The sequence below is a fragment of the Nuphar pumila genome, chromosome 6, assembly GCF_984573655.1.
Source record: "Nuphar pumila chromosome 6, dmNupPumi1.hap1.1, whole genome shotgun sequence".
NCBI classification, from domain to species: Eukaryota; Viridiplantae; Streptophyta; class Magnoliopsida; order Nymphaeales; family Nymphaeaceae; genus Nuphar; species Nuphar pumila.
The window spans coordinates 24,195,104-24,267,192 of NC_143254.1; the positions used below are offsets into that span (position 1 = coordinate 24,195,104).

General features: G+C 41.7%; 2 protein-coding genes across 3 annotated transcripts; one reads left to right on the forward strand and one right to left on the reverse strand.

The window, feature by feature from the left end:
* The first annotated feature begins 6,861 nt into the window (after positions 1 to 6,861).
* LOC149834368 (Small nuclear ribonucleoprotein family protein) lies at positions 6,862 to 38,687 on the forward strand. Of its 2 annotated transcripts, none has more exons than XM_090010085.1 (2): positions 6,862 to 7,007; positions 37,757 to 38,687. In XM_090010085.1, exon 2 carries the CDS (start codon positions 37,783 to 37,785, stop codon positions 38,182 to 38,184), a length of 402 nt encoding a protein of 133 aa, XP_089866211.1. In that variant the 5' UTR covers positions 6,862 to 7,007; positions 37,757 to 37,782; the 3' UTR covers positions 38,185 to 38,687. The 2 variants fall into 2 exon arrangements, with proteins under 2 accessions (XP_089866211.1, XP_089866212.1); XM_090010086.1 differs by having other exon boundaries at positions 6,880 to 7,007; positions 37,754 to 38,687.
* Positions 38,688 to 64,719: 26,032 nt separating this feature from the next.
* LOC149834369 (uncharacterized) lies at positions 64,720 to 67,440 on the reverse strand. Its single transcript, XM_090009352.1, has one exon. It carries the CDS (start codon positions 67,438 to 67,440, stop codon positions 64,720 to 64,722), a length of 2,721 nt encoding a protein of 906 aa, XP_089865478.1.
* Between the last annotated feature and the right edge of the window lie 4,649 nt (positions 67,441 to 72,089).

Genomic DNA, 72,089 nt, shown 5'->3' on the forward strand with positions numbered 1-72,089 from the left:
TTGGTGAGGTTCAAAGCATTCATATCCTTTCCTATCATCTCCATCCAAGTCTTCCTAGGCCTACCCCGACCTCTTTTAACTAATATATTTTCCCATTTCTCCAACCTTCTAACTGGAGCATCATTAGGCCTTCGCCGAATATGTCCAAACCACCGTAAACGATTCTCTCGCATCTTATTTTCAATGGGTGCAACACCTACCTTCTTACGTATCTCTTCGTTCCGAATCTTATCTTTTATTGTATTTCCACACATCCATCTAAGCATCCGCATCTCAGCTACACTCATTTTTTGAATATGATGTCTCTTGGCAGCCCAACATTCCGTACCATATAGTAAAGCGGGTCTAATAGTCGTCCTATAAAACTTTCCCTTCAACCGCAATGGCATTCTACGATCGCACAGCACTCCAGTAGCACTTTTCCATTTCATCCACCCAACCTTTATCCTATGATTTACATCTCCATCAATTTCTCCATACTTTTGAATGATGGATCCCAAATATTTGAAATAATCATTCACCGGTATATCTTGCTCACCAAGCTTCACTACACTCCCATCACTACTTCGTTGCTTACTAAACCGACATTCCATATATTCAGTCTTACTCTTACTCAACTTAAAACCTCTAGCTTCCAATGTCTGTCTCCATAATTCTAACTTAGCATTAACCCCAGCTCTAGACTCATCAATCAAAACAATATCATCAGCAAACAACATACACCACGGTACATTTTCTTGAATTGATCTCGTAAGCTCATCCATCACTATCGCAAATAGGAAAGGGCTTATAGCAGATCCTTGATGTAACCCAACCGTTATCGGAAAATTGGTTGTCACCCCTCCACAAGTGCGGACATTGGTTACTACTCCTTCATACATATCTTTAATTATACTAATGTACTTGAGAGAAACACCTTTCTTCATCATTGTCCACCAGAGAACGTCCCTAGGTACTCTATCGTATGCCTTCTCTAAAACAATAAAAACCATATGCAAATCTTTGTTCCTCTCTCTATATCTTTCAATAAGTTGTCTAAGAAGATGTATAGCTTCCATAGTTGATCTTCCAAGCATAAAACCAAATTGATTCTCCGATATCATGACAACCTTCCTCAACCTAGACTCAATCACCCTCTCCCAAAGTTTCATAGTATGACTCATGAGTTTTATACCACGATAGTTTGTGCAATCTTGTATATCACCCTTATTCTTATATAAAGGCACCAAAGTACTCTTCCTCCACTCATTAGGCATCTTATTTGTTCGCCAAATCAAGTTAAAAAGATTTGTCAACCATTCTAAACCTTTCTCTCCCAAGCATTTTCAAGCCTCGATAGGTATACCATCTGGGCCAACTGCCCTTCTTGATTTCATTTTCTTCAAAGCCTCTGCAATTTTTTTCTTTTGAATCTTGCGCATGAAGTCACGATTTATCTCATGAAAAGGAATGGAGAAGTCTCCAAGATCTTGAGCATGACTATCATTAAATAGCTTATCAAAATAATCTTTCCATCTCTCCTTAATCTCCTCATCTTTGACTAAAACCCTTTGCGTTTCATCTTTGATACATCTAACCATACCCAAATCCTTCGATTTCCTATCTCTCATCTTTGCAAGCCTATAAATATCCTTCTCGCCTTCTTTGGTATCCAACTTGTCATAAACCTCCTTATATACCTTAGCCCTCGCGTTTCGAACAACTTTTTTAGCTTCCTTCTTTGCTATCATATACTTCTCCAAATTCTCACTATCACGACTCTTACTTAGATTTCTATAACACTCTCTTTTAACCTTAATAGCTAATTTGACATCCTCGTTCCACCATGATGTATCCTTACCTAGTGGTGCACCGCCTTTAGACTCACCCAATACCTCCTTAGCTACTTTTCTCATACCACCCGCTATCTTATTCCACATTGATTCTGAATCCTCCTCGAGACACCAATCAACTTTCTTAACTACCTGCTCTACAAACATTCCTTGTTTAGCTCATTTCAGTGCCCACCACTTAATTCTAGGATCTATCCTATGTCTATCCCTTTTGCGGCATTGTCTAATTCTAAGATCTAAAATTAAGACTCTATGTTGTGTAGCTACACTTTCTCCTGGTATAACCTTACAATCGATGCAACAACCCCTATCTTTCTTTCTAAGTAGAAAAAAATCTATCTGACTCGTATTAACCCCACTTTTAAATGTTACTAGGTGAGACTCCCTCTTCCTAAACCAAGTGTTTGCTAAGATCATATCATAGGACAAACAAAAATCTAAAATCCTTTCTCCACTTTCATTTCTTTCTCCTATACCATAGCCTCCATGGATATTCTCAAATCCATCCCTACTAATGCCTACATGTCCATTAAGGTCACCGCCGATGAAAAGCTTTTCTCCATAAGATGTCTCTTGTACTACTCCATCTAAATCTTCCCAAAATTGATGCTTAATGGAATCATCTAAGCCTACTTGAGGTGCATAAACACTAATAATATTAATAATATCCGTACCTAATACTAATTTAATAAGTAAAATTCTATCACCCTTCCTACGGACCTCAACTACATTATCTATAAACTGACGACTCATAACAATCCCTACTCCATTCCTATTCCTATTTATTCCTGTATACCAAATCTTATATCCCCAAGGTTCTATCACTTTAGCTTTCTCACCTACCCATTTGGTCTCTTGAAGACATAAAATATCAATCTTTCTCCTACACATAACATCTACTAACTCTACCAACTTACCAGTTAAAGACCCTATGTTCCAAGTGGCTAACCTAATTTTATGGTCTTGGACTAACTTCTTTACCCCCACCCGTCCAACAAAGTGAGGGAACCCTTGCCTATTTGACACCACACTCGGGCGCCGGTGTGACGCGTCGCTTCTGGGCGACGACCTAGCAACCCTTGCATATTTACCACTGCCTCCGGGCCTAGAGAGTACAGCGCGTCGCTCAGTAGGGAACGTCCCAACGAAATAAGTTTTTATGCTGGCTGTCACAGGCCTACCGCAACCCTCCTCCTTTATCCGGGCTTGGGACCGGCAGTGTATATATATATTGAAAGGCAAGCTGGAGTTGCGCAGACCCCTACCAGTTATACAACTATTCCAGTGGGTTTTGAACCCGCAACATCCCAACACAAGGTGCCGTGCACTAGCTGCTCCTACCTGACAAGCGGGCCCCGTTTGTGTCTTGTGATTATAAATAACAATTGTAACGCTTCTTTAAGGCTGGCTAAACTGGAAGATGTACTGGTTGTGATTGTTTCTGCCTGTAGGTTGGGTAGCTAAATTGACCTTGTGACCAACAATCACAACTTGAACTTTTAGAGCTATATGGCTCATCCCACTTATTAGGCAGACCCCACCAGTAACTATTCAATGTACCACTGGAGTTTGAACCTGCAAAGTCTCACCACAAGGAGATTTGTACTGGCAGCTCCTACCAACCACGCCGAGCCTTGGTGGCTCATCCCACTGTGAAACATCAGAAGAATTAAACAATGGTTGCCTTTGACCAACTAAGCAAGCCTATGAAGTGAACTGAACAGCTCATGGCTCGTTGGTGCCATGTCTCTGTTTGGGAAATGTCCGTCAAAGGCCACCGAAGTGGAGTTGGGGAATCCCCATCATCAATAGGGAGGGTCTTATATGAAATTAACTAGTAAAATATGTTGCCCAAGTTAACTCTTCAATACACCTCCAATGAATGAGCCAGTCACAAACATCGGCAAATTTCAAAGAATCTCCCAAATTTATCACGATATTTCAAAAAACTGATGCAACTCTAAGAAAAATGCGATATTTTCAAAATATTGCATTTTTATTTTTATATATTTGTAATGCTTTCTTGTAATTTTACATAATTTTTAATTTTAAATATATTGATATTTACTTGAGATTATTTTGTAGAAAAAAGTTTTTAATTTACCACAAAACTTTCCTTTTGCCAAAAAAATCTCAATGACAAAATTTGTGAGTATGGAACGAGGTGGTAATTATCAACTACCATGCCACTTACTCTTTCGATGATGCTTCCAATTTCACCAATAACCTTTCCAACAACTTTTTCAGCTCAAACAACATTAAGGTGCCCGTTTGGAAGCAAGAAAGACTTAGGAAAAGTGATGCAAAATGAAAAAATCCTTATGAATTTTCGGACCCTTCCAAATAAGAGACTTTCTCGTTGAGAGATTTTTTTTTTTAAATAAACTTTTTTACAAGAAGCATTCGGGTGGAGGAATGTTCCTTACCAAAAAAAAAAATAATTTTACACTCCCCACTACCCAAGGGCATAGCTAGGGGGGGGCAGGACTGGGCTGTAGCCCAGTCCTGCCTCCCGAAACAGATAATTTTTTTTTTTTTTTTTTTAAAGCCCAATCCTAGCCCAGCCCTGATTCCATATGAAATAGATTTTTATCCATTTTTGTAGCCCAGTCCAGTCCTAGCCCAGCCCTGACTGCAGCAAATAGTTTGATTTGTCCATATGAAATAGATTTTTATTAATAATTCTAGCCATTTTTATTTTATCTTAAAAAAAATTTTTTTGGGGGTGCTGCCCCCGACTATCGCACAAATAAATTTTTTTTTGCTACACCCTTGTTTGCCCCCCCCCCCCCCTCACATGAATCCTAGCTACGCCCCTGCCACTACCCATCTCACCACATTTCACCACCACCATTACCCACCATCTCACCATCACCTCCACCATCATCACACCCTCCTCTCTCTCACTCATTTTTACACTGTTTTTCTCATGCTACACAAACAAGCAAAAAACTTGTTATGAAATATTTCTCTTATCAAAAACTCTTATAGCCCAAACTTAATTTCTTTTCCTACGAGAGTTTCTCTCTCTTCCAAACATGCCCTAAAGTTAAAGTGGGAAATCTCCAGCCAAACTCTCGAGATTCTTCTAAGCAAATTTGCCAAAGCCATGTAGGTAGTGGATTCTATATTTACACCCTAATTGCTAGTTCCCAAACAAAGCCTAAGTATCAGTGCACATATCTTAAAGAATCATATACATCAACTCATTATGTGTTACAATAGTTACTTGGCGCACATGATCAATGTCCAATAAGGGAGGGAATTGGTAGGGAAAGGGATAAGCCCTTGAGCCCTTGCTCAGATGAAGCATGGTGATTTTTCAGGAGCAAGGGGTGCACCACGGGGGATAGTGTGGCAGACTTAACCAGCGCGACTAGGTTTCCCAATCAGAATGTGGTTTTCCATTTTTTCATGGAAGAAGGGGGGAATTGAGGTTTAATTGCTCTTATTGAGGTTTAACTAAAAAATATTTTTGTTTAAGACAAACCAGTTCAGTCCATGCTCGACTTGGGTCCTTCACCAGCTTACTACAGAGTTCGAGTTTCCAACTCGTTTGGCTTGACCAAGTGACTAGTTCAAGTTGTGAATATCATAAAAAACCAAATCAATCAAATTTGAGCCTAGAGCGAAAACCAACAAATTAAAAGTCGAACTAATGAGCTAGAATTCGTGGGATCTAAAACCACAAATGAAAAACAATATTTTTTATTTTGTTTTTTTAGATTAACATTTAAAATATTGTTTATTTTATTGTTTTTAGATTAACATTTAATATGATATTTACATGTGCGGTTGAGTAAGGATTGACCATTGAATCATGACTTCCCACATGTATGTATGGTTTTCCCAAGCTCGAAAAATCAATAACTTGCAACAAAATTTCACACCCCACCGCTTTTATTGGTCAGTCCTCGCCATAGTGACAAATATCATAAATCTTGCTATAATATCGTGAGAAATTGCCTGAAAGTTTAAAACGGTAATTTTTTACGAGATTTTCAAAATATCAAGAGATTTATGAAAAAACATAAATACCATGAGTTAAACATATTTACGTTTTAAACAATTATTTATCATGAAAAACCCATGTATTTTTATTTTTAAATAAATTTTGGTAATATTTTCTTATAAAGAATATTTTTTAGATTTTTAATTTATTTTTTATTGCCAAGATTTTGTCAAAAAAATGTAAGATTTATGAAAATTTTCAATTTCTCATGAGTTTTTGAAAAATGAGATTTTACCATTTGTCACTATGGTCCTCGCAAGGCATGGGAGACAGTGGATTACTTAGGGTTTACTTTGTAGGCAGACCCGTCATAAATTGATCTCCCTTCTTAGGAGGGCTCTTCATCAAAAAAACAAAACCCAAAAAGTTTCACATGTTAAAAAGACACTTTTTATATAAAAAAACATGATCTATGGGTCGGTTCGACCCTGTTGAACACATAATGGGATTAAATTAGGGAGCGTTTGAATCCCGGACAACACATTCTGTCCTGTACTGTCCTGACACACCATAATTTTTTATTGTCAGGACAACGGTGGACGTTGTTTTTGCGTTTGAGGGATGCAGCAACAAATCAATGTCTGCGCGCCCTGCGTTTGCATGAGGTGTGCAGACGCATGTGGGGCCTGCACTCGATACATCCCGTGGATGGGGGCATGGAAGGGAATTCAAACGCCCCCTTAGGTCATTACAACCTATCCATGTGGTTAGTGGGTCCTGTGTCACAAGCCCATTATCAAATATGGTGGGTGAATAGGAGCTGCCGTTGCTTTATAGGAAGGAGGGCCCATTAAGTGACTCGGTTCTTAGTGAGAGTTTTCCTTCGTCGTAACAAAAAAAAAAAAACTATCCCTTTAAGTTTCAACTAAGGGCGTGTTTGGTTGGATCACATGAATTTCAATTTCTCATACAAATGAGAAAGTGATTCTCACATGGGCCCCAATCTTATTCCATAAGTTATGAAGCACTAGCGGTTAAACATATTTTTTTCATAGGTTAGGCGGTTAAATGTAAAATTCCCAAGAAAAAAATCTAACGTTTTCCCCTTTCGTCTCGAACCATATCGCCTTTCGCGACCTCTCCTCTGCTGCAGCGAGCCGGCGACGGCCTTCCGGCATCCGGCAGGCGACGTTACGGCGACAGCAACGGCCGGCAGTGCTAAGGTACCTCTTCCTCTCTCTCTCTCTCTTTCTCGTACAGTCTCTCTTTCTGCCTCCTCGGTCTCTTTGTCCATGAGGATCGAAAAGGGGGAGCAAGAGAAAAAGAACCGTAATTCAGTTTTAGATGGTCATTGCTTTTTTTGGGGTTTTTAGTTGTATAATGCAGAGGCTACATGGGGGTATCCTTCTATGAAATACGTTTCTTTGGGGTTCTGATTTTTAGGGCATTTGATTTTGGTCTTGGGGAAATGGTGAATCGGTGATGGCTTGATGGGCTTTCCAAATATCTACTAATTTTGTTCAAGTTTTTTTGTAAATTATATTTCTTTGTTGGTTGTTGCTTACCTTAGTTTTTTTCCTTCTTAATGATTAATTGCTTAATTGTTTCTTTGCTTCTTAATGATTAATTGCTTATTTTTTCTTTTCTTGTTTTGCTTAAAATCTGATTTTTTTCGGTGAGTAAGTGAGTGTTTGACTGGCTGTGACTGCGGGGCTGCAACCGTGAACAGTGAGGTTGTTTTTTATTCTATTGTAAAAATGAGCGGCAAGGGGGAAAAACATACAAGTGGATTCAAGCTCCAGTGGCACATGTGGTAATTGTTTAAAAGTGCGAATTATGTTCTTACTTGTTGGATGCTTCCTGCATGTAAATGATGAGTTAGAAACTTAGAATTTTTTGCACAGTTTGCTATTTTTGGGACTCCGTCGGAGCCACTGAGGATAGCAAGATCACGTATGCTATCGCCAGACATTATTCTTTGTGATATCTATCATTGGACAGAAGAAAGAGAACATCCGTTACTTTCATACAACCTTCTCCCACTAAAGCTCAACGCACGCCACTTTGATCGCTCTGCAGAACAGTCGGACCAGAATGGGTCTCCTTTGGAGACTGACGGCTAGCAAGCAACATCTGCACTGTCAGAATTTAAAAAAAACACACCAAAAATTCATGGAAATCCAATAGCATGTTTCATTTAGTAGATTTAGTATTTAGTAGGTTTTCATTTCCCTACATTATATATATAGTCACTAGAATACTAGAACTAAAAACATGGGCATTTTAAACACTTTTTTTTGCAAATCCAACAATGTGGATGTGCTTGGCATGGTGGATTTGTTAGGAATCAACCATTGGATCATGTATTTTCGATGAAAAAAGTGCAATTTTTGAATGCTTGAATATTTTTTAAGATTATGAGCCATTGATTTTAAAGCCTTAAAAAAATCTCGTTTATGCATCAAAATTGGATGATTCAAGAAAGAGTTCTTATAAAACCAAGCTTGTAGATCACATCCACATGGTTAGATTAAAGAGAAAAGAACAAAAAATCCATGAAAATCGGGTTCACACATTAATTCTCATATTATAGTGTCTCTCTCTCTCCCTTTATATATATATATATAATGTTTGCTACCCTGGTAGGTAAGGAACCCTCAAGTGAAAAAATGTAATATTTTTATTTTTCAGTCTTTTTGCACATCTACCCTCCAAATTGGATCTACATATCAGGTTTAGTCGAAACTGACCTTGGAATCATGTTTTCTGATGTATATGTTAGTTTTTACCAGGGTTGAAAAATCAATGGCTTACAGTGTACCAAAATTTTAAACCTCACAATCATGATGCAAGGGTTGATTCCTACTATTTTGGCCATCCTGAACACATTCATGAGATCAGAATTGGTCAAAACAACTTCCTCCTATGAGTTCTAACTTGCGGTTTCCATACCCATGAGGTGTAGTACTTGGTGTAATAACATTTTTAAAAATACATGGTTACTTTTTGGATAAAAATGAGCCTCTTTTTTAGACAAATATTTTCACATGTCAAGACCTATTAGCTTGATTGAAGCACAACCTAATGTGGGATGGGCATAGCAGTGCCATACAAGCCGAATGAACCAAATATGAGGTTTTCAAGCTCTGCTCATTTTTGTGGCGAATTGAGCCGAGCTTGAGCTTATGACTAGCTCTATTAAATGAGTGAAGTTCGAACTGGCTCATTTACCAAAAATTACATTATTTCAAAGTTGCGATTAAGATGATTTGAACCCTAGACTTATTGAGCCATGCTCAAGTTGTCTCATTGACAAAAAATATATATTGTTTTAAAAGTTGGAAGCAATAACATTCAAATTCTAAACCTATTGCTTGCCAGCCAAATATTTCCACTCTTTATATACACACATTATATGATATAAAATTATATTTAGAATACATTTATTATTGCTTAACAAGCATCTATGAGTTGAGCTAAGCCAAATACCTGTTTTTCATGTTCAACTTGCCAAGCCTATTTGATGACAAGTCAAACATTAGCTGAACCACAAGTAGCTCATCATGTTCCCAGCCCTAGCCAGCTAGGCTTGGCTTGATGGGGTCTCAACCCATGGGCTGCAACTGAGTATGCATTTGAATAACTAAAAAACTGAGGTGTGCTTTTGAAATATGATTTGTCTAAAGTGTGAACTTTAAGTACACAAAATAATTATGTTTTCTGTGAATAACCCTATATATAGAGAATCCAGGTCAGATAGCATGGGTTGGATACACTTCGTACCTGGAGCAAAACTCCAACCCATCATCCGATAAAGGGTTCGGCTGCTCTTTTTTTTTTTATTGTAAATAATGCTCCTGTATTTCGAGGAACAAGATTCCAGTTCCCCCCAATTTCCTGAATCCAAACACTCATGGAATCTGTTAACGCCACAACCCACATATTAAGGAGAGGCATTCTCAGTTTTTCAGGCGGCATTGTAAGATTCCCAACCCGCTTAACCAGCCTTCTTCATCGTGTTCTCTCTCTCTCTCTGCTATGAATTCTTTAGAATTTAAGTTTTTCTTGTAAAACACTAAACTCCTTTATCAAATTAAAAAATTCTTCTTTCTCTTCTTCACTCTGCTTTCTTCTTCTTCTTGTGTTGGTGATTTTGCATATATATTAGGGATGAACTTCTATTGTTTTTTCAAGTTTCTTCCTTGTTTGATGCTTATTTGTTTTGAGTCAAATGGTGGTCACTTGTTGGGCTAGGTTTCTCTAGAGAACTATGTCAGTTGGTGGATCCCTTTCTTCCCCACCTTGGCTAAGAACCTTAGTATCTAAGGATGCCCACATAGCAAAACTCAATTGGGAAAACAAGAATGGAATTGTTCTAGAGAGTTGGGAATGCTGGTAGTGAATTTTCTACAATTTTTTTCCTTTTTTTGGCTTCTTTGTCTGAGAAGCTCATAACCGAAGGACAACCTCAGAGAAAGTTCCATTGATTGAATCTCCTGTGACAGTGGTCGCTAGAAGCCCTTAATCAACAGATACCCATGGAAAATCCCAATTGATAATGCAAACACAGATGTCACTGATTGATATCATCTGCTAATAGTTGGTTGGAAGGACCATAATCAAAGGATACTCTATCGGAGGAAGGCAAGTGAAGTTGGATCGATGAATGTTTTCTGCTAATGGTTTGTTGCTGATTTTCCTCCTCAATTTCATTCAGGAGATTTGTGGACAGTCATGGCTGGGTGTCATGTTTACATGTTTCTCAATTAAAGCAAGGGCTGAGAAACCTAAGCTCAGAAAGAACCCTATAGATGAGACAAGACATTGTGATGCTGATGATAGTCATGATAGTGATAATGATGGAAAAAGTGACGATGACAATGATAATGATACTGTAAAATCCTCTTGGGTAACGTCTAGAATTTTCAAACATGGTTGTTGTCATGTTGATATTTCTGAACTTGGTTTTTAGGAACCGTAAATATGATATGCCCCTCCTGCAATACAATAGTGTGGGGAGTCTTCACTATGGGAAGTTTTACCTCGATAAAAGGCACATTTGCAAGTATAGTTAACAACGGTGTAACTTCTTCAGATAGTAGAACAATGTAATCAAAGAAATAAATCACGCTCAACCTGATGATGGTGAAGCATTATAAGACTAGTTTGCAAGCGATGGGCATTGTCTATAGTTCCCTTCATCTTGGCATATGGCTGATCATTGCTAACTTGGCTTCACCACATATATAATTGAAGAAAATGGTAAATATCATAATAAAAGTACCCTTGCCTGCTAATCATGCTTGCATGAGATGAAAATGGGTAACATATCCAAAAATTGAATTTACAAAAGCTCTTGGTGCCTGCTTGGTGCATTCTTCTTGGTAAGCATGAAAAATTGCATTGCTCAGCAAAGAGGTTTTCTTGAGCAAAATGCATGGCTAGTGTGAAATGTTCTAGCAGCTTGCAGGAAACATAGCCACACTATTGAAATTTACCTTTCAATTGAACAAATCATGAGGATACATAAAAAGAGGCCTGTTTTGAATCTCAGGATCAAAATTCAGGCTGTTCTGGACAACACTTTATGCACATTCTCCTACCACACAATACGGACCCAACTTAATCACTTTAAACCTGAGGTAAACTTTCCGAAGTGAAACTCTTACTCTTATGATATTGTAATTTCAAGATTCCTTATTCCTGATCCAATCTTCTCATTCACAAAAAACTTTGTCAAACACCCAAAATCCAAATCAAGCAATTGATCACACTCCAAAAATGCTATAGAAGTGCATGAAGACGTAACAACATCATGAAACCTAGAAACACACACAGACTTCTATTTAGAGAACCAAAAGTAACCTACTTATTGTGAACCCTCCTGTAATTTCACACCTCATATGCCTTGTTTTCTGCAAAGTACTCAACAAAGAATTTTCTGGAGACATAAGACAATAAACAGAGAAAATAAATGTCCATGACTTTAGCACCATTCAGATTTATTAATGGGAGGCTACTACTTGAGCAGCACGTGGGTGTGGCATCTAATATCATTTTGGAGTTCTTGGTTGGATGTGTACCTCTTGGTAGAAGTTTCATGGATGGAAGTAGCAGTTCTGTGGTTGTTATCCAATGGTATGAAATTCGTGGATACATGATCCTTTGGGGTGGTCGATTTTTAAGGTTTCTTTGTCTATTTCTATGTTGAGTTTGAGACTTTGATTTGATGGTGTCTAGGACGAAATCCATCCTGTAATGCAGGTTTAAGAGAAGCATATTTGCCCTTGGCACAGTGGTTAACCTGTTCCCCTACCTATCCAGGAGAGTCTGGTTGGAGTCCTAGAGAAGATAGAGGTGGGTGACAACTTCATGGAGGAATTTTATCAGTTACAATTAGTTTTCAAATAATGTCCATGCCAAACAGCGGATAAAATTGTGAGTTACATTTGGACAACTTATGCACCAATGTCCCCTTGGACAAATTTTTCTTGTCTAATAAAAAAACCTGAACTAAACTAGGCTTTATAACAAAGGGAGAGACAAAGGGGCAGTTGGGCAAGCTGATATGAGTCATATGACCAAGCCAGCATGGCTTCAAGGTGCATTGAGCTGATCCAACCTTACCTGAAATCAGAGAGTTTTGCTTAATCCTTTGTTTTCTTTTTGAAATTAAAATAAAATGTAAGGGTGCTTATTTCTGTTGATTTAATCATGAGGTTCCATTAATCACATGTTTTCTTGGAGAAGGATTGTTTTGTGTGTTTGTTTGTGTATAATATTTTTAAGCTGTCAGTAGCATGATTGAACTGGAACAATCAGGATTATGTACATGAGAGAACAATGTGTTGGTTAATTGATGCTCTCTCTCTCTCTCTTATATTCGCTCATTATACTTTGTATGATTGTATGTTACGCCCCAAAATTTTAACTTGTGATTTCGAAAACATTGATAAAAAACCTTTCAATTTTTTAGGATTTTGACTTTTAAAATCGTCAGCGAAAACAATTTAGAAAAAAAAAACAAGTTGACAAATTCTGGTCACGTTAGCTTTAAAAATCATCATCACTCATAAAACAACTACTTAAGGGAAGTGAGGAACAAAACCATTGATTATTAATAACACTTACAGTTTATTACAAAAATGAGCATTTCTCTCACAATTAAAAAATCTAAAGAAAACCCAAAACACCGAGCCAAGACGCCAGCAGAAAGAATGAAGTCTCGAGCCAAGTTGCATCGCGCCATCGGCTGCTTGTAAGGTCCTACTCGTCACTTGCCTATGAAATATGTTAGTTTCATAACAAACTGGTAGGTGCACGAATAGACAACAAAGAATAAATAAAGTAGGACATTCATAAGATAAACAATTTATTTCATTAGAAGCAGTAACTAAAATGAGTAATTGAAATGCGAGAAAGTAAATCTAGTATGACCAACATATGCAAAGAACTACTGTACTGAAAGAGATATTCATCACAAGATATAAACAACATCGTAAGCAGTATGAATCTCATTAATCTATAACTATTGTGAACATGATATTCTTTAAGTTCTGAAATTAACTGGTCTGTGGGTACGCACCGACGCGAAACGTAGAAACAACCGAGACCGATCCAGGGGTTTATTATGTCAAGTGTTTTTCATTAACCCGGATGGCTGACTGAGTCTGCTCCTAAGGGAATGGTCAGTAACCAAGAGAGTAAATCCCCAAAGGCATTCGTGACCCATGGATGCATCCAACTTCTGCAGAAGTACCTGAGAGCTACCACCTAGGATAATTTATGGTAGTCACATTTTCCCTAACTTCGATGACTGGAGAAGCCGAGTCTTTTGCCCGTGGGGTGGTTAACAACCTATTCACCAGAGTCTTTGTACCATCCATCATCTCCCTTGACGAACCGCAATAGTCGAATGAGCACGACAAAGGTTTCTTAACCGCCGCCCCATTCTACATGCTCTGGTCTACTAGACCCACTCGAACATCTTTCCTGTGAAGGCGAATTATCACCATTTATGTGATCTCAGCATTGTGCTCTATGCACGCCTCGAGGTTGCCACTGTCAGTTTTCACTAAGATTTGTCACACATAAAAAGAGAGATGAAAGAGAAAGGAGGAGCTGCGGCTGTCACGATTTCCAATACTGAAATCATGACCTAAAATATGTATATATATCCCTAGTTTACAGTATGGGTCATGTCTGATATATTATCCAGATCCGGAATACAAAATAACAAATACAAGTAAAGAATACATAGACAAATAAACTTTTTCACCCTCCCTCAAGTTGATCATGGTTTTGAACCATGAACAACTTGCCTTTAAGTGTCCAAAAGCGATCCTTGGTCAAGCCTTTTGTGAATATGTCTGCAACTTGTCTTTCAGTGCTAACAAATTCGGGCTCGATCTCATTTTCTTTAACCTTTTGTCTCACAAAATGTTGATCTATCTCAATGTGCTTGGCACGACTGTAATGAACCAGATTGAATGACATGTTGAGAGTACTTTGATTGTCGCACAACAAAATAGACCGAGATATCATTTCTCCCACTTCAGTTAGTAAATGCCTGACCCATGTGACTTCAGCAGTAGCGACAACCATGGATATGTACTCAGCCTCAGTACTTGATCTAGCAATGGCCTTTTGTTTTCTACTGCTCCAAGATACTAAGTTTCTTCCAATGAAGATGCAATATCCTGATGTAGACCTTCGTTCATCTGGATCCCCTGCCCAGTCTGCATCACAATATACAGTAATCTCGCGCATGTCCTTGTCAGATGGTTTTAGAGAATATATCAATCCATCCCCAACTGTTCCTTTCAGATATCTGAGTATCCTTTTAACAACCTCCATATGCCCAGTACGCGGTTCATGCATGAACTGGGACACCTGATTGACTGAATAAACAATATCAGGTCGAGTGAATGTGAGATACTGTAACATCCCTATTAGGCTGCGGTACCTGGTGAGATCCTCACACAAGTTTCCATCATGGGCCCTTAGTTTTTGGTGAAGAATACTTGGAGTTCCTAGAGGTTTGCAATCCTTCATACCTGCTTTGGTTAGAACGTCCATCATATACTTATGTTGGGTGAGAGTCAACCCATTAGCTCGACTATCAACTTCAACTCCAAGAAAATAACGCAGGGTTCCAAGGTCTTTCATTTTGAATCTCTGACTCAGTAGTTTCTTTACTTCTTTGATATGATTCTCAAAGTTTCCTGTGATAACAATATCATCAACATAAATTAGTAATAAGGTGATCACATTTTGCCCCCTAAAGATGAACAATGAGTGATCTAGTAGGGAGTGAGCAAAGCCATGTTTCTGAATCTCAAGAGAAAAGCTATCAAACCAAGAGCGAGATGCTTGCTTTAGGTCATAGATAGCCCTTTTTAGTTTGCATACATTTGTCTTACAATCTTCCTCATAGTATCCAGGTGGTTGTTCCATGTAAACTTCCTCCTTCAAATCTCCATGCAAAAATGCATTCTTAACATTAAGCTAACTCAGTGTCCATCCATATTCAACAGCTAAGGAAAACTAAGGAAAGAATGATTCAAATCGTTCCTATTCTCACTACTGGACTAAAAGTCTCATCATTAGTCTTGTCCTGCTTCTTGTGTGAAACCCTTTGCCACGAGTCTTGCCTTGTATTATTCAATGGTCCCATCTGGTTTATATTTTATTTTGTAGACCCATTTGCATCCTACCACATTTCTGTCAGGCGGTCTGGGAACAATTTCCCTGGTTTCACATTCATGCAAGTCTTGCATCTCATCATTCATGGCTTCTACCCATTTTTTAGAAGTGGCTGCCTGGTAGTACATAATAGGTTCATCTTCCTTGTTGAGAGCAGTAAAAAAGAGTTGAAAATCCATGGAGAAATTGTTGTAGCTAACCCACCTATCAATAGGATGCCGCATGCGACTAGATCTCCTGACGTGAAGGGTGTGAGGAGGTAGGTGCAACCTCTTGAGCCCGATTTAGGAGTCCTGAAGCAGTCATTCTTTGTCTGGTGTAGGAAATGCCCTTATACATTCCCGATTCCAATAGTAGTGCTGCTTCACAGTTTTGTGATTCCGATGTACCAACGATCTTGGGACTCTCTTTTTCATGTTGCACACAGTCCGAATGATATTCTTCATTCGAACTATCAAAGAGCTCGAAATTCAGCCAAGGGTAATAAACTTTAACTGAGGTAGAGGACATGTCACCTGTGCTAATTTTATGATCGAAGTCCAGCTCGTCAAAAACAACATTTCTTGAGATTTTGATGCGTCTGCTAATGAGATCATAACATTTGTATCCTTTGTAGTCATCCGCATATTCCACAAATCTACACTTCTAAGCCTTATCCTGAAACTTGCTTCTCAAGGATTGATCAATATGCACATAACAAAGACATCCAAAAACACGTAAGTCATGATAATCAGGATGAATTCCAAAAAGGCAATGATAAGGAAACTTGTTTTCTAAAACAACCATGGGCAGTCTATTTATCACATATACAACAGAAGGAAAGGCTTCTGTCCACAGATTGATGGGAAGATGACTGTTATGAAGCATACTCATCACACTTTCAACAATATGCCTATGTTTGCTGTCAACAATCCCATTTTATTGTGGCGTGTGTGGGCAAGACACTCTTCTTCCTATCCCATTATTTTAAAGAAAAGAAATGAAGTCACTGGATGTGAACTCTCCTCCTCCATCACATTGGAAAAATTGAATAGACTCAGAGAATTGATTTTTTACTAAGGATAGGAAGTTCTGAAACAAAAGGAAAGCTTCCGACTTATTTTTCATGAAGTATATCTAGGTGTATTGAGAGTAACTGTCAACAAAAAATAGATAGTACTTGCTTCCAGATCTAGAGATGACTGGAGCAGGCCCCTATACGTCAGAACATATTATCTCAAAAGGCTTTGAAGCTCTCTTATTAATGGAACAAAAATGTACTACATGACTTGCATAAAAGACAACTGGAACACTTTTGACTTCTCTCTTCCACATTGAGACTTTCTTTTGGAACAAAAATGTACTACGCCCCCCGTGCCCATTTTGCCCTTGTCCTCCTCGCCCTAGTCCTCGCCCATAAGTCATTCCTGTGGCAAAGACCTCTTGGGTATTTGTATGAGTGTGATTATCCTCAGAAAAGCCTTTTAGGGTCATTTCATACTGAATTAATTTAGCCCGAAGCTCATCAAAGGTAGGAAGAGCAGGCAAACACAGTAATGAAGTAACAATCATGTTATATTCTGATCCCAATCCACTAAGGGTTTACTGCACCATATCACTGTCGCTCAAAGCACATCCTATAACCACAAGTTGATCTGTGATGATCTTCATCTTGTTTAGATACTCCATGATAGTCATGAAGTCTTTTTTCAGTAGCTGAAATTATCTCTTGAGAAAAACCATTTTTGCCTGAGAAACTTGTGAATATGTCTGAACCAGTGTCTCTCAAAGTTGCATGGCTATGCAATTGTGAGGAATTGCAATAAGTACTTCTTGAGAGAGTGTAGAGGTAATGTACGCGACGAGTGACTGATCTTTCTTTTCCTAGTTGAGATATTTTGCATTTTTGAGATACACAATTGAGACTGCCCTTTTATCATCATTCTCTTCTCGCGCAACAAATTCCAGTGGAGCTGAAGTGGTTCCATCCAGATGACCTAAGAGACCTTGATTCCTTATAAAAAGAATGATCTGTCTTTTCCAAATCAAGAAGTTTGAGGTGGTCAATTTTTTAGAAACAAGCTAATTGAGAAAACTCGAAGAGAGACCATATTGGGAAGAATGGAAGGAGTCCATAGCTTAAGGTTAACAAGGTATTCTCGAGATGCACAGTCCACTGCTTGAGAAACTTGTTGGCCGTCCCTTCTTGCCTTTGTCCTTCTTTTTTTTTGTTGTGATAAATGCAGGAAAGGGAGGAGAACAACTCACACTGAACATACTTTAATAAATCGCAGATGGAAACTATGTTGGTTCAAGAACAAAGAGTTTCGTGAATATGGAATTTAACAACAGGTGTATTTCATGCACAACGATTTTCAGGCATAACGATTTACATGCACAATGATTTATAGGCACAACGATTTGTAGGCATAACGATTTACAAGCACAATGATTTGTAGGCACAACGATTTCTAGGCATAATGATTTGTAGGCACAACGATTTGTAGGCACAACAATTTGTAGGCACAACGACTTGTAGACACAACGATTTGTAGGCACAACGATTTGTAGGCCCAACGATTTGCGTGATTCAACAATCAAGAAATATGGTATTCCAGATCTGATACTGATGGATGATCAAATCCGATTGTTTCAGACAAGGTTTGACAGAAATAGGAATTGCGAGACGAAGAATATTCACGATCAGATCTGAGTATTTCAGATCTGACAGAATGAGGAAGTGCGAGACAGAGAATATGCACGATCAAGAAAATTTGGGATCTAACACAAGGATTAAAGATTTCAAATTTGACGCATGTACACGATCAGATCTGAATATTCAGTACAAACCGTGAGACGAGAATAGAAAGAAGAACTGGGAGAAAGAAGAAATTGAGCCTTTCAGGCTATGTCACATGGGTGCGGGTGGGAGGGTGCGGCACTTTAAAAAAACTTGGGTGTGGGGGTGCGGCAAAAATATAAAAAATTATATATATATATATAATTTTTATGTTTTAACTGTTAACTTACCCCATCATATTTTTTATGAATTCTTTTATCTCCCTCATTCTCTAATCAAACCATCAGATTAATTTGAAAGAAAAAATAAATCCAAGTAAGTTCACCATTACAATGCCATCTTAACCCAATTCCAGTATTACTAATTTCTCAACACGAATTGCGCCTGAAACCAACACGAAATCCTCATTCGAATTGAATAGAGCGTAGACAGGGGCTCCGGCGAGGCGCTCCTCGACGTCAGTGATGGCCATTGTCGGACTCGGCCAGTGCACGACGAGCTCGAGGCATTCCGATTCCTCGCCGAGACGAGGGCTCAAGGTCGAAAACCCCAGAGAAATGGCACAACCCCTGCCGGAGGGCCTACTGGGCTTGGTCCCAGTCGATTGCATGACACCCACCATGAAAGGAGGCAGATTTGAGTGGCCCGCCGCCCGGTCGATGAGGCGCTCGTCTCTGCCTCTTTAGGGTTCCCACTTCTTACCAGTCAGTTATGCAAACTCCGATCTCTTCAACGATATCACTCTCTCCTCCTTCCCCCCTTATATGGATCTCTGCCAGGTGATCGTGATGCTTCGGAAAACCCTACCCTACAAAACCCAGGATTTAAAAAAAAAAATTGGGTCAGACCCGGGTCGGGTCTGGACCCGACCCAGACTCAACCACCCCGTGCTTTTATAAAGCAACAGAGGGGTTAGGGTTTTCGAGAAAACCCTCCCCACCTCCGCCGCTTGCCCTGGCCTCTCCCATCTGACCTCCAGCTGCCGGCCGACGGCTTGCCGGAGCGTCGACCGATAGCCTCCCCCCCTGTGCTCGTCCCTCTCCTTCTGTCTGTTACCCTCTCCTCCCCCTCGGTTTCCCTCCCTCTCAAGCTCCCTCAGTCACCGAAACCCTGGCGAGCCCCACCGCTCGTTTCTCCCTCTCTCTCACGACGTTTTTTCGACAATCGAACCCCCTCCTGTGGGCACCCTGTTCGCTGGCGACTTCAGCGCCCTCCACGGCCTTCTCAGGTAAACCCCCCTTCCCCCGAGTCTTCTCTCTTCTCCTTCTCCCTCGACCCTCCTGTTCTTAGGTCGGTGAACTAGAGCCACCATCGTGGTGGCTCTGGGTCTGCTAGGGAGGGAGGTGCTGAGCACCTCCCTTCCTTGTTCTTTTCCCCTCTCTTTGACCCATTCGGGTGGCGACAACAGGAGGCAAACTTGGGAGCATTTTTTTTTTGTTAAAAAAATGGACACAAATGACCCTAGGTGCGTTGATCGCACCCAGGGTCCTGTTGACCGCATCGGGTGCGGCACGTGCACCCGCATCGCGTCGCGTCGATGCGGGTGCGACATCCAGTTTGCTGTGTCCCTGTGACTTAGCTTTCAGGTCTAACGCATATTCACATTAAATTTGAAATACTCAGACACAAAAAATAGTAGAGGAGTAAATGAAAGAAAAAAGAAGAAAAGTGTGGAAGAAGAAAACCTCATGATTGGATGCAGGTCGATCTCTCAAGTCAGACCTTTTGGAAGCAACTTCGAAGCCCTAGATGGATCTCTGCTCTGATACCATGTTAGTTTTCGCTAAGATCTGTCACACATGAAAAAAGAGATGAAAGAGAAAGGAGGAGTTGCGGCTGTCACGATTTTCAGTACTGAAATCGTGACCTAAAATATGTATATATATCCCTCGTTTACAGTATGGGCCGGGTCTGATATATTATCCAGACCCGGAATACAAAATAACAAATACAAGTAAAGAATACTTAGACAAATACAAGTGAAGAATATATAGGCAAATAGACTTTTTCAGCCACAACCTCATCATTCAAACATCGTAACACCAGCGTGACATATTTGTCCAAAAGTACGGTCATACCTTTCTAATCGTGCGATTACGATGAGAGGATAACAATTAATATGTTGCAATTCATTTGGTTTCAATTTGACATGCATTGCTCTTTGAGCATTTGGCCTATGGAGGCGAACATCATTATCTTTATTTATTTCAACATAGTGCTCATTGCACAGTTCGAGGTGTTCAACGACCTCTCATACTATTTATCGTAATGAACATATTGCACCTGTCTAAGGGTCCGACTATGATGGTAGACTATGGGTTTCTCGAAAGATAACCCAACAATGTGTTCCGTAGGATGTAGTATAAGTGATTTCAGTTAGCAAGCTTAGTTTCTACGAAACAAGAACATAAGTCTCAGGATCGTCGTAGATCCTAGTATCTCTCCCGAGTAATCGACTCGGGGTGCAAATAATTGCATCTAGCGACTCACAAAGAGAACACTAGCTTTAAAATGAGGCTTTCGTGCTCGAGAAGTTGAACCTTGTACCAAGAAGGCCTTTTTCTCGACACTATAGTGTCTACTCAATTTTTCACCGTTTTTGAAAGGTGCGAAATGTTGTACGCGCACCAGCACACCCTGCGAAGCTTGCCTAAGGGTGGCAAAAGAACAACCATGTACTAGCAAAACTAAGTATCTACGGTGCGACATCAACAAAAAACAAGTACTTGAAAACAATAATAAGAATTTACTATAGAGCAAGCCTATGCATGTAGAATGCAGGAAAACATGTAAACCTCAGGGAAATAAAGACAAAGAGCATGAGATCACAAAGTCATATGCATGTAAATATCACTTGTCATTATCTCAATATCCAAATACTTTATTTAATTTATCCAAAGTCCTCTTGCAACTTCCTCCTACCTCGGGAGGTTGCATCGCTGCGAGTGCCTACGAGTGTAGGTGATGTAGGACTCGAGTCGTGGGGCACAAGCGGGATCCATCGTGCGAACTGCAAAAGTGTGAACACTTAGAAAGCTATAGTTATAATAAAGAACAGGCAGGGGTACAACCCCTGTCCGCCCATCAACAATTAGCGAATCGGTAGGGACGCGGTCCTTGCCCGCCTGCCCGCTCGAAAGCGGTAAAGGGGGCAGTGGTAGGGCTTGGCCCCTGTCGGCTTATGCAAGGAACAAGGCAGGAGCTCGGCCCTTGCCAAAAAAAAAAGGAAAAGTGGTAGGGGCTAGGCCCCTACCGTGAAAACTAAAAAGGTGGCATGGGGCAGAGCCCCCCCCCCCCCCCCCCTCCCTTGCCTGATGGACTATATAGAGGCAGGGGCCCTGCCCCCTGCATGATGGAAGACCAAGAGGCAAGGGTGAAGCCCCCTGTCTGCCTGTCGAAAAATACAGAGGCAGGGGGCTCCGCCCCTTGCCTGTCGATGGATCGAAAGAAACAGGGGGCGGAGTCCCCCTGTTTATCGAAAATTGCAGAGGCAGGGGCAGAGCCCCCTGCCAGTCAAAAACATCGAGAGAGGCAGGGGGGGAAACCCCTTGCCTGCCGTAAATCTACAAAGGCACAGGCTTCACATCATGTCTATGAAAACTTCCAAAGGCAGGGGCTTCGCCCCCTGCCGGTCGGAAGATCGAGAAAGGCAGTGAGGGGGAGAGCGCAGCAAGGGGCCACCGGCCTCTTGCTGACTCTTCGTCAAGCATAAAAAGAGAGGGAGGGCGTGGCAGGGGCTGCTAGCCTTCTGTCGGCCCTTCGGCGAACACAAGAAGAGAGAGAGAGAGGGAGGCAGGGCTTCACCCTGCTTGCCAAAGGCTCAAGTGGCAGGGGCCAGCTAGAGGCAGGGCGAGGCCCTGCCCTCTGCTAATCCAAATGGCAGGGGTCCAGGCCCCTGCCAAACAGGGGAAATCGAAGAAGAAGACAAAGAGAATAGAGGGGTAGTGCGTGGCAGGGGGGCCGTCGGCCTTCCGTCAAACACAAAAAGAGAGGGGGAGGGCACGACCGGGAGTCGTTGGCCTCCTGCCGGCCCTCCGGCAAACAGAAAAGAAGAAGAAGATGAAGGAGAAAAAAAAGGGTGTACCTGGGAGGGAGTCGACGTCGTCGGCCGGTGTCATTGCAGAGAGAGAGAGAGAGAGAGAGAGAGAGAGAGAGGTGAGGGCCTCCCCTCCCCTTGCGTGTTTTTTAAAAGACGGGGTGGGGTGGGGGTGGGGGTGTAAATCGGGAAACCCTCGAAGGGTTTCCCTGCTCGAAGAGAGGGGAAGGAGGGAGTGCGACGCGAGGGGGGGGAGAAGGGTTTTAAAAAAAAACCTTGCCCCTGCGCTGCGGGTATTAACCCTAGAGGGTCCGGGTCAGATAAGGATCCGACCCGAGTCTGAATACTTTTTTTCATCATGGGTTTTACATCCTACCCTACTTAAAAGAATTTCGTCCGCGAAATTTTATTGCATTCAAGACTTAAAGTATAAATCAGGGTATTTTTCCCTGATATCATTCTCAGGTTCCTAAGTACATTCATAAATCCCATGATGCTGCCACCGAACCTTCATAAAAGAAATGATCTTTGATCTCGGTACTTGGTCGCGACGATCGACGATTTTCACCTGTCTTTCTTCGAATGTCAAGTCCCCTTGAATGTTCATATCATCGTAGTGAATGATGTGCGACGGATCGTGAACATACTTCCTCAGTATGGACACGTGGAAAACATTATGGATCTGAGCATACTGAGGAGGTAACACCACACGATAAGCTGCTTCTTCAATTCGTTCCAAGATCTCGAACGGTCCGACGTATCTAGGACTTAGCTTCCCCTTTTTCCCGAACCAAAATACGCTCTTCGTCAGGGATACCTTAATGAAAACCTTCTCACCAATCGCGAAGGTAAGCTCTCGTCGGCGTCTATCTGCGTAGCTCTTCTGCCGACTCTGAGCGATACAAAGTCGTTCTTGAATCATTTGCACCTACTGAGTATAGCGTTGCAGAACTATAGGTACCTTCAGCCTTCGTTCGCCGACCTCGTCCTAGTAGACAGGTGATCGACAAGGCCTCTCATACAAAGCTTCGTATGGAGCCATCCTGATGCTAACGTGAAAACTATTGTTATATGCGAACTCCGTAAGACTGATGTGAGAATCCCATTCCCCCTTCCAGTCTATCGTACATGCTCGAATCTTGTCTTTCAAGGTTTGAATCGTATGCTCAGATTGCCCGTCAGTCTCAGGGTGAAAAGCGGTACTGAACTTCAGCTTTATGCCCAAAGCTAGTTGAAGCTGCCTCCAAACCTCGAAGTGAATCTCGGATCACGATCAGAGATAATCGAGACTGGAACCCCTTGCAGTCTCACAATCTCTCTAACATAGAGATCCGTCAGACTGTCCAGTGACTGTCTGAGACTAATAGGTAGAAAGTGAGCAGATTTGGTGAGTCTATCGACGATCACCCAAATCGTGTTATGCTTCCTCCGCGTCCTCGGTTGACCGACTATAAAGTCTATAGTGATATCTTTTCACTTTTATAGTGGAATCTCCGTATGCTACATGACCCCATCGGGTCTCTTGTGCTCGATCTTGATCTGCTGGCACGTTAAACATTTCGAGACGTACCCAGGCACGTCTCGCTTCATACCGTTCTACCAATAACTTTGTTGTAGGTCCTTGAACATCTTCGTGCCACCAGGATGAATAGTATACCTGGACTTGTAGGCTTCCGCAAGAATTTCGTCCCTCAAGATCGGGTCATCAGGAACCCAAAGGCACTCCTTCAACCATATAGTTCCATCCTCCTTCAGACGAAAAGGGGTATCGGCCAACAACGCTTGAGCCTTTAGCTTCTTGTAGTGCGTATCTATCTTCTGTCCACTGATGATCCTAGGCAGTAGCTCAGGTTGAGCTACCAGATTGGATAAACCGATTGAACCTCGCGTGATCGCGAAAGGTTCCCAAGAGGTTAGGTCTTCGACCAACTTCTATCTAGCAAATAAAGCATTAATCGAAACTTTGGGTGTCTTGTGGCTGAGGGCGTCAGCCACAACATTCGCCTTTCCTAGGTAGTAGAAGAGGGTGAAATCGTAATCCTTGAGGAATTCGAGCCAACGTCGTTGTCTCATGTTCAATTCCTTTTGAGAAAATAAATACTTGAGGCTCTTATGATCAGTGAATGTCTCGAACTGCTCCCTATACAAGTAGTGTCGCTATATCTTCAATGCGAACACAACCGCAGCTAACTCTAAATCATGAGTTGGGTAGTTATTCTCATAAATTTTGAGTTGTTGCGAGGAGTAAGCGATCACTTTCTCATTCTGCATCAGCACGACCCTTAAGCCTGACCTAGAGGCATCAGTGTAGATCACGAATCCGCCTTTACCCGAGGGTAAGGCCAAAATAGGAGCACTAGTAAGTCGCTCCTTCAGCAACTGAAAACTCGCCTCGCACTTATCGTCCCAAACGAATTTAGCCTCTTTCTTTAGCAACTTCGTCATTGGCAGCACAATCTTAGAAAAATTCTGGATAAATCTTCTATAGTATCCAGCTAATCCGAGAAAACTCCTAATATCACGCGCGTTCTTCGGTTGTTGCCAACTGAACATGGACTCCACCTTTGCAGGGTCCACAGACACTCCTTCCTTAGAAATAACATGTCCCCAAAACATAACTTATTCGAGTCAAAACTCACATTTGGAGAGCTTAGCATACAAGCGTTCCTTTCGTAGGGTCTCCAACATGATGATTAGGTGTTCTCGATGCTGCTCCCGACTTTCTTAGTACACCAGGATGTCGTCGATGAACACGATCACGAAGGTGTCAAAAAATGTCTTGAACACCCTATTCATTAAGTCCATGAAAGCTGTGGGGGCATTGGTGAGTCCGAAAGGCATGACTGTGAACTCCTAATGCCCGTATCTAGTCCGAAAGGCCGTCTTAGAAATATCGTCTCCCTTAATTCTGAGTTGATGGTACCCAGACCTAAGGTCGATCTTCGAGAAAACTTTTGCTTTCTGTAACTGATCGAACAAATCCTTGATGCGCAGCAACGGGTACTTGTTCTTTATCGTGGCCTGATTGAGCATTCGATAGTCGATCCATAACCTCAAGAACTCGTCCTTCACGAATAGTACAGGAGCTCCCTAGGGAGATACGCTGGGGCGAATGAACCCCTGATCCATCAGCTCCTGCAATTGCTTTTTGAGCTCCCCGAGCTTGGCTGGTGCCATTCTGTATGACGCTTTAGAGATTGGTACCATACCCGATATCAATTCAATGTTGAATTCTACCTCACGAGGCGGCGGAAGTCCTGGTAGCTCCTTGGAAAACACGTCAGGATAGTCGCGAACCACACCCAGCTCACTGATGGGAATAGGCATCGAATCTAATTCGATGACACTAATCAGGAAGGCAGTGCATTCTTTTCATAAGTAGTTATGTGCCTTCAGTGTTGAAATCATCCAACTTGCTCGTACAGGTCTGGGAATTCTAAATTCTACTCTCGGAAAGCCTGAAGGGGATAAAACGATCTTGCCATCACAACAAAAGATCTTGGCATGATACTTGTGCAATCAATCCATGCCTATGATGACGTCAAATTCCGTTATATCAAGCAGGATGTCCCAAGCAAGCAAGTGCCGCTCTGCCACAACTACGTCCAAATCTGGTATGTAAGTGACGCAAACCGTGTTCTTCCAAATCGGGTTATACACGTCTAAAGCATTGTGAAGTGGTTTTACAATTATATGCAATTGTTTTACAAGTTTTAACGAAACAAACGAGTGTGTGGCACCATAATCAAAAAGTGCAAAAGTTGCTTGACCAGCAACTAGAATGGTACCTTGAACGAGATCTCCTTTGGTCAATTGCTCGACCATGACTGCTTAAACTCGACCTGGTGCCTTCTTGACTGTGCCTGTTGCTGCTGCTGAGGTGGTCGAGGGGGCTGGGGTACACCGCCAACGCACTTGAGGTCGTCAGTTGCTTTCTTGCGGCAGTCGCAGATGTAGTGGCCTATCTTGCCACAATACAGACATTCGTCAGTCTCCTACGTACAGGGCTGTCTTCCATGGGGCCTCTTGCACTTGGGGCAGTTATCTCCAGAAGGCTGCCTGGGCGGTGGGTGGCCCTGTTGTTGTTGGCACTTCGCTGGAGGAAACTGCTTCTTTTTTCCTTTGGTCTTCACAAGTAAGGACGACCGTCGGAGTGGGCCCTCTTCTGATCACCACATGCAACAGGTGGCTTCTTCGCCTGAGCGCTCTTCGAACGCTCCCAATCCTCGTTCAGTAAGGTGGCTACCGCAACAACCACAAAAAAAGTTGCGGGCATGCTGGTGAGGACCCGATGCCTGAGTCCTTCCTTCAATCCATGAATAAACTTCTCAGCCCGCTCACGGTCATCCCCGAAGAGGATGGGACAGTTGAAAAGAAGTCATCATTAACGAACTGGGTTTGGATCTTATCCAAACCCATTTCGTGTTTATCTAATTACAGATTTCAACACATGTTCATTAATAGCATTAATGGCATATTGTAATTTACCTTTGTTGTATGATGGGTATTTTCGTACCCTAATAATTGTAACAGTGTGTATTTAATGGGAAGCCTAATATCACAGCCTCTGATTGAGGATTCTGCGGCCCTTACGTGTTTTCCCTTCAACCTGTGCTGAGTCTTGTGTATGGCAGGGAGGAATCCATGATTTCTAACATGGTACCTCAGATCCAACCTTAAGGATCGTGATCTTCTTATGAACGGTAAAGCTTCCTCATCTCCTAGATCTTTTTTCTTCTACAGATCTCCTTCTTTCTTCTACCTTCTCTCTTACTGATTTCCCCTTTACGGTTCCTCCTTTGTACCAAGCCCAACATATTTCTCCTATACAAAACCCAGATTCTCTGTTTGTTGTTTTGTTGATTTCCCCCTCCAGTACAAAACCCAGATTTTCTGTTTGCTAATTCTCTGTTTGCTGTTTTGTTGATTTCCTTCTCCTATACAAAACCCAGATTTTCTGTTTGCTGTTTTGCTGATTTCCTGCTCATGTGCATTTCCTGCTCACGTCCCCATACTCTCTCACTGCTGCACGTGTTCTTATATATCAGCAGTTTCAGAAAATCACACAAGATCATATTTGAATCATTTGGTCTTTGCGTGATTTCAAAGCTTCAATTAGATCACGTCATATTCTTTTGCACCTTGAGGGCACATCCGATTTAGATCTGGAAGTGATCCCATATCTGACTTGTTTTCTACTTGTGCAATCTGTTTTTGCACTGTCTATCTATATTTTCTCATTTTCTCAAAGAAAATACGTTATTTTGAAGGTAACATGCCCCTCTGATTGAGTTTTAATTCAGAACAGATTCTCACTACATAGTTCTGGCTTCCTGCCTCGGGTAAAAAAAAAAAGACGGTGGGAGCAAATTTTTTTGATATCAAGTTTCTATTCTGAATTTTATTATAATTCAATATAAAGCCATCTTCTTATTCCCTATTCTTTCTTATTTCTTTTGGTTTTGATAGAATATGGATTCCTTTCCTCACTCTCAGCCTTGTCTTTCCTCAAACTTTCTTAGTCAACTCATGTCTGAGAAACTGACCAATTCCAATTTCCTAACCTGGAAGCGACAAATCATACCATTCATAAGAAGTCAGGATCTTTCTGGACATTTGGATGGTTCTGTTCCTGTTCCTCTAGAGTTCATACCGCAAGAAAAGAATGGTGAGGGAGACCTTTCTCTTATGTTAGAAATCCATAGTATGTGTCCTGGATGAAGCGAGATCAGGCGTTGGTCGCTTATATTACTTCTACATTGTCACAGGAAGTGCTTGTGGCAATTCCAGATGACTGCTCCGCAGTGCAATTATTGCATCAATTGGTTCAGACATATTCTCAAGTTTCTCAGGCCAGAGTTTTATTTTTAAAGAAAGAGTTTCAAATGTTGAGGAAGGACTCCATGACTATCATGGAGTACTTGAACAAAATGAAGACCATTACAGATCAATTGGCCATCGTGGGATGCGCAGTTAGCGACAAAGATATGGTTCAACAAACTTTAAGTGGACTGGGATCAGATTATCATATGATGGTTACTTCTTTATTGTGTCTGTCAGATTTACCTACATTTGAAGATTTGTGTGCCAAGCTTTTACAGTATGAGATGACCTTGAAGGGATTTTCTGAAGATACTCATGCCCAAGTTGGAGCACATGATGTCCTTGCCACAGGAGTTGTCTATGGACGACGACGTGGTAGGTTTGATTTTCGAGAAAGAGGGGGTCAAGAAAGAAATGGACAAGGAAGTCGTGGCATCCTACCTACACCCAATATTCCACCCAATGGACAGAGGCAAAGATCAATACCAACATGTTTTCTATGCAATAAAAGGGGGCATATCAAAGCTAATTGCTGGTTTAACCCTCAAAATAAACGCAAACAACCAAGAACCAACAAAGTGCCAGACAAATTGAAAAATAGTGGCGAAGTCAAGGAGTTATTACTATCTGCTTTAGCTGAATTGAATTTGAAACAAAACGATCAGGTCCCTTGGTATGTTGATTCTGGTGCAGCCACTCATGTCACTGGTGATGCTGGTAAGCTCCTAACTCTTATTCCATATGCTGGTAGAAATAGTATAGTCACTGGAGATGGGTCTCACCATTGTACTTCTCACATTGGAAACTCTGTCATTCCTATGTCTACCTCTTCTCTTACTCTTTCAAATGTCATTTATGCTCCAAATATCAAGAAAAATATTGTTTCTGTCTCTAAGCTTGTAGATGACATCAATGCTTCAGTTGAGTTTACTCCTTTTTTTGTTCGTGTCAAGGACCTTTATATGAGGGAAACGTTCGTTGAAGGAAAACAACAAGGAAATATGTACGTGTTCCAAGGGAATCCTTCCACCTTGAAGCTCACATCATCTTCTTCTTCAGTTCCTCCTAAGAATGTTTTAAGTCTTTCTGAGTGTAATAAGCCAGATCTTTGACATGGTCGTCTAGGTCATTGTAGTAGTGGTTTCATTGAAAAGCTTGCTTCAAGCAGCCTTATTCTCAAGTCAAGTTTAAGTTTCAATGTCAATGATAAAAAGTTTTCTAGTTGTCTTTAATGTAAGAGTCATGTTCTTCCATTTCATTCTATTAATAAAAGAGCTTCAAAACCATTTGAAATTATTTGTTCTGATGTTTGGGGTCCAACCCCAGTTTCTTCCATGTCTGGCATTAGATATTATTTCATTTTTGTTGATAGTTATTCTCGGTATACATGGATTTTCTTTATGAAATGCAAATCTGAAACATTCAAGCTATTTCAAAATTTTTATTCTTTTGTTCAAAATCAATTCTCTGATAATATCCTTTGTTTCTAATGTGATGGAGGGGGTGAATTCTCCTCACATGACTATTAATTTTCTCCAGACAAATGGAATACGTAGACAGGTGTCTTGCCCTCATACACCTCAACAGAATGAGATTGCTGAACGAAAGCATCACCATATTGTCGAGAGTGCAATGAGCATGATGCATGATGCATGACAGTAACCTTCTAGTTACCTTCTGGGCAGAGGCTTTTCATTCAGCCGTTTATATCATCAATCGGTTGCCCATGAATATTCTGGAAAACAAATCACCTTACTTTTCTTTACATGGTGTTCATCCAAATTATCATGATTTGCGAGTATTCAGGTGTGTATGTTATGTTCATGTTGATAGTTCAATGCGACACAAGTTTCAGGATAAGGCCTTGAAGTGCAGATTTGTTGGGTATGCTGATGATCATAAAGGGTACAAATGCTATGATCCCGTGAGCAAGCGTATCAAAATATCCAGGAATGTTGTATTTGATGAATTGAATTTTGACCACAATGTTAACACTCTCCCTGAAATTGAAGTTTATCACCCCTGGTTGAACTCTGATCTCTTTTCTAGTGTTGGTGATGTTTGCCCTTCAGAATGTAATCAAAGGGTTGAGGGCCACATGTCCGATGTGGTACAGAGGACTCAGGAAAGTGTCATTTTGGATCTACTCTTGCCTCCCGAAAGGTATAAAGGCATTGTTTACTCTCGACGTGAGAAGATAACTCTCCCCAATTCTGATCAGGAGATGCATTCTTCTTCCGATTTTACTCTATCATCTGTCTCCAGAAGATCCACTCGACCCCGACATCCTATTGATCGATGGGTAAGTTATGAGAATTTCACTATGGATTTTCAATTCTTCTTAACTTCTTTAGGTAAGGAAAATCAGCCCACTACATTGTATCAAGCAACAAATTCTAAGCGATGGATTGAAGCTATGAATGAAGAAATTGAGGCTCTTCATGAATGTGGCACTTTGGAGATTGTTCTCAAACCACATGATCGAAATGTGGTTGGGTCCAAATGGGTGTATAAAGTAAAGTATAAGCTGGACGGTACTATTGAGCGCTATAAGGCTAGACTAGTCGCCAAGGGATTCACTCAGGAGCAAGGACAAGATTATGATGAAACCTTCAGTCCGGTTGTGAAAATGGGCACTATTCGAATCATACTATCATTGGCTATTGAGCATCAGTGGATTATCAGTCAACTGGATGTAAAAAATGCATTCCTACATGGAACTCTAAAGGAGGAAGTGTACATGGAGAAACCCACTGGGTATGCAGAAGGAAACTCCAAAGAGTATGTGTGTAGATTAAAGAGAGTTATATATAGTCTGAAGCAAGCCTCTCGATCTTGGTTTGACAGTTTTTCTCTTGAAATAGAGAAATATGGTTTTAGTTGATCTCTTCTTGATCATTCTCTTTTCATATTCAAATGTAAAGACACAGTTACCTTGTTATTGATATATGTAGACGACATTATCATTACAGGTAACTCTAATGAACATATTGAACAAGTTAAAGAACTCCTGAATCACAGGTTCAAGATGAAGGACCTTGGTAAGCTGCGATATTTTCTTCGAGTAGAAGTTGACAAAACTATTGAAGGCATGACACTTACCCAACATAAATATACTATTGATGTTATAAGCAAGACAGGTACGAAAGATTGCAAGCCTCTAAGCACGCCCAGTGTACTTCATCAGAAACTCAGTTCCCAAGATGGAGATTTGTATGAGGATCCTATAGGATATCGCATGCTAGTAGGGATGCTTCAATATCTCACCTTTACTCGTCCTGATATTGTCTATTTAGTCAATTAGGTATCACAATTCATGCATAAACCACATATTGGACATATGGAAGCTGTTAAACGTATTCTCCGATATTTGAAGGGAACTATTGGGGACGGTCTTTTATACAGAAAGAGTATAAATGAACATCACAGGCATGAACTTCTTGTTTACACAGATGCAGACTGAGTAGGTCAGTCTCAGGATATTGTGTTTTCGTTGGCCTAAATCTTGTCTCGTGGAGCAGTAGGAAACAAAGGGCTATTGCCAGGTCAAGCACAGAAGCTGAATATCAATGGCAGCTGCTACAGCTGAAGTAACATAGATCAGACATCTATTGATAGAAATAGGAGAATCAATATCTAAATGTATTCTCTTATGTGACAATCAAAGTGCCATCAACATGTCATTCAATCCTATCTACCACAGTCGTGCCAAGCATATTGAAATTGATCAACATTTTATAAGACAGAAAGTCGAAGAGAAGGAAATTGAACCAGAATTTGTTCGGACTACTGATCAAGTTGCTGACTTGTTTACCAAAGGGCTTATCAAAGACAGATTTTGGATGTTGAAAGGCAAGTTGTTCATGGTTCAAAACCATGTACAGCTTGAGGGAGGATGAAAAAAGGTCATTATTCATGAACTGCTTATCCAAACCCAATTTGTGTTTATCTAATTACAGATTTCAGCACATGTTCATTAATAGCATTAATGGCATATTATAATTTACCTTTATTGTATGATGGGTATTTTCGTACCCTAGTAATTGTAACATTGTGTATTTAATGGGAAGCCTAATACCACAACCTCTGATTGAGGATTCTGCAACCCTTACATGTTTTCCCTTCGTCCTTCAGTCGGAAGGACCCGAACATAGTCTTCTTATCGTCCGGTACGAACATGTCTCACCATTCGGGTGCCTATGGGGCACGAGCTCGATCCATCGTGTGAACTGCAAAAGTGTGAACACTTAGAAAGCTATAGCCATAATAAAGAACAGGCAAGGGGTACAACCCTTGTCCGCCCATCAACAATTAGCGAATGGGCAGGGACACAATCCTCGCCCGCCTGCCTGCTCGAAAGCGGTAAAGGGGGCAGTGGGAGGGCTTGGCCCCCGCCGGCTTATGCAAGGAACAAGGCAGGAGCTCGGCCCCTGTCGAAAAAAAAGGAAAAGTGGCAAGGGCTAGGCCCCTATCGTGAAAACCAAAAAGGTGGCAGGCGGCAGAGGCCCCCCTGGTGCCTGATGGACTATGCAGAGGCAGGGGCCCTGCCCCCTGCATGATGGAAGACTAGGAGGTAGGGGCAGAGCCGCTTGTCTGCCTGTCAAAAAACACAGAGGTAGCGGGCTCCGCCCCCTACCAATCCAAAACATCGAGAGAGGCAAGGGGGGAAAGCTCCCTTGCATGCCATAAATCTACAAAGGCAGGTGCTCCGCCGCCTGCCCGTGAAAACTTCAAAGGCAGGGGCTTCGCCCCCTGCCGGTCGGAAGATTGAGAAAGGCAAAGAGGGGGAGAGCACGGTAGGAGGCCGCCGGCTCTCCGACAAGCATAAAGAGAGAGGGAGGGTGCGACAGGGGTTGCTGGCCTTCTCCCGGCCCTTCGGCGAACACAGGAAGAGAGAGAGAGAGAGGCAGGGCTTCGCCTGCCTGCCGAAAGGCTCAAGTGGTAGGGCGAAGCCCGTGCCAGCCAAACAGAGGCAGGGCAAGACCCTGTCCTCTGCTAATCCACACGGCAGGGGTCCAAGCCTCTGCCGAGCTGGGGAAATCGAAGAAGAAGAAGACAGGGGGAGGGCACGACAGGGGGCCATCGGCCTCTTGCCGACCTTCCGGCGAACACAGAAAGAGAGGGGGGGAGGGCACGATAGGGAGCCGTTGGCCTCTTGCCGGCCCTCCGGCAAACAAAAAGGAAGAAGAAGAGGAAGAAGAAGGAGAAAAAGGGCGTACCTGGGAGGGGTCCGGTGTCGTCGCAGAGAGCGAGAGAAGGAGAGCACACTCGAGAGGGAGGGGAGGAGGAGCGCAGGGAGCTGAGGGCCTCCCCTCTCCTTGCGTGCTTTTTAAAAGACAGGGGGGGGGGTGTTAGTTTGGATCGTGGATCCGACCCGACCCACGATCCACCTCGAGATCCAGCGGTGGCATGTTTGTAATTAGTTCTTATTACCTGTGTAAAGTGTATTGTACCACTTATAAATATCAAGTAAAAAGGGAAAACCCTATTGCGCCGACTATTCCTCTCTCTCTCTTCTCGTTCTTTATTTCTGATATTTCTCTAACATCTGCAGGCTGATATCTCTAACATCTGTAGGCTGATATTTCTGACATGGTATCAGAGCACAGGCGCGGAAATCGATCATCTAGAAGGCCTATAAGGACCAGTGCGTGAAAGGACGTAGGCTTTCTCTATCCCTTTTCTGATCTTGCTCTGTTTCTCTAATTGAAAGGACGTAGGCTTACATATCCCATGATTTTAGTGAATATTTGAAGGAGCATGGCATTACACGTAACATTTCTTGCCCTCATACCTCTCAACAAAATGAAGTTGCTGAGAGAAAGCACAGGCATATTGTTGAAACAGCCTTGAGCATGATGCATACTGTGGGCATCCCTTTTTCTCTTTGGACCGAGGCTTTCCACACAGCTGTTTACGTTATCAACAGGTTGCCCATGACCATCCTTGAAGATAATTCTCCGTATTTTGTTCTTTATAATTGTCATCCATCATATGAAGAACTACATCCTTTTGGTTGCGTATGTTATGTTCATATTGATCATTCATTGAGAAATAAGTTTCAAGACAGAGCTATACAGTGCAAGTTTCTTGGGTATGCAGATGACTATAAGGGATACAGGTGTTATGATCCTCATACAGGCAAAATTCGGATATCCAGAAATGTTGTTTTTGATGATGAAAATTTTGACACTCTGGGTTCATCTTCCACGGATACACAAGACAGTTATGATCCTTGGCTCAGTGACTCACTTTTATATGACTCGTTGCCTCATGAGGATTCATCTTTATTGACAGACAATGAACCCTATACTTTTGATGTGGAACCACATATGGAAGACATTCCTCCTACAACAACATCCTCACGTTTTTCTGGTCTTGTTTATTCTCGTAGAACTCACTCAGTCAATGCTGAGACTCCCCTACGACATTCCACTCGGGTTAGACATCCTATAGATCGCTGGGTAAGTTATAACAATTTCTCTTTGGATTTTCAAACATTTCTAACCAGAGTGTCTAAAGAAACAGAACCTTCCTCCTTTCATGATGCTGTAAATTCTCGTGCCTGGGTAGAGGCGATGAATGAGGAAATGGAGGCATTGCATGAATGCAACACATGGAAAATTGTGCCAAGGCCATATAACAAGAATGTTGTAGGATCCAAATGGGTGTACAAGATCAAGCACAAACCGGATGGCAGTGCTGGGCACAGTCAGGATTGTCATTGCATTGGCATTACAACATGGATGGTCACTCAGTCAACTTGATGTTAAAAATGCTTTTCTGCATGGTGAACTAAAGGAAGAAGTTTACATGGAGCAGCCACCTGGATATAGCATGCATGATTAATCAAATTGGGTATGTAAACTTCGACGCTCTCTTTACGGATTAAAACAAGCTTCTCGATCTTGGTTTGAAAGTTTTTCCACAGAGATCCAGCGTCATGGTTTTAATAAAAGTGTTCTAGACCATTCATTGTTCATCTTCAAAAGTGGTTCAGCTATTGTTTGGGTGCTTATATATGTTGATGATATCATTATTACCGGGAGTGATGAGGATCACATATCTTGGGTTAAGTCTATGCTGATGGCTAAATTCAAGATGAAAGACTTGGGTTCCTTGCGATATTTTTTGGGTGTGGAAGTTGATAGTCGACATGAGACTATTACATTGAGCCAACATAAGTACACTATTGATATTCTTCTCGCTACGGGGATGGAGAATTGTAAACCAATTAGCACACCTTGTCTTCTAAATCATAAGTTAAGTGCTAAAGAAGGCACCACTTATCATGATCCTACTTTCTATCGTCGAGTTGTAGGAATGTTACAATACTTAACATTCACTAGGCCTGACATAGCATACTCTGTCAATCAGGCTTCTCAGTTTATGCATGCTCCTACAGATGCACATATGGAAGCGGTAAAAAGAATCCTTCGGTATTTAAAGGGTACGATTGGAGATGGTTTAATGTATAACAAAGACACAGATTATACGTCAGGACATCGACTATTCACCTACACAGATGCGGACTGGGCTGGTGATCCTGATGAGCGCAGATCAGTTTCAGGGTATTGCATCCTTATCGGCAATAATGTTGTAACATGGAGTAGCAAGAAGCAAAAGGCAGTGGCGCGATCTAGTACTGAAACCGAGTATCGTGCAATGGCAGCAGGAACAGCTGATGTTACGTGGGTGAGACACCTACTCCAAGAATTACAAGAACCAATCTCGTCCTCTATGATTCTTTGTGATAATCAAAGTGCTATTAATATTGCCTTCAATCCCATTCTTCATTGTCGCACGAAGCATATCGAAATCGATCAACACTTTGTTAGACAAAAGGTGGAAGAAAAAGAAATTGAACCCGCATATGTTAGGTCAGATATGCAAGTTGCTGACATGTTTACCAAAGGATTATCCACTCATCAGTTTTGGGCACTCAAAGACAAGTTGAACATGATCAAAGACCATACTCAACTTGAGGGAGGCTGTTAGTTTGGATCATGGATCCGACCCGACCCACGATCCACCTCGAGATCCAGCGGTGGCATGTTTGTAATTAGTTCTTATTACCTGTGTAAAGTGTATTGTACCACTTATAAATATCAAGTAAAAAGGGAAAACCCTATTGCGCCGACTATTCCTCTCTCTCTCTCTCTCTTCTCGTTCTTTATTTCTGATATTTCTCTAACATCTGCAGGCTGATATCTCTAACATCTGTAGGCTGATATTTCTGACAGGGGGGGGAGTGGTGCAAATCGGGAAACCCTCGAAGGGTTTCCCTGCTCGACGAGAGGGGAAGGAGGGAGTGCAGAGCGGGGGGTGTGGGGGGTGGGGAGAAGGGTTTTTTAAAAAAAACCTTGCCCTTGTGCTGCGGGTATTAACCCTAACGGGTTAGTGGGTCCAAATCGGATCCAGATCCGACCCGGGTCCAAATACTTTTTTTTTATCATCGTGGGTTTTACATTGTATTATGCACAACTACATTTAAATGAAGGAAAAAAAGTTGGTCCTTTAAAGAAGTGAAGAAAGGGAAATAAAAGAAGAAGATTTTGAAACAGCAAAACTGTTTCAAGAGATGAATGTTCTCAAACATCAATACTGCTAAAGAATTTCCTGACAATGAATGTTCTCAAACATCAATACTGCTAAAGAATTTCTTGACTTGTTTTCAAAACTTTAAGTGCATTCTTGTATGACTATATAGTTGATACATTTACACTAGTTGTATTAGTCTGTGTTTGGAAGCACACGCTGCTTGTTGTCCATGTTCAATGCTTTCTCTGATAATTGATGTTTTGTGGTTGATGTGGAACAAACTTTTTTCATGCTTATATTCTGATTGACTACTTGTAGGTTGTGGGTAATGTTTATGTGGATTATTGATTATAAAAAAGGTATTTCTGCAATTTTATGGTGCATATGGAAATGCACAACAAAAAGAAAAAGAAAAGGAAAATTGTCTAATCACACCGACTGTTAAACCCAACAGTGGATATTACCTAGCAACTCAGGAAATGAAAACCAACGGGGGAAATCTTTGTCAACATAATATAACTCTATGGAACTTGACTTCCAGGACAAATGACTTTGACTCTTGAGCATTCTTTCAGAAAAGATGGTCTTTCTACAGGCCGTTTGCTGGTGATTTTTTCCTTTCTTTTGGGAGAATTTGAAATTTATTGATGTGTATGCTTCCACCTTGGCTCCCTTTTAATGCTTTAAGAAAGAGACAGTGGAGGGATGAGCAAGTTCCTAATTGAAACTGAATGGTGCTTCTATCTCCCTTTTCTTCTAGTCAGATGACAAGTAGATTATAAAACACCTTTTGATTCACTAGAACTGTGGAGTTAGTTTCCTTTTTCCTCTCTCTCACCTGTTTTTTTTTTTTGGTTTTTCCTTTGCAATTATCATAAAACGACGTGAACATGATGTTGTGTATATGAAGTGCATTTAGAACAAAGCAATAAGGTTCATCCTTGGAAAAAATAAGGAACAATTTGTTGGATCTGATGGCACGCCTATAGGTAAAACGCATGCATTGTTGCACCTGCTTACACACATGAATAGTTAGTCATGAAGAATATTTGATGATGTGATCTGATATTTTCATTTGTTAATAGCAGGGTGTTTTAAGTGTGGCTTTCTAGCAATGGAGGAGGAGCCAATCCAAGGATCATCTTCCACAGTCCTCCAGCAACCTTCCCGTGATCTTCAGGGAGAAATACCCTTACCTACCAACCACACTGACTCGCCTGTGGTCAACGTCGTCCGAAAGCTGCTTTTCCGACGCCTCTTGGTGGGTGTTAAGGATGGTCGCTTCTTTGTTGGGTCCTTTCATTGCCTCGATAAGCAAGGTAATCTCATACTTCAGGACACTGTAGAATACCGAAGGATGCATCGTTCCATGCCATCTCCCATGGAACAACGTTGTCTGGGTCTTGTGCTTATTCCTGTCTCGTGTCGTACTTCTTGTCATGTTGATCTTTCAGTGGATGAACAGCTCTCTTTATTATCTCTGAACAGCAATGAGAATTCAAGTCAGAATCCATGACACATTGCTGATTTTGTTCTTTGATTGCAAATCTCCTTTTTTTATTGGAAGAAACTGGGGAATAAGAGTTTATGCAGACAATCTTGAATCCCTCTAGGGGCGTATAAATGCTTATCAAAGGTGGATAGTCAATATGTGAATTGGCCATAAATGCTGCATCCTTCTCACTTTGGAGGTTCTAGGACTGTAGTATAAATTGGAGATTTCAGTAGTGATATTTTCATGACAATCTGTTCATGGGTGAGTACTGTTTCCTTGGGTCGAACAGCGTAACCCAGTGATTTTTGGCAAATTCATCATAGGGGACTGGATGCATTGGGCCAGGTGTTCCAGTTCTACCCAAGGGTTAGTCTCACGGCCATGTTTGATTTTTATGCTTGATCTGCAAACAGGCCAAGCTTGTGTAAATCTCAGGCTGGCACTATGCTGGCTCGGCCAATGACTCATCGGACATGTTATTTAACTTTCAGTTATTTTCTCTGTTATGGAAAAAACCTTCCAGTTATTTTGTTCCTCCCTTTGTGTGTTTGTGTGTGTGTGCACTGCAATTATTCCAGAGTTCTAAAATTGTCTGAATTTCATCTTTCCTTTTTGCAAATTATGGAACAAATGTTTGGATGGGCAATTAATGTGTCAATATCCATGCTTTTCTGGGTATTGGTAATGTGCAAAATCCAGCAAATTATTGTTCAGTGCCATCAAAATGATGTGTTTTGGTGCTCACACTTATCCAAATAAGAAGGGGTAAGCTTGGATATTACATTCTGGATCATAAATTCATCATGCAAAATCCCAGCGTGTCCCAATCTTTCTGGATAAGTTGATCCACCCAAGAAAAACATTCTAATTTATCTGGAAATTCAAATACTCCTGAGTTGGTGGCAACTGGTAGCAGTAAATTCAAGAAAATTTGGGTCTTTTGTGAGCTTCCAGATGTTAGCATGTTTAATTCTTATCTTTGGACCTAGCTTTGGTGGCAACTCTTGTGTTGAACATCCACCTTTATCCATATGCAGAATTGCGAGTATCACTTGTGGTATCTGTTCTTTCACTGAACTTTTTTTGGTCTGGACCTGGGTCCATCTTTGACGTGCTGGTACTGGGGTCAGGACTAGGTTTGAATGGATGAACGGACTTACTATGGTTTTGCCTGTTTTATTTGGATGACATAAACTAGATCCAAACCAGGCCTAGTAAAATAATAAATTTTCATGTTCTCACATAAAAAATGAACCTACTATCCATGAAATTTGGTGATTTACACAAATACCCACTAATTTGCCACAATTCTTTGCCTATCCAAAAACTCTGATTCCTAATTTTTCTTGGACCATTTTACCTTTTGTAGGTGTTTTGCATGGTCCCGTCACATTCACACCAGGATGATGCGAATCTCTTACCCAAAGTGGATTCATACTTTTATGAGGAATACCAGTTTATGTCTAGTGGTTAGCTTATCTTTAGTGCATATCTGATCTGTGAGATTTACGGTTTGCTTCAGCACACTCGAGAAGATCTACATCTATTAATTTTGGATGTTAGTATTTAATAAGAGGTTAGTGGAGTCATTAGGTCTTTCTGAATTCAATCACTCGTTCATAAGACGTCAACGACTATTAAACACATAGTTGAAGAGATGCACATCTATTAGTCTCAGATGTGATGGTATAAAAAAAGTTGGTTAGTATATTCATTTGATTGTTTTGAATTCACTCACTCGTTCACTAAACGTGTAGCTGAGGAGATGCATATATATTAGTTTAAGAGACTTGTATGTATTAGTCTCGTGATGTTATATATACAAGCACATCATTCATATATTTTTTTAAATGGATTTTGTTTGAATAAAATGCAAATAATCATTTCTTGCATTGCTACTTCTTTAATGATGCCCTTGACCTAGGTGCTCTAACTTTAATTGGTTAAAAAATTATGAAGAAAAGGCTTAGATGTTTGTTGGAAAGAGTTTAACAAAATCCCAGGCAATTTCATCTAATGCATCTGGAAGCCAGGTTATTATTTTATTGTTTCCACATTTAATGTTCTTTATGAGTGGACATTCAACCAAAAGAGCATTGCAAACACATTTTTTATTTGCAGAAAATAGCTATTTCGCTGAAATTTGCTAAATGATTTGATGATCCATTATATATTGATGTTTGTATGGAATTGATTAAGTGGATTGAAATGCCGGCCATGCCATGACTACAAACATAGGTGTTTGATTCACTATAAATAAATGCCAAGAGTTCTAAGATTAAGCACTGAGAAATTGACTTGAGATAGTAGCTTAGTCAAAGCTTTCAAGGTGCATTTGAACATTGAGGCATCAATGAATGTGAACCTTGAGGCTCATCTCAAGTGGAGACACAAGTTGTACTTCTAAGCTGTTGGGAGGAAGAAGAACTATTGGTACATCATTTTTACTAGACTGGTGTCCATGATTGGTACCAAAATCTGATTGAGAATTAAAAGACTTGATTGGAAGTCATGTACTTTTAATAATTTTAAAAGTTAAGTCATGGAAGATCACCCATCTTCTTGTAAATGCTATTATAGATCTTTGGAATCTAGCCACCAACATTTTTCAATTCCTTGAATTTGAGCTCACCCTAATGTTGGAGGATGTTGTGCGCATAATAAGATTTAAGTGTCATGAGAAGCCTTTCAATGTATTGAGGTTTGATAATTTTCAACACCTGTGTCAAATTATGTTGAAAACAACCAACACTTCATTTAAAGGTGATGGGCAAGGTGTGATTGAGGAAAAAATTATGACATTCGTTGAGGTGCAAAAAACGGTGCAAAAAACGGTGCAGCCATAACGAGGAAACTATCAATTAAAGGTGGTGTAAGTGAAGAAATGAAGTTTAGGGCATTCATGCTCTATTTTTAGAGAAATTGTATGTTCATCGTTAATAGTGACAAGACAATTAATGTATCGTACATATGCTTTTTGATTAATTTGGCCACAACCAATGATTGTGCTTGGGGGCAGCTGGGCTTGCACACTTTGATGTGAGTTTTTCTCAATTAAACACTAAAGGCAAACAAAATTTGATGGGGTTGTTGGTGGTATTGTAAGTATACTAGGTGACTATGACTAAGTTTTGTGCTTTGTTTATATAGTCCTTAAACTTCTAGTTAACTTCTATGAGTAGGTGGTAACCTATGTTGGCATTTCATTGAATTAACAAGTTTGGATATGAGAGTACCTTCTCATCATGACCATGCAAACATGATGAAATGCATAAGTTTCTATGCATGCCAATACGTAGAATGTCACTTGAGGAGGAAGAGGTAGAGGAAGTTGAGGAGGTGGTGGAGGAGGAGAAAAAAAGTACATCCCGCTGCAAGAAGGGTAAGTGATGAGCATTCAATATGCATAGCATGACACAAGCAAGGGATGTAAGATATTGCTTTGGTCTCTTACGTGATCTTACCAAGGGACAAGCAAGTATATAGGTAGTGTAAGGAACTATTTAATGCTCGTTTACGATCATATATTATGTATCCTAAGTGTTGAAACTACATTTTGTAGGTCATATGGAGACTTTAGAAAGATGAAAAAGATAAGGACAAGGACATGGTTGGTCTTACAAGCGAGCTCATCGAGAAGAACATATAGATACACAACATGAATGGGGTTGAGCTATATATGGTGAGCCGTGTGGTCCGACAGTTGAGGAAGGGTCAACTAGCACCCAAACCCCCTCTTCGTGTGAGTTAGGTGTATAACTATAATATAAATGGTTCTATTCGGGCAATTATTCTTGAAATGTCTGATGTTTCTGTGACAAAAACATGTTCCCTTGATTGCAGGCTTGCAATTTTTGGTTTGCATTGAACGCTTTTTGTTGAATTTATTCTTCTTAAATTTCTTGAAGAATGTGCCTTTAGGCTTGAACCTATGAGAGGTTGCTGAGAAGGATTTTTGGGTATTCATGATTTCCTTTCTTTTTTTTGACATGTGCTTTTGCTCAAGAGCTAATTGCAGAGGGAGCTCAGTTAGAGATAAACTTTTTTTGTTTAACCTCATGACAATTGACACCATCTTCCATGTTAGAGGAAGGTTGTTCAGTATGTTGGAGATTTGCATCTGCTCAGGAATATCATTTGTAGCTATGGCTAAGTCCTTAGCTATTACCAACATTCGATTCACATGATCAACTACATTGTCTAACTTTTTCATCCTGCATGAGTTGTATTGCTTTAGAAGAAGTTGAATATAGGTTTCTTAAGTCATATCATACTTCTTTCTAACTTATTCCATCATTTTCTTTGCAGTGTCAAAGTCTTTAAATACTCGGATGAAGTCATCTTGCATAAATGTTAGAAGAGTTGCTCTAGCACGTTGATCGTCTTCGAAAAACTTATTATGAGTTTTCTTTGCTTTTTCACTCGATTTATCAGTTAGTGAAAATTTTACATTATTCAATACATATAGAGTCTTGTCATGCGTTAATAGATATTTCACATTCCTTCTCCATATTTTAAAATTTATCTCATTAAGTTTTTCGATTTTGGACAACTCAATCATGACTAATCGATTTGTCATTTTTCTAGTTATAAATAAATATTAGAATTAATGAAGCTAATTTCAACTAATATTTGTAAATATAACTAGTTTTGATCATTCTAAATAAGTTTAGCATGTAATAAGATACTTAAATATACAAGAATATGCACAAAAAATGCTAAATTCTAAATGCTTTTAGCACTAGGTGGTTTTCAGAAACTCAGGACCACTTTTCTTCCACAAAAGAAGAGGCTTTGTTTAAACAAAAGCACATAAACTTATTTATATAACTTTTTGAGTTAAACAGAAAGTTTTGACTCTTTTTCAGCAATATTAGAAAAGATTAGATGCATTATTCTACAAAAATTCAATAAAGCAAATCACTTTTTGAAATTTCTAAGTTTATCAGAAAAGAGAAATCACCTTTCTGCAATTTCCAAAAAAGCATAAGCATTTATAAGCAAAAACAGAAACAAAAACTTCAAACTGGTTTTTTTTTAGTTAAATAGAAAGATTCAACCCTCTTTCTATAATATTAGAAAACTCAAAGTTTATTTATGCAAAAATTGATAAGCAGAGGCTTCTTTTGGAAAAAATAAAAAAGTAAGCCTCTTTCTGAAATTTCCAAAAAATAGACCCTTTCAACAAAAATTCTAGAGGGGTCCTAAAAGAAATTAAGTAAAATATATGAATTTAAAATAAATTTTTTTATAAGTAATAACAGAAAATGGGTTCTTGACCCTTCTTTTTCTCGAAGAACCTCACAGGTTCCCTTCTCCAATGATGAGGCCATGCACCAGGCGAAACCTGGCGACCAGTCCGATGACTGTACGCTGCACCTGACAGCACCCGACGACCGGTCCGATGGCAGCACGCCACACCAAGCATGGTGACCGACAATCACCGCACGACCTTAGAGAACGCGGCCACCCCCAGTGAGGTTTTGAGGGCTGAAAAAATCTGGCCAATCAGTCCCAACACCAACACCACTACTGACACCTTCGATAGTGAATCCGGCCTCTTATCGAAAAAGATGAGCACAATTTTGGGCCCTCTATTTTTTTCCCTTTTTTGTTTCAATGGCTTAGCTGACGTCGACGCGGGCAATTTTTTGCAATGACCCATCGAAAATGAAGAACCCACTCGGCGCGTTGCTCTCAATGTCAGGCGGCACCCCCCATAGGCAACGATGAAGGGAACCACCATTTTTTTTTTCTCCGGCAATGTGACCGAGAGGTTCCGTCCTCTCCCGACCGCACCTTACATCGAGCGACCTCCGATGATGTTCCTCAACAAATCATTGATTTTCATTTCAAAAGCAGGCGATCCTCTTGGTAACGTCGACAACCCTCCGGCTGCTGCCTATTTCCAGCAAGGGAAGAGGTTTAGAGGGTTGCGATGTGTGGCGCTCTCCTCTCCTTCTGTCTCTTCTTTTCAAGATTGAGGATTTAACCCTTTCTTGGGCAATCAGACACCACCGCACAAATGGTGGTTTCCTGTGCTCAAGAAACAGTTTTTTGAGGGTTTACTTTCATCGGCAACCAACAATGACTCCAACAACGCCCGATTTTTCGGCAACACCAGGACAACCGATTAGACAAGGTACGCTCTCAAGATCCCTTCGCCTTTCACAAACAAGATTTTTCTTTTCAATGTTTGTTTGTTAGAAAACAAAATTTTCTACTAACCTTATTTCGCTAAAATATTCTTTCTCTTGTTTTTGCCGAGATCAACCGAGTTTGATTTCTGCGTTAATACACTTGTTGAACTCTCAACCATGCTTTTGGCACCATTAGAGATCTGTCGAGCCCGTTCTAATATTAATGTTAGCACTTGAATGCACGGATGCAGAATTTCTGTGGGACAAAGTATACGCTGTTATGCTCGAAATTGCCAGAGGGATCCATACTCTCAACTCACTTACAATTGAATACTTTTTCATTGTATGATCCCATATTATTCCACTACATTTATAATTTTATAAAGAGTTTAAGTTTTGGGATTCATCCCGGGGAGAAATCCCTTATGTCCCAAGAGACACGTCTCTTTGAAATTCAAGCATACTGACTGTTGGAATAGCCTCCCAAGGCCATATAGCCTTACATCTGTGCTGCTAAGCTATTTAAAATCTATTGTTCGCTATGGAACTAGTTTTTGTTGCATTGTAAATGAGTACTGAAAGAAACCATTTTCATAAGGACTTTGAAATATTGACTGGTAAAGAGATTATGATAAACAAAAATTGTCTTTGTATTTTAATTGGTAAAGAGTATATATTTTAATTGGTTTGTACCTTTATGAAAATACATTCTAGGATAGTCTTTTATGACTTTGTATTTTTTTTATAAACTTCTGCCAATTCTTGTTTGAATGTCTGTTAGGAACTTGTATCAAAATTTTTGAAGTCCTCAAATGCTAGTACATTGTAAACATACACGCTGTGAAGCAATCAAAACTGGCAGCTGATGTTGTGCTATTAATTAGGCAAGGAACTCCAATGGCTGAGTTTCCTGAACCAAAAACGTTGGCCTACTCGGTAGGCAGCGGGACCCCAAGGGTTTTACCAACCAGAGGATAGCCAATGTGCCATCGGTGATGAGGTGCACACATAATGTTGGGCTTCATTGAGGTCAAGTTGGCTGCACAAGAGGCAAAAGGAAGGTCGGGCTCAGGGTTTAGCCCAGGGCCAGCCCAACCAGAGATGGACCTATCTTGGGGTCTCATTTATAGCAGAGCCAGACAATGCCAGCATCATGATAAAGGACTTGCACTGCAGGTTTGAGATTGATGTGTTGCGCTTAAACCTGGTTGTAAAAAATACGTGCACACTAACACTCTAAGACCACAATTCACTTCTAGTTCCAAAGAGGCAATGAAGAGTGAAATGATAATTCATCTTATTCACTTTGTAAAGCCATTGAAAAATACGGTTTTGTTCAGATGAAATTTGTATTGAACATGTTATATTACATGAGATGAACCAATAGAGGACGGACTTGGGAGCTACATCAGTTGGTTTGTAAGTGCAATTGGCAGTTGCTAAAGCAGAGACTCGAGAGGCTAAAGCAGAGTGCCGAGAGTTGCGAGTAGCTTTGGAGGCTTTGTTCAGATGAAATTTGGATTGAATATGTTACATTACAAGAGTACCAATAGAGAATTGACTTGGGAGTTGCATCAGTTGACTTGCAAGTGCAGTTGACAGTTGCTACAGTAGAGACCTGAGAAGTTAAAGTAAAGTGTAGAGAGTTGCAAGAAGCTCTGGAAGCAAAAAGGTGAGTACTCATGAATAACAAAGAGATGTTTACCCCAAAAGTGCCTCATAGATGTGTTTGAGCAAACTGCCTAATAACATGAACAAATAATCCAATAGCTCTGTGCACGCTTGTCTAAGCTACAACATCCCCAAGAGTCCCAAACCATAGATGGCATGGCACCATTTGATTCATGATGTGTGCAAATCTATATATAAACCTGAATATGTAAATATTCGCTATGTAAATAATGATTTATAAGTTAATTTTGTTTATTAGTTGCTAACCTCTTATAAGTGAGTGAATGAATTCAGAGTGATCCAATGAATCAACTAACTTTTTATTAAATACATCACATCCAAAATTAATAGATGCACATCTCCTTAGCTACACGTTTACATTTAGTAATTGATAACCTCCTATGAGCAAGTGAGTAAATTCAAATTGATCCAATGAATTCACTAACCTCTTACTAAATACCATCACATATGAAACTAATAGATGCACATCTCTTTAGTCACACATTTAATAGTTGCTGACCTTATACGAACGTTTAATAATTGTTGACCTTATACGAACAAGTGACTAAATTCAGAACGATCTAATGAATCCGCCAACCTCCTACTAAATACCATCACATTCGAGACTGTAACGACCCAAAATTTTGAACCTTATAAATTCCTTGAAATAGTTGGAAAATTCTTTTTCTTTACAAAGTTTATTTCTAAATCAGCGGAAACGATTTCTTTTAAAAGAAAAAGGACAGGTTTGACAACCTTGGGCACGTTAGCGAGAAAACAAAGATTTACCATGGACGATCTGCAATAATACTTAGGAAACCATTCCTTCTATTTGAAGAGAGTATCAAGTTTATACAAAATTTGGGTTTCCTCAAGGGAAAACCGTATCAAAAACCAAAAATGTCCAGGAGAAGCACTACGAGCAGAAACAGTGGATCCTTAAATCATCTCGCAGTCGCGCCATCGCCTGTTGCACCTAATCGTCACCTGTACCCATGAGATGGGTTAGTTTTGTGAAAAACTAGCAGGAGTGTACAAAGACAGAAAGAACTAAATTAGGCATAGATAATTTATGCAGCAGGTAGTAACGAGCGAACTAAGCAGATAGACTGGAGGAATAAGCTAAGTACAACAAACTGAAAAGGGTGTGCATGCTCAATTTAGTTATTACTTGATAACCGATCATGCGGGTACATACATGGCACGTGAGTCGAAACAGTCGAGTCCAAGCCGAGTGTTCATTATGTTAAGTATTTTAATATACCTCGGTTGTCTGACTGAATCCTATTCCTATGGAGACGACCGATGGTCGAGAGAGTAAGTCCCCAAGGCCTGATAGGGATGCATCCAACTTCTGCAGAAGTGTTAGGCTAACTTATGTAGCCCCTATCCCTCCCCCTAACCTCCGATGACTGGGAAAAAATGGGTCTTTTGCCCTTTTTTGAAAGCCATAAATGGACTGTCCATCGGAGTTGGTACCCTTCGTCCTCTTTCTTGACGAAGCAAGGTTGAATTGAGCGCGACGGGGTTTCTTAGTCGTTGCCTCATTCTTCATGCTCTGGTCCATTAGACCGAAACGAGCATCTTGCCTATGAAGGCGATCCCACTCTTATATGTGTTTTCAACAACCTGCACTAAGCATTAATCGAGGTCATAAGACTCTCTCATCCAATCGTCGTAGTACTAACATGTCTCGCATGTTTTAGAAGTACGCTTACAAAAAAAGGGATACAGGTCCTTAATAGGAGCCTTGGGAGTGTGTTTCGCAAAGATATAATGTTTTTTTAAAACTATTTTAACATATCAAATCTTTCGAAACGACACACAATCTTGCCAACATAAGGCATGTGATTTTCTCGAATCTGACATCCGATGACGCAGTGTCTGGGTGCTATGTAAGTCACAACACTGGTTTTGGTAAATGGGTTTCACAAAGGAACCTATCACCCAACAACTTGGTCTTGCTCCAGATCAAGGGTTTTCCCAAAACATATCGGGTGGAAAGAGGAATAGGTATTCCTCTCGAATACACTGAGTCTATGGCAATGAAAAGAAACAAAAGATAATAATGCGAAAAGGAAGTGCCTGGGCGCGAAGCGCGACGGCAAACAGGAACTGCGAAAGCAAGGGACAAGGATCGTGAAACCGCGTCCTTGAATTAAAAGACAGTAAATAGTAACTATGAAAGCAAAAGCCTGGGCGCAAAGCGCGACGGCAACAGAAACAGAAAGTGCATAAGCAAAGGACAAGGACCGCGAAACCGCGTCCTTGAATTAAAAGACAATAAGCAGTAAATACGAAAGTAAAAGCCTGGGCGCAAAGCGCGACGACAAACTGAAATGCGAAAGCAAAGGACAAGGATCGCGAAATCGCGTCCTTGATTTAAAAGTGTACTTATATACATATAAGTATATAAATATATCATTAAGTCCTTTCGATTATCAATTATTTAAGCTTGATTTAATTATTTAAGTCCTTGTGCAACTTCTCCTACCTTGGAGTATTGCGAGAATGAAACCGTCTACGAACGTAAGTGATCGTTGGTTTAGTTCGCGGGGGGGCGAACGGGCTCCGTTGCGTAACACTGCAAAAGTATGTAGTTTAGCATGCATAAAATAAATATAGATAGGGAGAAAACTCAGTTTCTCCGCAATCCAATGCAGGAGTCATTGGCCCCTACCGTTGCGAAAGAGAACGGGGTAGGGTCCAATGACCCATGTCGTTAAAGGAGATGGGTACAGGGGCCATCGGCCCCTGCCGGATTTCTAAAGGAGGGCAAGGGCCTTCGAGGCCCTTGCTGGGTGTTAAAAGAAGGTGGGGCAGGAGCCTTCGGCTCCTGCCAGCCTTTCTTTAAAAGAAAGGGGCCGATGGCCCCTACCAATGAAATGAATAGGGTGGGGGAGAGTGCAGGGGCCAAAGGCCCCTGCCGAGCTTTTGCTCGACAAAAAAAAAAAAGAGAGACAGGGGCCTCTGGCCCCTGTCGGTTAAAAGAGGGGCAGGGGTCATTGGCCCCTGCTGGGTTTTTCCAAAAGAAGGGAGGCAGGAGCCAAAGTGGCTCCTGCTTCTCTTTTAAGGAGAAGAGTAGGGGCCATCGGCCCCTACCAAAAGAGGGAGAGAGCGCAGGGGCCAAAGGCCCCCTGCGGCTGGGGCAGTCGTAGGGGCCTTTGGCCCCTGCCTGCCGTAACAGGAGAGGAGACAGTGAGGGAGGGGGCTCACCTGCGGCTGCCGGAGAGAAGTGAGGACGCCGGGGAGGTGGTTGCCGAGGAGGGAGCTCGCCGGAGAGGGTGGTGCCGTGAAGGGGGGGGGGGGGGGGGGGGGGGTTGGCCTGCGTCGGCAAAGGGAGAAGGAGATGGAGTCGGGGGAAGAGAGAGCAGAGGGGAGAGAGACGAGAGATGAGAGAGAGAGTCGGGGGGGGGGTCAGGGGAGGCTCGTAGGCCCTCCCCTCTCCCCTCTCGTCTTTTAATAGGGAGGGGGCCCACACAGGGCCCGCCCCCTGTGTCGCCGGAGAGGCCCCATGCCGTGGGCTGCCAGTCCCCTCGAAAAAGGGTTTTCGAGGGGCTGGCACGGATTGGATCCGGGTCGGGTCTGGACCCGACCCGGGTCCGATCTTTTTTTCTTTCTTTCTTGTTTTTAACTGGTTTTTACATCCAACCCTCCTTAAAATAATTTCGTCCTCGAAATTAAATTGAACTTTAACGATCAAGGTACAAGTCAGGGTATTTCTCCCTAATAGCAGAGTCAGGCTCCCAAGTACATTCCTCTATTCCATGGTGCTTCCAACGGACCTTTACAAGATATATTGTCTTAGATCGAAGCACTTGATCTCGACGATCAACGATCTCGACTGGTCTTTCCTCAAAAGACAAATCCTTCTGAATGTCTACATCATCATAATGGATGATGTGTGATGGGTCGTGAACGTATTTCCGAAGCATGGATACGTGAAAAACGTTATGGATCTGAGCGTACTGAGGAGGTAAAGCCACACGATAAGCTGCTTCACCAATCCGTTCCAGGATCTCGAACGGTCTGACAAATCTAGGGCTTAGCTTTCCCTTTTTCCCAAAACGAAAAACGCTCTTTGTGGGAGATACCTTAACAAAAACCATATCTCCTATCGAGAAGGTGAGCTCTAGACGACGACGATCCGCGTAACTTTTCTGCCGACTCTGTGCAATACGGAGTCGCTCTCGTATCATTTGCACCTGCTGAGTGTAGTGTTGTAGCACTACAGGAGATTCCATCCTTCGCTCGCCAACCTCATCCCAGTAGAGAGGCGAATGACAAGGCTTTCCATACAAGGCCTCGTAAGGGGCCATCCCGATGCTAGCGTGACAACTGTTGTTGTACGCGAATTCGGCCAGACTGGTATGAGAATCCCATTCTCCCTTTCAGTCCATCATGCACGCACGCAGCATGTCCTCCAAAGTCTGAATTGTGCATTCAGACTGTCCGTCTGTCTGAGGGTGAAATGCGGTACTGAACTTTAAATTCGTACCCAACGCGATTTGAAGTTGTCCCCAAAACCTCGAGGTAAACCTCGGATCACGATCGGAGATGATAGATACCGGAACACCGTACAACCTCACAATCTCACGAATGTAGAGATCCGCCAAACTGTCTAAGGACTGACTAATACGAATAGGAAGGAAATGAGCCGATTTGGTGAGTCGATCAACGATCACCCAAATCGCATCGTTCTTTCTTCGTGTCCTTGGCAAACCGACGATAAAGTCCATAGTGATGTCTTCCCACTTCCATTGTGGGATGTCCATTTGCTGCATCACTCCGCCAGGTCGTTGATGCTCGATCTTAATCTGCTGGCAAGTCAAACACTTAGAGATGTATTCGGCCACGTCTCGCTTCATTCCGCTCCACCAATATCTGCGTTGCAAGTCTTTGAACATCTTCGTGCCTCCCGGGTGAATCGTATATTTGGATTTATGGGCCTCTACGAGAATTTCGTCTCTCAAAACGGGATCATTTGGGACCCAAAGACGATTTTTGAGCCAAACGCTTCCATCGTCCTTAAGTCGGAAAGGAGTATCGGTTTGCTGTGTACGAGCCTTCAGCTTCTCGTACTGCGCATCAGTCTTTTGCCCAGCAAGGATCTTGGCTAACAGCTCAGGTTGAGCTATCAGATTAGAAAGACTGATAGAATTTGATGAGACTGCAAACAGTTTCCAGGAAACCAAATCTTCAATCAACTTCCAACCAACGTATAAAAGGTTGACGGAAATGCTAGAAGCCTTACGGCTGAGAGCATCAGCTACCACGTTCGCCTTTCCTGGATGGTAGGAAAGGGTGAAATCGTAATCCTTGAGAAATTCTAGCCACCGTCGTTGCCTCATATTAAGCTCCTTCTGTGAAAACAAGTACTTGAGGCTCTTATGATCCGTAAAAGCCTCGAATTGTTCCCCGTACAAGTAGTGTCGCCAAATCTTTAATGCGAAAACCACAACCGCTAATTCCAAGTCATGAGTCGGATAATTCTTCTCGTGAATCTTAAGTTGACGCGATGCGTAGGCGATTACCTTACCATTCTGCATAAGGACGCAACCCAAGCCTGTCCCGGAAGCGTCAGTAAAAATAATGAAGCCGCCTTGTCCTGAAGGCAAGGCCAAGATAGGAGCGGTAGTAAGTCGTTCCTTCAGTAACTGAAAACTGTTTTCGCACGAATCGTCCCACACGAATTTAGCCTCCTTCTTTAGCAGCTTTGTCATAGGCAGAGAGATTTTGGAAAAGTCTTGGATAAATCTTTGATAATATCCAGCTAATCCAAGGAAACTTCTGATGTCACGAACATTCCTCGGCTGCTGCCAGCTTAGTACGGCCTCCACCTTTGCAGGATCTACGGATACGCCTTTCTCGGATATAACATGTCCCAAAAACATAACCTCCTTGAGCCAAAACTCACTTTTAGAGAATTTAGCAAACAAACGCTCCTTCCGCAAGGTTTCCAAAATGATGATCAGGTGTTCGCGATGTTGATCCCAGGTCTCTGAGTACACCAGGATGTCATCAATGAACACGATGACGAAGGTGTCTAAAAAGGGTTTAAACACACGGTTCATGAGGTCCATGAAGGCTGCAGGAGCGTTGGTGAGTCCGAAAGGCATGACAGTAAACTCGAAATGCCCATACCTGGTTCAAAAAGCCATCTTGGAGATGTCATCTCCCTTAATTCTGAGTTGATGGTATCCTGACCTAAGGTTGATCTTTGAGAAAATCTTGGCATTCCGCAGTTGATCGAACAGGTCTTCAATACGTGGTAACGGATACTTATTCTTTATCGTGGCCTGGTTGAGCATTCGATAGTCGATGCACAACCGCAATGATCCATCTTTCTTTTTAACGAATAAAACATGAGCTCCCCAGGGCGAGACATTGGGGCGAATGAATCCTAGATCCATCAATTCCTGTAGCTGCTTCTTGAGTTCCTTGAGCTTGGCTGGCGCCATACAGTATGGAGCTTTAGAAATTGGCGCAGTACCCGGTAGCAACTCGATGTTGAATTCAACCTCTCGTGGTGGGGGAAGTCCTGGCAGCTCCTCTGGGAAGACGTCTGGAAAATCCCGAACCACCTCCAGATCTCTAATCGAAACTAGCGTCGGTTCGGACTGGACGACACTGACTAAAAAGGCAGTGCATCCCCTTCTCAGGTAATGTTGTGCCTTTAGCGAAGAAATCATCTTGCTTGCACGGACCGCCTTTACGAACTTGAATTCCACCTTAGGCATCCCTGGTGGAGATAACACAATTTTGCTTTCATGGCAAAAGATCTTGGCATGGTACTTGTGCAGCAATCCATGCCTAGGATGACGTCAAATTCGGTCATATCTAGAAGGATAGTGCAGGCCGGATAATGTCGATCTGCCAAGACTACGTCCAAAGCTGGCACGTAGGTCACACAAATAGTGCTCTTCCCAATCGGGTTATAGACGTTGAGAGCATTATCTAACGAACTTACAGGTACGTGCAAGAGTTCAGCAAATTTTACAGAAATAAAAGAATGAGTGGCACCGCAATCAAAGAGTACGAAAGCTGCTTGGTTAGCAATCAAGATGGTACCTTGCACAAGCTCGCCCTTGGTCAGCTGTTCGACCGTGGCAGTGTAAACGCGTCCCAGTGCTTTCTTTTGGCCGCTGGACTGTGGTTGTTGCGCCTGATAAGAATGTTGTTGTTGCGGCGGTGGTCGGGGGAGCAGATGTGCTCCATTATTCCTTTTGAGGTCGTCAGCCGCCTTCTTGCGGCACTCGCGTGCAAAGTGGCCCATCTTGCCACAGTACAGGCATCCGCCTGTAAGAAGAGGGCATGCTTGCCCGGGGTGAGGTCGTCCGCATTTGGGGCAGACATCGCCCGCCTGCTGCCGGGCGGGAGGGTTGCCCTGAGGACGCTGACGTTTGGAAGGAGGATATGGCTTTCTTCCACCTTCCTTGATTACGAAAAAGGGCGGTCGCTTGGTTTGACCGCCAGAGGGATATTTCTTTTGATCGTTACCCGCAACGGGTGGCTTCTTGCTTTGGGTGCTCTTGGAGCGTTCCCAATCCTCGGTCAGGAGAGTGGCTGCAGCAACAGCTGCGGAGAGAGTTGATGGCATGCTGTTTAGGACCCTTGGTCGGAGTCCTTCCTTTAATCCGCGGATGAATTTACCCGCCCGCTCCCGATCATCTGCGAATAAGTTGGGGCAATGATGCTCCAACTCCTGGAACCTGGAGATGTAGTCTACCAGACTTGACGTGCCTTGGCAAAGTTCCAAGAACTCCACCTTTTTCCTCTCCCTCGCATGAGGAGGAAAATAGTTCTCCAAGAAAGCCTTCTTGAAAGCCTCCCAAGGAATAAACGAGTCTGACGGGAACTGTATGTTCCGAGTCGTGTCCCACCAATGGCGGGCGGCACCCAAAAGTCTGAAAGTACCATAAAGAGTCTTCTTGTTTTCTGGGACTGTCAAAACTTGGAAAACTCGTTCTATTTCCAAAATCCAGTTTTCAGCTGCATCGGGGTCGGGCTTGCCTGCGAAGGTTGGAGGATCGAGCTTTAAGAACTTTTCATATGATACTGTCGCAGGGTGGCTTGGTTCTGGGGTAGGTACTTGGTTGTGCGCTTGATTTCGCATGGCGCTAGCCAATGCGCTCAAAGATTCCATGATGAATCCCCGTTGATCTGACCATTCGTCAGACGAACCTTCGTTCGACCCTCGAATCATCCTTAAAATACCCAGATGATACATGAGTCAATACTTGAAAGAGAAGAGTAATATAAAAAAGTTTATCATATTTCTGAGTAATAGAGATTACAAAAGCCCAGCAGTGCTGGTATAAGAGGGCACTTACAAAAAGTTAAAACAAAAACTGTCCACGGTACAAAAACCAACGAGTTTATATCCTTTAGGGATGATGAGAGTACTTTCTCAAGTACTCTCTTGCGATACCCGTGCGCCTTAACCCGCGCAGAGGGGGAAAAGGATGCAAATCCTCATTTGGGACTTCTTGCCCGTGAAGAGGAGTAGTGGGGGAGTAATGTGGTGAGACATCCGGTGCATAGGGCGGCGAAGCCGGAGTGTATACCGGAGAATCCGGTACGTACTGCGGTGGAGCTGGTGTGTACACCGGAGAATCCGATATGTATAGCGGTGAAGCCGGAGTGTTTACCGGAGTATCCGATATATACTGTGGCGAGTCTGGGGATGGTGTGTAAATTGGTGAGTTGGGGGAAGGCATATGAGTGGGTGGAGCGATGTCCTGAGCACTCTCTAGGGGTAATATTTGTCAATCACACGATGGTGTGTCATAAGTACCTTGGACTGAGGATGCCGTGTCCTCCAGATCTTGTGCTGCAGTCGCCCTTCTATCGTATGCTTCCCTGAGTTGACAATTATCCATCGTATGTCCTTCTTCGCCGCAGAAAATGCATCCCATCTGGGCTTGCCAGGGGGATTCTGCTTCAGAGGATTCCCGAGAAGTGTGTCAATTAACTAAAACATGATTTGACACACGACTTCCTTCCCGAAAGTGCACTGCTGCCCATGTCGCGGCTAGCGGTGCCTAGTAGGTATCCGGAAGCGTAAAGCCCCAAGAATCCGCAAAAGTGGGAGGGGGCGGCTCGCTGGTTCAATGATCTGAACCGATATAAGAACGCTCAAGTCTTCCTACCACAGAGCTTCTGCCCCTCACAGAACGACATCGCGTTCTTCTTGCGCCTCTTCTGCGTCCCAATCTTTCACCATCCGGAGGGTTCATTTTCTTTGGACAAGAAAAATCCCAAATACTCATGTAAGGTATACTCTAGTCTAATAGTATAGAAAAAGAGAAATTAAATTACTTACAGCGCGATGCGGATGCTCGATGACCAAGAATCACTGTTTCGATCTGCTCTGATACCAAGTTGTAACGACCCAAAATTTCGAACCTTATAAATTCCTTGAAATAGTTGGAAAATTCCTTTTCTTTACAGAGTTTATTTCTAAATCAGCGGAAACGATTTCTTTTAAAAGAAAAAGGACAGGTTTGACAACCTTGGGCACGTTAGCGAGAAAACAAAGATTTTCCATGGACGATCTGCAATAATACTTAGGAAACCATTCCTTCTATTTGAAGAGAGTATCAAGTTTGTATAAAATTTGGGTTTCCTCAAGGGAAAATCGTATCAAAAACCAAAAATGTCCAGGAGAAGCACTACGAGCAGAAACAGTGGATCCTTAAATCATCTCGCAGTCGCGCCATCGCCTGTTGCACCTAATCGTCACCTGTACCCATGAGATGGGTTAGTTTTGTGAAAAACTAGCAGGAGTGTACAAAGACAGAAAGAACTAAATTAGGCATAGATAATTTATGCAGCAGGTAGTAACGAGCGAACTAAGCAGATAGACTGGAGGAATAAGCTAAGTACAACAAACTGAAAAGGGTGTGCATGCTCAATTTAGTTATTACTTGATAACCGACCATGGGGGTACATACATGGCACGTGAGTCAAAACAGTCGAGTCCAAGCCGAGTGTTCATTATGTTAAGTATTTTAATATACCTTGGTTGTCTGACTGAATCCTATTCCTATGGAGACGACCGATGGTCGAGAGAGTAAGTCCCCAAGGCCTGATAGGGATGCATACAACTTCTGCAGAAGTGTTAGGCTAACTTATGTAGCCCCTATCCCTCCCCCTAACCTCCGATGACTGGGGAAAAACGGGTCTTTTGCCCTTTTTTGAAAGCCATAAATGGACTGTCCATCGGAGTTGGTACCCTTCGTCCTCTCTCTTGATGAAGCAAGGTTGAATTAAGCGCGACGGGGTTTCTTAGCCGTTGCCTCATTCTTCATGCTCTGGTCCATTAGACCGAAACGAGCATCTTGCCTATGAAGGCGATCCCACTCTTATATGTGTTTTCAACAACCTGCACTAAGCATTAATCGAGGTCATAAGACTCTCTCATCCAATCGTCGTAGTACTAACATGTCTCGCATGTTTTAGAAGTACGCTTACGAAAAAAGGGATACAGGTCCTTAATAGGAGCCTCGAGAGTGTGTTTCGCAAAGATATAATGTTTTTTTAAAACTATTTTAACATATCAAATCTTTCGAAACGATACACAATCTTGTCAACATAAGGCATGTGATTTTCTCGAATCTGACATCCGATGACGCAGTGTCTGGGTGCTATGTAAGTCACGACACTGGTTTTGGTAAATGGGTTTTACAAAGGAACCTATCACCCAACAACTTGGTCTTGCTCCAGATCAAGGGTTTTCCCAAAACATATTGGGTGGAAAGAGGAATAGGTATTCCTCTCGAATACACTGAGTCTATGGCAAGGAAAAGAAACAAAAGATAATAATGCGAAAAGGAAGTGCCTGGGCGCGAAGCGCGACGGCAAACAGGAACTGCGAAAGCAAGAGACAAGGATCGTGAAACTGCGTCCTTGAATTAAAAGACAGTAAGTAGTAACTATGAAAGCAAAAGCCTGGGCGCAAAGCGCGACGGCAACAGAAACAGAAAGTGCATAAGCAAAGGACAAGGACCGCGAAACCGCGTCCTTGAATTAAAAGACAATAAGCAGTAAATACGAAAGTAAAAGCCTGGGCGCAAAGCGCGACGGCAAACTGAAATGCGAAAGCAAAGGACAAGGATCGCGAAATCGCTTCCTTGATTTAAAAGTGTACTTATATACATATAAGTATATAAATATATCATTAAGTCCTTTCGATTATCAATTATTTAAGCTTGATTTAATTATTTAAGTCCTTGTGCAACTTCTCCTACCTTGGAGTATTGCGAGAATGAAACCGTCTACGAACGTAAGTGATCATCGGTTTAGTTCGCGGGGCGCGAACGGGCTCCGTTGCGTAACACTGCAAAAGTATGCAGTTTAGCATGCATAAAATAAATATAGATAGGGAGAAAACTCAGTTTCTCCGCAATCCAATGCAGGAGTCATTGGCCCCTATCGTTGCGAAAGAGAACGGGGTAGGGTCCAATGACCCATGTCGTTAAAGGAGATGGGTACAGGGGCCATCGGCCCCTGCCGGATTTCTAAAGGAGGGCAAGGGCCTTCGAGGCCCTTGCTGGGTGTTAAAAGAAGGTGGGGCAGGAGCCTTCGGCTCCTGCCAGCCTTTCTTTAAAAGAAAGGGGCCGATGGCCCCTACCAATGAAATGAATAGGGTGGGGGAGAGTGCAGGGGCCAAAGGCCCCTGCCGAGCTTTTGCTCGACAAAAAAAAAAAAGAGAGACAGGGGCCTCTGGCCCCTGTCGGTTAAAAGAGGGGCAGGGGCCATTGGCCCCTGCTGGGTTTTTCCAAAAGAAGGGAGGCAGGAGCCAAAGTGGCTCCTGCTTCTCTTTTAAGGAGAAGAGTAGGGGCCATCGGCCCCTACCAAAAGAGAAGGGCAGGGGCCTATCGGCCCCTGCCAGAAGAGAAGGGAGAGAGCGCAGGGGCCAAAGGCCCCCTGCGGCTATCTAAGAGGCGGCAGGGGCCAATTGCCCCTGTCGTTCGTGGAGAAAAAAGGGGGGGGGGGCAGTCGCAGGGGCCTTTGGCCCCTGCCTGCCGTAACAGGAGAGGAGACAGTGAGGGAGGGGGCTCACCTGTGGCTGCCGGAGAGAAGGGAGGACGCCGGGGAGGTGGTTGCCGAGGAGGGAGCTCGCCAGAGAGGGTGGTGCCGTGAAGGGGGGGGGGGGGTTGGCCTGCGTCGGCAAAGGGAGATGGAGATGGAGTCGGGGGAAGAGAGAGCAGAGGGGAGAGAGACAAGAGATGAGAGAGAGAGTCGGGGGGGGGGGGGGGGTCGGGGGAGGTTCGTAGGCCCTCCCCTCTCCCCTCTCGTTTTTTAATAGGGAGGGGGCGCACACAGGGCCTGCCCCCTGTGTCGCTGGAGAGGCCCCCCTGCCGTGGGCTGCCAGTCCCCTCGAAAAAGGGTTTTCGAGGGGCTGGCACGGATTGGATCCGGGTCGGGTCTGGACCCGACCCGGGTCCGATCTTTTTTTTTTCTTGTTTTTAACTGGTTTTTACAGAGACCAATAGATACACGTCTCCGTAGATAATTGTTGACCTCCTATGAACGAGTGAGTGAATTCAGAACGATCCAATGAATCCACTAGCTTTCTATTAAATACCATTACATTCAAGACTATTAGATGCACATCTCTTTGTGTTTAATAGCAGATAACCTCCTATGAGCGAGTGAGGGAATTTGGAATGATCTCTTTAATATTTGCTAACCTTCTATTAAATACTATCACATCTAAGACTATTAGCTATTAGATGCACATATCCTCAAGCACGCATTTAATAGTTGCTAAATAACTATAAACTAGTGAGTGAATTCAGAATGACCCAATGATCCAATTAAATGAATTATCTTGTGATATTAATAATTGAAAGTGCATATATGCTTCAACAAATGATAGTGCATATACAAAAAGACTTAGCACTTGTGTGCATGTAAGCGGTTACAATTCAATTTAACTAATACCAAATCTAAATGTATATTTGGGTCAAATTCAGGTCTGTCCAATACTTTCATATTTGGGATGGATTCAATTCTACATTTTAAGTCAGATTTGGGGTTGATTCAAATCAATATCTACCCAAATACATTTTTTTACATGTAAGTAGCTTCTTTTCTCATTTTTTCAGGATCCAATATTATTGCCTTCTCAAATTTGATTCAAATCCAATTTCAAATTCAGATATATTATTTGAATTTTGGGTTGAAATTCAAATTAAAATGAAAGTTTTTTTTAGAAGCTAACTTATTAAATACCATCACATCCAAAACTAAATAGATGCATACCTCCTCAAGTACTCGTTTAATAACTTCTAAATACATATGAACTTGTGAGTGAATTCATAGTGATATAATGATTCTGCTAACCTCCTACTCGAAAACAATCACATCTAAGATTAATAGATGCACATCTCCTTAGCTACACGTTTAATAGCAGCTAACCTCCTATAAATGGGTGAGTGGATTTAGAACGATCCTATGATTTCACTAACCTCATATGTAAAAATAATCACATCCGAGACTAATAGCATCTCCTCAACTGCCCGTTTAATAGTTGCTAACCTCCTACAAACAAGTGAGTGAATTTAGAATGATCTAATGATTTTACTAACCTTCTATTAAATACTATCACAATAGAGACTAATAGATGTAGATCTCTTAATGTACACTTTTATTAGCTGCTACCCTCCTATTCAATTGAATCACTTTCGAATTTAGGATGAAAACACTTTCTTGAAGATTTTTTTTTTCATTAAGACAATCTTTAACTTTGCAGAACAACAATTAAAACTTCACAAAATAGACTCAAACACATAAAAAAACTAAAATTAAAACACCTAAAAACACACTTTTTAAATTAAAAACTTATGCACCTAAGAAATACAATATGAAACTTGACAAGTTATTATTTATTTATTTTTTCTGAGTAAAGGGACTGACTACTAATGATTGTAACCCAAATTAGTGTTAAGGGAGGTGGTTTATGAACTGTTTTTTTAAAACCTGTGATGTTTGTCCAACAATAGGTAGGGGTGATGAAAATTACTCATCTACATCCATACAACTACCTCCATCCTCCTCCTTATTCATATTCTCCTCCTTATGACCCCCTAGTCAAGCTGGTTGCTGCCTCTTAAATCATGGTTGGGGAGCAGAGGACTCCCTAAATTGGTTCCCGTCTCCCCCTCTTCTGCCCATAGTGGAACATTGGCAAAACTTTGACACTTCTCATGTAATTTGCAATGGGAGAAACAAAGAGGAGGCTCAAGGTTGAAACATACCCTAACACAATTCTTCTTGTCAATATAATCACCGTGGAGAATGAGATATTTTTCACTAATGATACATTTTAGTTGCTTAAAAATATCATCTTTTCAAAATTTACTCTTAAGACCAACCCAAACCCACATAGGTTGGGAAAGGGTGGAGACAAATTTCTCCACTTGGTCCCTGAATAAGATAGGAACATGATATCGATGAGCATGTACACAAAGTCCTTTGTCCATGTCATCCATGTACTCAAATGCGGCATGGATAACGAACAACTAACCAGTCAGAATTGAAAATCCTCCTGCATATCAAAGTTCACCATCCTAGATAGTCGAATCCTTTCCTTAGTCCTTTAAGGACCCCTTGGTTTAGGAATGTGGATGACGAACAACTAACCAGTCAGAATTGAAAATCCATCTTTCACTTAGAATGACATCGTGGAAGACAATCCTAGCAGGTGACAAGATGTTTGGGATGACTTGTAGGATCTTGACCTTGAGCAGGAGGGGATTGGGATGTAATCCATTGTTGAGGGAACACAAATTGATGAAGGAGAGTCGGGGAGAGTAATGGAGGTAGGAGAACCAGAGAGAGCCTGAGTGAATGAAGCACTCCATACTCGGTTATGCCTTTTGATAAAGTATCTTGCTGGAACACAAAGTGGCGTATCTTTTGCTAGAACAAAAAAAGACATGGGATAAGACGTTCATCCCTATCATTGCACTGCTTCCTAACACTGTATACTTAGGAAACTTAGACTACGATGAGCAATTTACGAAAAAGGAATAGAGGGGAGATGATAGGAGAGAATAAAATCTTCAGCAAATTTGCATGGAATCCTAGACATTCACTAAACTATCATGTGAATGACCGACATACTCTAATTAAAGAATGAAATTCTTCAGAAAAAAGAGATTCACAATTATTTTGCACGTACTCGCTGACATTCGCACTAAAACCTTATAAAGAGGAGTCTCACAAGTACTAAGACATTATATAGGCAACATCTAATATTAGTTGAAACAAGCTTTACATTTTTTTGAAGAAATGCACACTAAATATACACTGAACAACATGCTCAAATTAAAGAATGAGATCCACCCAAAAAGAAGATTTGCAGTTATTTTATAAGTATATATTGACATTCACACTAAAACCTTATGAAGAAGAGTCTCACATGTACTAAAACATAGGTTCCCTATCTATCAATGTATCGAGCTTCTTTAGTACCTCATAATATGAATAATTAGCTAGTGGATATTGTTATTGAAAACAAGCAATATTTAAGAGAGAAACTTTAGTATATTATACAAGGTTATGATAGAGAGAAAATTCAAATGTCTTTTTTGGCTTCTAGGGTTTTCTAAAAAGACAAAAATCAAGGGGGATGGATGAAACTTTCAAATTTTTTTTATGAATTGTATATAGGAATTTCGGATTTCCGTATTGTAAATCGGATGGTACTTGCTAACTTGTTTTGACAATAACTTTCTATCCAGATTTTAGATTGAGGCACAATTTGGTGCTTTGGAAAGATAACATCCTCTCATTTAATTAGCCTTTTAAATGAAAATCAATTTTGATCGTGATAAAAAATTCATTCAAAATAGGTTTTACCTGAAAAATAGGATTTTTACTTAACAAGTAACCTTGTTTTAGTGGTAACTTTCTACTTTGATGTTGTATTGACCTTATTTTTGTTTTGTTTGAAAGAAAAAAATCTCTAGTTTAATTAATCTTTTGGACAAAAACCTTGAGAATGTCATTTTTAAGGTTAAAAATGAAGTTGAAGTTATAATAACTCTAAAATGAGCAAACATATTGGATTTTGAGATAAGACTCCTGACATGACAGTCGAAATTGTGGTGTCTATTGTAAAATTCTATTTTCTTTGAAGATGCTCCCAAATACTCCCTCGCCATCATCTTCACATCCACCCACCTACTATTAGATACAAGTTTACCAAGACACTTGAAACCCCTAATGAATGTCATATCCTCTAAAGTCATGATCATCTCAAAATTTGGAAACTGGAAGATATTTGTATTCAGATTTTATTGCATCGACTTTAGTATGCTTCAAATTCGATGGCCTAACCTCTAAATACTTGGTGAACTGCATTGTACTGAGATGTTTCTTCTAGAACTTGGCAAATGAAATGTGTCACTCGTGAGCGAAATGCCAACTTCAACGTATCTGTAAAAATTCCAATGGGTGCAAGGACATGGAACCAATAAAGAGCTCTTCCACAATAACTGCTGTGTAGTCAACCAAAAAAACAACTTTCCAAATTCTGCTTTTATATGTAGAGGAGTTTCACCTAATACTTAGTTCTGCTTAAACTTTAAAGGGTGAAAAGTTTAGCTTGGAGCTGCAATAGTTTCGCTAGGAATTCAGTTATGTTGAAAAGCTGAGTTCTGCTTTATACTTAATGCTGGAGAGTTTGGCCTCCAAGAATCAAGATTCACTCTTTTTCATGTATTGGCGAATCTCAAAGTCGAGTTTCGTTGTTCCGTGTTAGCGAAAGCTGCAGTTATATTTTAGTGAAAAGGGAATTATCATCAAAATCACTCGATCTCCATACTTTCGCTGTTTGTCCCAAAGTGAATCTCAGTTACACCTTAAATATTGAGTTTTGCTGGTCTGCGAGTTTCGCTAAAAGTTTTGTGAGTGAAAGCCGATTTTTACTTTCTAGTGAAAGAGTAAAATCATCATAAGTACTCTCAAATTCAGCGAAAATCAACAGGTAGATATACAAGGAAATTTGTTTCACAAAATATCTGGCAGATATTCTGTGAAATAAAATTATTATCATGGGTGTTACTATTATTTTTTATTTGTTTAAGCCTTAAACTTGTCCTTTTAAATTCACGTAACAAAGGAACAAAGGAATTTGATCAAGTTTGTCAGGTTTAAATTGCAACCTTTTTTTTTAATCCAAGGGAATCCCATCATAGACCACACATTGGCTGGCCTCCAGTTGGTAAAACCCTTGAGGTCCCCCTCCCACCAGAGAGTACAGCCAACTTCGACCTTGCAGTAAGGGATGCCACCCTTGGTTTAGAACTTGTGACATCCTGTCAACTTGGTGACATTCACGACCCCTGCCAGATGAGTGGAAACCTTGTGGGCAATGGGAGAAAACCCTTCTCGTTCTTTTTTCTTTATGCAGAATTACAATTACTCAGTAAATGTGGGAAGAATGGGGATGGATCTGTTGCATTTTGATTTTGACTAATTTTTTTAGAAAACCTAATGCAAGAATCATGCTTGATTTTGCAGGATTCGATCTGTAATTTCAATATTATAAAGCAATTGTTGTGGGTAAAAATATAATTCTAACACATACTTGACGCAGCTTTAACGGAGGGGAACGTTGGGCCTTTTTTATTAGCCATGGAAATTGTTAGGTGCGTTCTTAATAATATCCAAAATTTAAGTTTGTTTTTTATTATGACCAAAAGTTTCGGGGAATTTTTTGAAAAATTTTCATTTTTAAAAGTTGCACCTCAGTTAGGGATGGCAGTGGACCGGGGGAAAGCGGGGCCCCACCCCTCCTTGCCCCATTTGGACCGGGGGGATGAAGGGTATGAAACGAGGATGGAGGAGGGGACGAAGGTTAAAATCCATCCCGGTTCGGGGATGGAGGCGGGGATGGACGTACCCTTTTCCCCGCCCCATTCCTGCCACTTTTCCCCGTCCTTGCCCCGCCTCATCCCCGTTTGAGCCGGGGATGGACGACATGAAACGGGGATGAAGGCGGGGGTGGAGGTTAAAATCCATCCCCGCCGGGGATGGAGGTGGGGATGGAGGTTCTAATTTTGAGGCGGGGCAGTGGTGGAGACCTTGTCCCCCGCCCCCCGCCCCACTGCCATCCCTAACCTCAGCTGGTCAACTTTTCAGCAACTTGTGATTAATCGGCAAATCAAAATAAATTATAATTAATCGTTTGTCACTTTTATCTTTTCATATCAAGTTTATTATTTATTTCCATGATGGGGTTTTCCTAAACCTTAATTATGATTTTTTATTCAACCAAATAGTATGACTAGATTCGAATAATTTCTTAGTCTTTCAGATTAAACATCTAATTCCTATTTTATGCATGCATGCATGAAGAAGAATAACATTCTAACTAAGCAGAAAACTTAAGGCAAATATAAAAAGTTTAAAAAATTTATAGTAGCTTTTTCATTGAGAACAGGGGTAGCCAAAGCGAAACCCTGTGACAAAAATAATACACACAAAACATAAAGGGTCTAAGCTTATAAAAAAGGAAAATAGAAAAAAAGACGAGTAAGAAGAGAAAAAAGAGTTTCATTTTTCTTTTTTCTTTCCTTCTTCTCACATGGGCCTATCATGCTATACCCTCCATTACACCCCCTCGGTGTGACCGTGGCACGTCCCGGACACGCGTCGTGCCGATAGAGTTCTTGTGAGGAAGTGTGTCTACCTCTCTGTCTGTAGGGCGGAGGTGAGGAATGAGCTTCTAGTATCTTGGGAACTGGGGAGGTGGCGGTGAGGCATAGCTTAATGCCACCGTTGGGGGGAGGGCAAACGTGTTAGGTGGTGGTGGTGATGCTGATCGAGGTGGTGGGAGAGGAGACTGGACTTGGGGTGGTGGTATCGGAGAAGAGCGAGCGGGCGGTGGCGGGGAGGAGCCAGGTGGTGGAGAGTGGACCACTAGTGGTGGTGAAGGTGGTGGAGGGGACTTCACTGGAGGAGGTGGGGGAGGAGAGAGGACAGGTGGTGGAGAGTGGACCACAAGTGGTGGTGGAGGGGAATTCACTGGAGGACGTGGGGGAGGAGAGAGGACAGGTGGTGGAGAGTGGACCACTAGTGGTGGTGGAGGGGAGTTCACTGGAGGAGGTGGTGGAGGTGGTGGGGAGTGGACCACTGGTGGTGGAGATTGGACAGGTGGTGGTGGCGGCGGTGGAGACTGGACAGGTGGCGGTGGCGGCGGTGGAGACTGGACAGGTGGTGGTGGCGCCGGTGGAGACTGGACAGGTGGTGGTGGAGGGGGAGAGTGAATTGGAGGTGGCAAGGGGGACTGGACGGGTGGTGGTGGGAGAGATTGGACCGGCGGTGGTGGTGTAGGAGATTGGATTGGTTGTGGGGAAGAGTGGACTGGAGGTGGCGGTGGATATTGGACCAGTGGTGGTGGTGGATGTGAGTGAACAGGTGGTGCTGGGGACTGGACCGGTGGTAGTGGTGGAGAGCGAACTGGTGGTGGTGGTGGAGGAGATTGGACAGGTGTTGGTGGATAGACTGATGGTGGTGGTGATGTCTTGATCACAACCGGTTCTGGCGGTGGTGGTGGGTGGCTCCACACTATTGGTGACGCTTTCTCATGTGGTGGTGGTGGAGTTACCCTAACAATCGGCGGCGATGGCACTGGAACCGGCTCTGGAGATGGAGTCACAGGAGCCGGAGCCGGAGCCGCCGGACTCTTCGACGATGGCGGAGTTAATCTAGCCACCGGTGGTGATGGCATTGGAACCGGCTTTGGAGACGGAGTTACAGGAGCTGGAGCTACAGGACTCTTTGCCGGCGGTGGAGTTACAGTTGGTGGCGATGGCATTGGAACCGGCTTTGGAGTTGGAGTTTCAGGAGGCGGAGCTGCTGGACTCTTCGCCGGTGGTGGAGTGGTGCTAACAACCGGCGGAGATGGCACTGGAACCGGCTTTGGAGATGGAGTTACAGGAGCTGGAGCTACAGGACTCTTTGCCGGCGGTGGAGTTACAGTTGGTGACGATGGCACCGGAACCGGCTTTGGAGATGGGGTTGCAGGAGGCGGAGCTACTGGACTCTTCGCCGGTAGTGGACTGGTGCTAACAACCGGCGGCGATGGCACTGGAACTGGTTTTGGAGATGGAGTAACAGGAGTAGGAGCTACCGGACTCTTGGATGGTGGTGGAGTTACACTAACAACCGGCGGCGATGGCGCCAGAACCGGCTTTTGAGATGGAGTCGGAGGCACCGGAGTCTTCGACCATGAGTCATGGCCCGGAGCCGGCGAAACTGGCGAGTTACATTTCGACTTCCCGCAATCCACCCGTTTGTTCACCACTGCCACGCACTCTTCCTTCTTCTTTTGTCTCGGCCGGCCAGCAATACAATTGTTGAGGTCGTTGATTTCAACATCTTTTTTCCTCAGCAAACATCCTGATTCCTCACCGTTAAAGTAATTGTCAGAGAAGGTGAGGTTTTTCAATGCAGGCAACGTGCAAACCCTCTCCTGCATAAAGCCGGTGAAGAGGTTGCCGGAAAAGTCAAGCTGCTCGACGGCAGCCAGGCCGGAAAACGAGCTGGGGAGCAGCCCTGATAACGTATTTGATCCTATGTCCAATACAGTCACATTGTTTAGCAAGCCCATCTCAGGTGGCAAGCATCCGGCGAGGTCGTTGTTCATCATTATGATCTCATTTAGGGTGCCTGCCATCTTTCCAATACTCTTGGGAATGCAACCACCCAAATGGTTGTTGGCAATAACCAAGACAGATGCCGGAGAATTTCCAAGATTTTCTGGGATATTGTTACGGAACCGGTTATCATTAAGGAAGATTGCATCCAAATCCTTATCAAACAGCTCGGTTGGGATTGGACCTTCGAAGTCATTGAACCGAAGGTCCAGATACTTAAGGTCCGGAATCGACAACAAGACCTTGGGGAACGAGCCAACGAATCGGTTATTGCTTAGGTCGATCTCGTGTAGGAGCTCCAACCGGCGGAAGGATTTGGGCACGACACCGCAGAACCGGTTCGAGTTGATATGGAAGATGGCAATGTCTGTGAGCAGGCCGAGCTGGACCGGGAGGTACCCGGCAATGTCACCGTGGTTGAGATCGATGCCGGCTACAGTGTTGGCTGTGTGGTCATCCAATGCCGGGGCGCAGAAGACTCCGTTATAGGAGCACACATCGGGTCCAACCCACGACCCGGTCATGTTAAGGGGGTCAGAGTAGATAGCATTCTTCCACGCTTGGAGTGCAATGTAAGCACGCCGAAGCCGGCTGTTGCTGATGGTGAAGGTGAGGTTGATGGTGAGTTCATAGTCGTCAGAAATGTCGCCATCAGACTCATGTAAGGAGAGAAGCTGACGGCGAGCGATAAATTGCGCATCAGCATCTGACAACGCGTGTGAAGTTGGTGAAGACAATGTTGTGCAGAAGAAGAAGAGGAAGAGGAGGCAGCAGCCTAAGGCCTGCATCTTGAGACCAAACCCTTGGCTAAGGCCCAAGGCTGCTGAACATAGCAGACCCAGTTGGTGGAAGAGAGGGGGGAGGCTTATTATGATAATGAGTTGGTCTTGAAGGTTGGTGGTGGCTAGCTATTTGTTCACCCCATCTTCTTTGCTAATTTTATTGAAGGAAAAATAGTTGGTTGATCATTGGTGGTAATTCTCTCCTTGTCTCTCTTCTGTTTTTTTTTTTCCAGTTAGAGTTGTAAGGGGGAGGGTGACAATCTGTACTGGTCCGGGGATGAAGGCCCTCCCCTAGTGGACCCACAAAAACCGTTCCGTACCCTCTATATTAGTCCATACTAAACAAAAGCTAAGTACAAGGACATTACAGACCAACCAACTATAATCTGAGTTAGAAATCCAATAACTAAAATTGTCTTTGATATGGATCTGAGTGTGATCAAATTTAGGGATGTAAATGGGTCGGATTTTATCCAATATGCAACATTCCATTTAGTTGCATTTGGTAAGCCAAAACAGCTTCGGATTTTACCCGGCATGGTTTTGATTTTCTGGCACTGTATCCAACAAATATCTAAGTATGATGGATATCCGAATCCACATTTGCATGTAAAAAAGCTGATCTGGTTTGAGCTTTTCACCATCCGAATCCAAATCCGGTTAGCCAACATCCAAATTAGTTGGATATAGTATTGACTGCATCCTATCCGAATCCGAACCTGTTACATCCCTAGCTTGTGCACATTTGACTCCATGAAGGCCTTCATGATTACTGCTGGATCTGACTTGGGCTTAGTTAGATGACACCTCGATGGACCTAGTCCCAAATGAGGCTTATCAAGTATAACTGTGAGTTGCTCCAACATTGACCGGGCTCAATCAAGTATAAATGTTGGTTTGGTCCTGCATGTATCTAAGCCAAACATGATGAATTTTATGGACTTGCCTATATTAATTCCTGTTTACTTAACCGTCAATGGTTCAACAATGTGGTCTCAGCTTTTACTCGAAAGGCCAGACCTAGACCCAACTAGCCCTTTTGGTGCACTCTTTTTGGGGTGAACTGGATGGAGCTCCGGTTTAAGATCAAACCAGGTTTGGGCTGAATGTGCAACCAGGGCGACATCGAACCAAGTCCCAATTCCAAAAAGAGTCCAACATAGAAGTCTAAATCTGATCATACACACTTGGCTTCAATTTCCCAGATCCATATCCAAAGATAGCTTATCAGATTCACATAGGAACCCAAATGAATCAAGTCTATTCGCACCCTATATATATATCAGCCTGCTGATGCCTAGATTGACCCATATCCAAAGACAATATTCTAGTCCACACATGGTCCGGATCAATAAAGTTAGGTTCAACTCGAAACCTACACGTTTGCTTTGTGATAAAGTCTTGCATAGATGGACCCATTTGCACTGTTGGCTCAACTGATGGAATTGCTTTTGGTCCAGAATTATTCCTATGCATAAACTGATGGGTTTCACGGGTGTTCAGATCTAGGCCTCGAAATCATATCAAATAAGGATGTCAACAAATCGGATTTTATCTTATATCAGACCAAATTTGATTCTGTTTAGTCTCATTTGGTAAACCAAAACCATATCTGATTATAATTGGATGCGGATATGGTTTTGAATTTCTGTGACCGATTCTGACAAATATCCAAATTTCATGAATATTCGAATCTTTGTACATGTAAATGTGGATCTAATACGAGTTTTCACCAACCGAATTTGATCGGTTTAGCCAACATCCAATTAGCCTAATGAAAAATGAACATACTGTCCTTGTAAAATGACAGGATCTCCGAAATGCCTCACAATTTGCTAAAATCCTTAATTCTTGAACTTTTTAGGATATTTTTATCCTTCACACAAGCGAACCTATTGATTTTTACGTCATAGATATATACGTCATCTAAAGGTCGCAACATCTCAATAAAAAGGAGATCCACATGAATATTTTATGGGCCTGATAAAATTCACATAAAAAAATTTGTGAACCTAGCTAAGTTGAATCCCAACAAAGAAGATTCACATATCAAATACATGCATCTTTTGAGATTCACAAGCCCTATGTGAACATTTTAGAATTGAAATTTTTTACCTTGACAGGTTTATTCCAAACATTTATAGCAGTTCTAACATTCGCGTAGACATCATGTGAACCGCCTTTAACTAAAACCTCACTTAAGATGTACGTTCTCAAATATATGTCAGACCTTCACAAATCTGTGTCGTGATTGTCCCTAAACTTTGCATGTTTTCTGATTCAAGCTTGACCGGTTTGCATCAACCATTTGCAGATGTTACGACCACACACATAGCATGCAAACCTCCTTTAACTAAAATTGCATACAGTTTGAACATACATTCACAAATGTGTGTCCTGACTTTCGCAAACAAGTGTTACGAACATCCTTACCTTCACATATTTTTTTATTGTAGGTTCACATCACATATTTGCAGACGTCACAACCTTTGCATGCATAACATGCAAATCTCCTTTAACTAAGATTACATAATGCTAGGACGTACAACATTCTCAAAAGTCCCATATTTGCAAGCGTTATATGTGAGACTCCTGTTAATGCAAAACAAATATACTTAAGATGCGAATGTCCTTCACATATTTGTGGATCTCCTCATGAAGTTTGCGAGAAGACTCACAAACATCCTCGATATATGCAAAACTTCTAACCTCTGTTGTGGACATTTCGAACATTCAAATATTCAACATGAGATTTACAAATATTCTCATGACATTTCTACGAATCTCCTCATCCTCGCGCGTAATATTTGTAAACCTCTGTATGGCATTAAATGCAACACTTCATATGTATCAAAGCTTTGTTTCGCATATGATGATCATTTTTTTTTATAAAATTATGGTTCTTAGCGAGGCTTTTGTGGTCCCCAACATATTTTTTCTGCTAAGTTTTTTTTATAAGGTGCCATTTTTCTTGCCTTATTTCTATCATGTAGTGGCACATGAGGCAAGTTTTTGAGTGTTTGGCACATCATCGGTGGAGAAATATTTTGATTAGCATAAGTTTTGTTGTTTATAATGATTGAATCAATTATTTTTTGAAACAACCAGTTATTTTGTGAAACAATAAAATAGTTTCCAAGTTATTTTTGCATATTCAATAGATTATTCTGTTTTTTTTTGTTTAATTCAATTTCATGCAAGTCTTCTTTGCTCATTTCTTTCCCTTAATTTGGTATAACTATATCCTTGAATCTGGTTGTTTATCTTGTATTATAAAGATTACTAGGAAACAATGACATGATTTTCAAGTTATTTTTACATTTTCAATGCCCTATTATATTTTTTGTATAATTTAATTTCATGCAAGTCTCTTTTACCCACATCTTTACTTTTATCCTTGAATTTGGTTGTGTAAAAAATTATTCATCCTTTGTTATAAAGATGATAAATGAAGAAACTGTCATGGAGGAACCGACACTTACTGATGGATCAGAGAAAAAGGTTGGATATGTATATATAGAAGCTTTCACCATTCTCTTAAAGATAAACCTTCCTAATCTCTTAGGGATTGTTATTAACTTAGATTCATTGAACTTTGTTAGTTTTAAGTTGCTTATTTTCTAAGCTAGGCAACTCTAACCAATAGAATTCAACCTAACAACACGAACCAATAAGAAAGAGATCTTCAAATATTCAACTAACAAAATTGTGGCATGTTATCAGAAGCTAGATTTGAATCTTTAGATTTTGAATGTATGGAATTATGATCCAAACCCACTAGAAAAATCATAAATAAATGTTCTCCCCTCTATTCTAGCCAACTAGCACCTAAGTACTTGAACTTTGTCGAACATACCACCCAACCTAGCTTTCTAGATCCTAGCACCTAGACTTTGTCCATGTTAGTCCGACCCTGTTGAGCCCACTAGCGTACTATAGGTCTAGATCCCACATCTCACTTAGTCTTTTAGAGTATGCGCCTAGTCATAGTATTGTCAGAGTCTCTACACACTTGTCATCATTATAAAAAAGGGCTACCTAAGACCACCATGAGATTTAGTTTTTCTACACTTTTTATTGTATTTGTTTTATAATAAAAATATAGATTTTCTTAACTTTTATATGTTTGTATTTTTCATGTTTTTTGATCTTTGGTGGTGGATCACACCATCGAGCTTGTTTCTTTTATAGAATCTGCATATGTTGTATGACTACTCGTAAACTAAAGACTGGTGTTGAAGATTTCAAGTGATTGGTGCAACTGATTCTTGCTCAGTGGAGGAGGAAAGACACACAACTTAAAGAGCAGACCCCACATCTCTTGTTTCTAATATTCAGATCCAATTTTTTGATCCAAAACTATTTTTTTGATAAAATCCTCTTTTTGATTTTCAAAATTTGGGGATACACACTCGCTAACATGGTTGTAGGATACATACCACTAGAACAAGAAAAAACCAAATGAAGCTCCTGAACTAGATACAAGCAAAGAACTTTGGGAATTCCTAATGTATTTGTTTAGGTTCTTTTTATTTGGAGATATAGTTGGCAGCCACATCACTACGGTATATTTATAATTCCTTTAACTTGGAGGAAGTTCGACAATATGCATGGGGCGTCACTACTCTTACATAGGTCTATGCATCACTTGTTGG

What these genes read in the sequence shown, in the direction of transcription:
- LOC149834368 (XM_090010085.1), top strand. Translation starts at nt 37,783, where the DNA reads ATGGAGGAGGAGCCAATCCAAGGATCATCTTCCACAGTCCTCCAGCAA.
- LOC149834369 (XM_090009352.1), bottom strand. Translation starts at nt 67,440, where the DNA reads ATGCAGGCCTTAGGCTGCTGCCTCCTCTTCCTCTTCTTCTTCTGCACA.